The sequence below is a fragment of the Mauremys reevesii genome, linkage group 1 (genome assembly GCF_016161935.1).
Source record: "Mauremys reevesii isolate NIE-2019 linkage group 1, ASM1616193v1, whole genome shotgun sequence".
NCBI lineage: Eukaryota > Metazoa > Chordata > Testudines > Geoemydidae > Mauremys > Mauremys reevesii.
Genome location: NC_052623.1, coordinates 7763084 through 7824116, shown reverse-complemented (window position 1 = coordinate 7824116; position 61033 = coordinate 7763084). Strand labels below are relative to the sequence as shown.

The 61033-nt window shown below is 45.9% G+C and overlaps 2 protein-coding genes across 2 annotated transcripts in view; one reads left to right on the top strand and one right to left on the bottom strand.

Annotated features, from left to right (window-relative positions):
* The first annotated feature begins 7964 nt into the window (after positions 1-7964).
* LOC120384736 (olfactory receptor 52R1-like) lies at positions 7965-8912 on the top strand. Its single transcript, XM_039503764.1, has one exon. It carries the CDS (start codon positions 7965-7967, stop codon positions 8910-8912), a length of 948 nt encoding a protein of 315 aa, XP_039359698.1.
* A 51989-nt stretch (positions 8913-60901) lies between these two features.
* The window catches only part of LOC120395293 (putative olfactory receptor 52P1), a 939-nt gene continuing 807 nt past the window's right edge, over positions 60902-61033 (bottom strand). Inside the window, exon 1 of the mRNA XM_039519568.1 lies at positions 60902-61033. This exon is cut by the window's right edge and continues 807 nt beyond it. Coding sequence (XP_039375502.1) covers positions 60902-61033 — 132 coding nt within the window.

The following is a 61033-nucleotide window of genomic DNA, read 5'->3' as shown; positions in this document are numbered from 1 at the left end:
CTATCCCAGAGCTGAGATAGAACCCAGGAATCCTGATGGAGTCTCTCTCTTTCCGCAGTTAGTTAAAAATTAAGAATATACATTCAAATTTTAAAACTCAACAGTGTCCTTTAAGTGAACTAATGTAAGATGAAAAAAATGTTAGTACCAGAGCTGAGTTGGTCCAATATTTATTTATTTTTCTTTCTTTTAGACAGGAATTAGATCAGTGCCCTTTTCAGCAAATTGCTAAGTTATCTGCCAAAAAACTGGGGAGTTTTAAAGTGCCTAATTAAGTAGAGACCCCCTCAAGACTGTCACTTGATGTGCTGGGTTACCACTCATGACAGCCCTCCTGCCAGAACGGCCGCCCCTCCTCTCTTGTCTTGCTGAGCCAGACACTCCTGTTCAGCTTCAGCACAGACCCAGAGGTTGGACCGTGCACCTCTGCAGTTCACAGAAACTGAGATTCACTCAGCCCAGAGGCTTCTCAGTTAACAGGGACTTTCCCAGCACTCAGTGTCCAGCCTTTCTGAGAGCCTGAACCCCAAATAAATCTGCTTTACTCTCTGTAAAGTTTACACAGGGTAAATTCATAAAATGTCCACCCTCTATATCACTGAGAGAGAGAGATGCACAGATCTTTGCCTTCTCCGGGTACCAATTACTTACTCTGGGCTTTTTAATAATCAAAGGTGATTTTATTATGTATAAAAAGTAGGATTTAAGTGGTTTCAAGTAATAACAGACCGGACAAAGCAATTCACAAAGCAAAATAAAACAAAACACACAGGTCTAAGCCTAATACATTAAGAAACTGATTACAGGTAATATCTCACTCTCAAAGGTGTTCCAATAAGTTTCTTTCACAGACTAGTGTCCTTCCTAGGCTGGGCCCAGTCCATTCCCCTGGTACAATCTTTGTTAGATCCAGCAAACATCTCAGGTGGTAAGCAGGGGTTTCCTCATGACTGGCAGCCTCCTTTGTCCTGCTCCAGCCACTTTTATAGCTTTGGCACAAGACGGGAATCTTTTGTCTGTGCTTGGCCCTCACCCCTCCTTCTGAATGTAAAAGTACAAGATTTAAGATGGATTTCAGTGTCAGGTGACATGGTCACATGTCTCTGTGAGACCTCATTACCCACACATACACAGGAAGGCTTGCAGGTAAACAAGCCATTTACAACTCATTGTTTCTGAAGCACCCTTAATGGTCTCCACTTAATCGGACTACATTAGTAGTACAAGTTTATACTTTATATTTCTAACTTCAGAGATAAGAATGAAACATGCATACGCATAGGAAAATCAAAATCAGCACATTATAACTTTTCCAATGATATGTTACAAAAGACCTTGTGCATAAAGCACATTCCAGCAATGTCATTTTCAGACTCATCAGCCTATTTTCATAAAGCATATGGAGTGCAACTTCACAGTAATGAACCATAATTTTTAAATATACACAGAGAAAGAGAGCAGTCAATTCCTCTCTGCCTCAGCAAAGAGCCCAAGAGTTCTCATCTCCTTTGGGAAGATCCCATAATTACTGTTTACTCCTAAATTGAGTAAATAACACAGAAGTGCAGACATGGAACAAGAGACATTAGCTAGAGGGTCTCCGGTCTCCAGCTTCTTTCCATTCATACGCTGTTTCTCCCCTAGAGCCTGAGCAAACCCCACTGGGATTGCACAGAGCTATATTATAAACAGTGCACATCCCTGTGTCAGCTCTCAGCTGCTGCAGATGCTGGGGTGAGAGAGGTGTGGGACACGGATACCTGAGGGGGATTCCCAGGGAAGACGTTTCCATCTCAGGATTCACAGGTTCCCATCTCTTGCTGCGGAGCTCACCTGCTCGACAAATCCAGTGCAACATGGGTGTGATGGGATAGAGAGTAAGACTGTGCTCCTTTCTCCTCTGTGCTTCTTTTGTAAGTGTTATCTGGTCAGACTTTCAATGTAACTGAATGTTCCCTTGTTCATGTGTTGTGAGATAGAGTAACTATAACTGCTCGAGCTAGTATCTTTGTCACAGATTCATAGGTTCATGGTCAGAAGGCACAAGTAGATCTTCCCGTATTACCTCCCGTTTCCCCTGTATTGAGGCCAAAGACTTGTGTTTGACTAAGACCTGGTCTATGGTACGATTTCATGTCATAGAATCATAGAACCCACAGGGTGAGAAGGGACCGCAAGGGACATCTAGTCTAACCCCCTGCCAAGATGCAGTATTTGTTGCATCCTAACTACCCAGCACAGATGAGTATCCAACCTTCTTTGGAAAACTTCTAGCGAAGGAGCTTCCACGTCTGTTCCATTGTCCGCCTGGTCTTATAGTTAGGAAGTTTTTCCTGAGGTTTCATCTAAATCTGCTCTGCTGTAGTTTGAATCCACTGACTCTTGTCCTGCCTCTGTGGCAAGAGAGAACAACTTTTCTCTATCTTTTTTATGGCAGCCTTTCAAGCAGCTGAAAACTCTGTCATGTCCCGCCTCAATCTCTTCTTTTCCAAACTAAACATATCCAGTTCCTTCAGCCTTTTCTCATGTGGCTTTGACTATCCCTTTGATCATCTTTGTCTCTCACCTTTGGATCCTTTCCAATTTCTCTAGATCCTTCCTATACACTGGTGACCAAAACTGGACACAATACTGCAGATGAAGCCTAACCAGCGCCAAGCAGAGGAATACTATCACCTCCTATGACTTGCATGCCATTAATGCAAACTAAAACTGTATTTTCTTTTTTTGCAATGGTAAATAAATCCACTTCCCTGAGACATTTAGATATGTCAGCCTAACCCCAGTGTAGACCCCACCATGAGGTCAACCTAGCTACCACCGCTCAGGGAGGTGGGTGACCTACGCTGATGGGTAAGTAGTGTTTTCACTGAAGCTCTATAGCAGCGCCAATGTAGCATTTTAAGTGTAGACAGACCCTCAAGCAGATCTTCCAGAAAATCATCTAGTCTGTATCTGCAGACATGGGGACCTGGAGTATCCACCACTTCCCTTTACAATTTGTTCCAAAGGATAATCACACTCAGTGCTAAACATTTGGCCCTTATTTCCAGCTGAAATTCATCTAGCTTGGGCTTAGCTCTGCCTTTCTCTTCTATATTACAGAGCCCGTTATTACCGATGGTTTTCTCCCCATTAAATTCTCCATAGAATCACAGACTTTAAGGTCAGAAGGGATCATTATGACCGTCTAGTCTGACCTCCTGCACAATGCAGGCCACAGAATCTCACCCACCCACTCCTGTAACAAACCCCTAACCTATGTCTGAGTTACTGAAGTCCTCAAATCGTGGCTTAAAGACTTCAGGGTGCAGAGAATCCTCCAGCAAGTGACCTGTGTCCCACACTGCAGAGGAAGGTGAAAAAAACCCAGGGCCTCTGCCAATCTGCTCTGGAGGAAAATTCCTTCCCAACCCCAAATATGGTGATATGCTAAACCCTGAGCATGTGGACAAGGCTTACTAGCCAGCACCCAGGAAATAATTATCTGTAGTAACTCAGATCCCACCCCACCTAACATCCCATAACAGACCATTGGGCATATTTACCGCTAAAAGTCAAAGATTAATTAATTGCCAAAATTAGGCTATCCCATCATACCATCCCCTCCATAAATTTATCAAGCTTAGTCTTGAAGCCAGATATGTCTTTTGATGCCACTGCTCCCCTTGGAAGGCTGCTACAGAAGTTCACTCCTCTGATGGTTAGAAACCTTCATCTAATTTCAAGTCTAAACTTCCTGATGGCCAGTTTATATCCATTTATTCTTGTGTCCACATTGGTACTGAGCTTAAATAATTCCTCTTCCTCCCTGGTATTTATCCTTCTTATATATTTATAGAGAGCAATCATATCTCCCCTCAACCTTCTTTTGGTTAGGCTAAACAAGCCAAGCTCTTTGAGTCTCCATTCGTAAGACAGGTTTTCCATTCCTCGGATCATCCTAGTAGCCCTTCTCTGTACCTGTTCCAGTTTGAGTTCATCCCTCTTAAACATGGGAGACCAGAACTGCACACAGTATTCCAGATGAGGTCTCACCAGTGCCTTGTATAATGGTACTAACACCTTCTCATCTCTACTGAAAATACCTCACCTGATGTATCCCAAGACCATATTAGCTTTTTTCATGGCCATAGTCATTGTGTGATCAACCAATACTGCGAGGTCCTTCTCTTCCTGTGTTACTTCTAAGTGATGCATCCCCAGCTTATAACAATTTTTTGTTATTAATCCCTAAATGCATGACATTGCACTTTTACTATTAAGTTTCATCCTATTACTATTACTCCAGTTTACAAGGTCATCCAGATCTTCCTGTATGATATCTCGGTCCTTCTCTGTATTGGCAATACCTCCCAGCTTTCTGTCATCTGCAAACTTTATTAGCACATTCCCACTTTTTGTACCAAGGTCAGTAAAAAAAAGATTAAATAAGAATAGTCCCAAAATTGATCCCTGACTAACTCCACCAGTAACCTCCTTCCAGCCTGACAGTTCACCTTTCAGTACGACACGTTGTAGTCTCCCCTTTAACCAGTTCCATATACGCCTTTCAATTTTCATATTGATCCCCATCTTTTCCAATTTAACTAATAATTCCCCATCTAGAACTGTATCAAATGCCTTCTGAAATTGAGATAAATTAGATCCACTGTTTCCTTTGTCTAAAAAATCTTTTACCTTCTCCAAGAAGGAGATCACATTGGTTTGGCACAATCTACCTTTTGTAAAACCATGTTGTATTTTGTCCCAATTACCCTTGACGTCAATGTCCTTAACTACTTTCTCCTTCATTTTTTCCCCAAGACCTTGCATACTACAGATGTCAAACTAACAGGCCTGTAGTTACCCGGATCACTTTTTTTCCCTTTCTTAAAAATAGGAACTATGTTAGCAATTCTCCAGTCATACGGTACAACCCCTAAGATTACAGATTCATTAAAAAATCTTGCTAATTGCCTTGCAATTTCATGTGCCAGTTCCTTTAATATTTTTGGATGAACATTATCTGAGCCCCCCGATTTTGTCTCATTACGCTGTTCAAGTATGGCTTCTACCACGGATGTGGTAGATGATGCAGTAGGGACTGTCTGCACAGTGAATGGGAGAGCAGGGGATGACTTTAGGTGATGGACAGTACCTGTAACCTGAGCCAGGCAGGGGGGAGGGGAAGTCAACACTTTTGCCCGGGAAGCTGGACAAAGGAAAAGAGCCTCCGAGAGGGGGTTTTCAGTTTCCGTTTTGGGCTGGGTGGTGGAATGCAGGGAATCCCAATCTGGGATCTAAGCTCCCTGAACCCCCAGAAGGACTTGATTGAGGGGTCCTGGTTGTTCCTACAATCTCTGCTGTAGACTGCGTTCCCATTGTCGAATAAACCTTCTGTTTTACTGCTCCCCAGTCACTTACTGCAGGAAGCGCTGTGCACAGGGTGCAGTAGATCCCATATCTGCCACCAGTTGTCATGGAGTATGGGGGAGTCAGGGCCCTGCACCTCTCTTCCTGGGACTCACAGTGACTGTCAGTTAGCCCTTTTGAAATAAAAAACCCTAGTCACAGATCTATTTTTTTATCCTTCCATTTAATTTGAATTGAATTAGCTCATGATCACTGAAACCAAGGTTGTCCCCTACAATCATTTCTTCTATGAGGTCCTCACTACTCACCAAAACCAAATCTAAAATGGCATCCCCTCTTGTTGGTTCAGAAAACACTTGGTGAAGGAATCCACCAGCTATCGCATATAGGAAAATCTGAGCCCTATTATTATTACTAGCACTTGTCCTCCAGACTATATCTGGAAAGTTAAAGTCTTCCATGATCACACAATTCCAATTAGCATTTACTTCATTTAAAACAATAAAGAGGTCTCTATCCATATCCAAATCAGATCCCTGTGGTCTATAGCACACCCCAAGCACTATCCCAAGGAGGCTCTAGTAGCTTTCTTCCCCAATGTGATTTTTTTCTCTCTCCATTTGATTGTCCTTTTGATAAGATAAAGAGATGAAGCTCTTTATGTCCCTCCCTGGCCGTCATTTTCTGCAGCCTCCAGTCCTTTTTGTGGCTCTTTTCTGCATCTTCTCCAAATTTTGAAATGTGGACCCCGAAACTGGATGCAGTCAGTTTCACTAATGCCATATGCAAAGGTAAAATCCTTCCCCTGCTCCAGCTCACCACTACGATGAGTTGGTTGTCCACAGTGACCCCTAAATCCTTTCCAGGGTCCCTCAATTACATAATACAGTGATTGAGTCTGTGGGTCGTTCCTGCATTCCCTGTTCCGAGATGATAACTTTGCATTTGACTGTATTAAAACATCTGTGTCTGCCCTGGCTCCCTCACTGTAACCACTCTGCCAATTTGGGTCCCCTGCTATTTTATCTGCAGTGATTTTCTATTTGCTTCCATATTATTGATGAAAATGTTGAATAGCATGGGGCCTAGAACTGATCCCTGCAGAACTGCACTAAAAACACCCCCATTCCCTGCAATGCCCCATTGACAACTGCTTCCTGAGACCTGTCACTTAGCCAAATTTTAGGTGTTTTTACATGTCCTCTACTGATATGAACAGTGTTTTGATCTGAATGTTTTCTCTGACTACATCAAATGCCTCAGAGTCATCGAAGGCTATTGTATATGCACAGTCCCCTTTGTCAACCAAACATGTACAGTCATGAAAGGATGAAAACTTTTTCGGCAAGACCTGTTTCCATAAACTCTGATGGTGACTTGCATTAATTATATTACTAGACTTTTTGTTAACTAATCCCATGCTAGATTTTCCATTTTTTCCTAGCCTTGTCAAATCATTAAAAATAAATCCCTTTAATTTTCAAACGTTTATATTTCCGGTGTTTGTAAGGCTCAGGTTCTATTGTAGATGCTGCTTAACATCCTCCTTGATGGCTAATGGACTTGAAAGTATTCCATCACCTCATCTGATATGAGTTCTCCACTTTCTTTACTATGGAATTGTGGCTTGTTAGCTAGCTAATAAACTCTTCTTAAAGAACTCCCAATTTTCATTCCCGTTTTCCTCAATATTTTTTCTCCCAATCAGTTTTATCAGTGGATAATTTGTCATTGTTGAGGAATTAGCCCTTTTGAAGCACTAAATATCTATAGAGAATACTTGTTGGGAGCTGTTCTCTGTTTGTCCATTTGAATGTAATCAGTTCTATTCTGTTATTTTGTTCTCCTCTATCATATGCCCCTTTCTTTGTGGCTTCTCTAAACTAAACAGTCCCAGACTTTTCAGTCTGCCTGCATATGGCAGCCTCCCCCATTCTCACAGCCTGTCTGAGAAATCTGCTTTCCATCTGCTATATCTTTTATAGAGACTGGGTGATCAAAAGTGAGTGTGTTTCCAGACCAGGTTGTTCTCCACCCCATTCCTTAGGCATCTGAACGTTAACTTTGTTTTGGCCACTACTGTGAATCAGCAGGTGTTTCCATGGAACAGTTATCGATGACCCCCAGTTATTTTCTCTGAGGTGATTCTAGCTGGAATGTTTCCCCCTTTCTCATGGACTGGCAAAGCTTTGTTTTTTGTGTGGTTTTTTTTTTTACACTTTCAAATTTTGAGCAACCAGGTGCCTGGGGAATAGCATGGACTCCCTAGCCTGGCTTTCATAGCATTAAGGAACAATGAGGGATAAACAGTATCCACACTTATGTTTCCTGCTGGTCCCTATTAAGATTTCCCAGACCACGATGTGTAGAAATTATTGGTGCATGGAGGACCATCAAATATGCAACTGGCATTAGTAGGGTCAGTTCATAATTCATTTATCTGAAAAATGAAAATGTGTGTGACGAACAACCAAGCGGCTTCACTCATGAGAAGAGTATCCAGTAGTGCATGTAGTGGCTCATATTAACATTGTATCTCCATCCAGGCTTTTCTACTGCGACCATCACCCTGGGAACAACTCAGAGTTGAACAACTTCTTCCCTACTACATGTCAGATTCCAACAAAACCGACTTCACCAACCCCTCCACCTTCATCCTGCTGGGCATTCCTGGCCTGGAGGCGGCCCACGTATGGATCTCCATCCCCTTCTGTGCCATGTACATCATAGCCATCTTGGGGAACTTCATCATCCTGTTCATTGTGAAGACAGAGCCGAGCCTCCATGAGCCCATGTACTATTTCCTCTGCATGCTGGCCATCACCGACCTGGTCCTGTCTACATCCACCCTGCCCAAAACACTGAGTATCTACTGGTTCAATTCCAGGGAGATCGATTTCAGTGCCTGCCTCTCCCAGCTGTACTTCATTCACTGCTTTTTAGTGATGGAGTCTGGGATCTTTGTGGCCATGGCTTTTGATCGCTACGTGGCCATCTGCCATCCCCTCAGACATTCCACCCTCCTGACAAACCCCATGGTTGCCAAGATAGGCCTGGCCGTGGTGTTTCGTGGTAACATCCTCATACTGCCCTATCCCTTCCTGGCGAGGCAGTGGCCATATTGCAGAACCAACATCATCCCCCACACGCACTGCGAGCATATTGCCGTGGTAAAGCTGGCCTGCACCAACACCCACGTCAGTAGTTACTATGGCCTCTTTGTGGTATTCGGTGTGAGGGGTCTGGATATGATTTTTATTGCTGTGTCTTATACCCAAATCCTCAAGGCCATCTTCAGCCTCCCCACAAAGGATGCCCGGCTCAAGGCTTTGGGGACCTGCAGCTCCCACCTCTGTGCCATCTTAGCCTTTTACATCCCAGGTCTCTTCTCCACCCTCACTCACCGGTATGGCCACAATGTGCCCCTGCATTTCCATGTTCTCATTGCCAACGTGTACATCCTGGTGCCTCCCATGCTAAACCCCATCATTTATGGGGTGAGGACCAAACAGATCCGGGGCAGGCTGTTCCAGCTCTTTACTCATAAAGGGACTTAAAGTTTTCTCCTGGTGCTCTGGCTCTCAGTTCGAGCTCTGTGCAGAGCTGGCTGGTGACGTGGTGCTGTGTTCTCTTCAGTGAATCACTGATTGGGTAGTCAGAAAGACATTAGACCCTTTCCTGACCTTACTGTGCTGTGGCAGTGCGACAATCTGGGGAATCGGGCAGTGTATAACTGATTGGTTTGCCACCGTTCTAATTACTGATAACTGGACCTCTGGGAATATAAGAACATAAGAACGGCTATGCTGGGTCAGACCAAGGATCCATCTAGCCCAGTGTCCTGTCTGCCAGTGGTGGCCAGAGCCAGGTGCCCCAGAGGGAATGAACAGAACAGGGAATTGTCTAGTGATCCACCTCTGTCACCCATTTCCAGCTGCTGGCAAACAGACACCATCCCTTCCCACCTTGGCTATTGATGAACCTTCACAACATCCTCTGCCAAGGAGTTTCACAACTTGGCTGTGTGTTGTGTGAAGAAATACTTCCTTTTGTTTGTTTTAAACTATTGCCTATTCATTTCATTTGGAGACCCCTAGTTCTTGTGTTATGAAAAGGAGTAAATACCACTTCCTTATTTTCTTTTTCTACACCAGTTATGATTTTATAGACCTCTATCATATCCACACACCTCCAGAAGTCTCTTTTCCAAGCTGAAAAGTCCCAGTCTTATTAATCTCTCCTCATACGGAAGCCGTTCCATACCCCTAATCATTTTATTGCCCTTTTTAACTTTTTTCCAATTCCAATATATCTTTTTTGAGATGGGGCAACCACATCTGCACACAGTATTCAAGATGTGGGCATCCCAGGGATTTATATAGAGGCAATATGATATTTTCTGTCTTATTATCTATCCCTTTCCTAGTGATTCCCAACATTCTGTTTACTTTTTTGACTGTCGCTGCCCATTGAGTGGATGTTTTTCAGAGAACTAGCGACAATGACCCCTGGGGCCTCTTACTCTGCTTCTTCCACCCAGGCAATGCTACTGGTACACATCTTCCCTCAAGGTGGTTCTAGTTGGAATGTTTCCCTGTGACACATGGACTGGCAAAGCTTTGTTTTTTGTGTGTGTGGTTTTTTTTTTAAACAGTTCCAGATTTTGTACAACCAGATGCCTGGGGAATAGCATGGACTCCCTAGCTGGGTTGGGAGAAGGGCACTGTGGCAGGCAGATAAGATTGTGCATCATAGAGCTTGTGGGCCCTGTCAGGGTTCCCTCACCACTCTGAACTCTGGGGTCCAGATGTTGGGACCTGCATGAAAGACCCCCCAAGCTTATTTCTACCAGTTTATGTTAAAAACATCCACAAGGCACAAATCCTTCCTTGTCCTTGGATTAGTATTGCTGCCACCACCAAGTGAGTTAGACAAAGATTCAGTAAAAAGACCACTTGGATTTCTTGTTTCCCCAAAATATCCCCCCCAAGCCCCTTCTTTCCTGGGGAGGCTTGAGAATAATCTACCAACCAGATAGGTCAACAAGGTGAACACAGACCAGACCCTTCAGTTTTTAGGGCAGTGAAAACCAATCAGGTTCTTAAAAGCAGAACTTTATTATAAAGAAAAAAAATAAAAGAAGCACCTCTGTAAAATCAGGATGGAAGGTAATTTTACAGGGCAAGCAGATTCAAACCACAGAGGATTCCCCTCTAGGCAAAACTTCCAAATTACAAAGAACGGGATAAACCTGCAATGGGGATGGACTGGGAGCCCTTTGCCCTGAGCCAGGCCTTGGGAGCAGGCAAGGGATCAGCTTTGAAGCCGGGAGGACAACAGCTGAGAGAGGTGGAAGGACAAACCCCTGCATTAGCTGGGAAGACGGGATGTTGGGCAGAGGTTGGGGTGGCTTCGATATTTCACAGGGCAGGAGATAAACAGCACAGCTTCCACTAGCCAGCTATTTACCCACGTATGGGGCTCCTTATCTGGAACTACAAGGGATGTGTTGCTCAGGGGCTAAAGCTGAGCAGTGAAGCTGAGTCTGACATACACTCCACATGCCACTTTTGATCACTACATTTAGAAGCTCTGTAGCTAGGCTGCTAGGCAGCATTATGCCCTTGTCCTGGATGGACTGAGCCATGAAGAGGTAAAGTGATTTACCCAAGGGCACACAATGAGTCAGTGACAGAGCTGAGAATAGAAACTGGGAGTCCTGACATTGCCATCCCCCCAGCACCACTGCTCTGGCCATGAACTGGCATTGCTCCTCTGGGTTGTATTAGACACTGAGGCTATTTGTATCTCATGATCAGTGGAGTTGCAGTTCTTAAACAGGGGGATTTTATTAAAGAAATAGCTGAAAACTATGACCCCAGAACAGGTTTCCACACAGCTCACTCTTCAGCCTTGTCTTGCTTGTTTACCAGGGACAAGACGCTACCTGGAACTCTCTACAGAGCATAGAGCTGAACGGTGTGCTGCAAGGAACCACATCAATGGAGTGTGCGACTCATTAGGGTCCTTTGGAAGCAGAACAGTAAACATAATAAATAGTCATCTTACCTCCCAGCTCACTGGTCTCTGCTGATGCCTTATCTCTAGTTAAATAACTTGGGCCAAATCCTCAAATGCTGTCAGTGGGTGCATGGATAGTACAAGCCAGGTCTGAGAGAGGCTAAGTGAGGTGTCAGCAGCTAGGGACTCGTGGGCTATGTTCCTGGCTCAAGACACTTCCTTTCATGCTTCCTCAGTTTCCACATCTGTAAAAGGGGGATACCTCCTGGGAGTAGTGAGCAATAGTCTGTGAAGCATCTGTCACTGATGTCCATGTGTCAGAGTGGCTCAGTAGGACACAGCCGAGGATGCCAAATTCAGAACCAACTGCCAAGAAATTGGGCAGATTCACCCCAGACTGGTGGTTGTTCTCTCATTAGATTATACCAAGCCAGTAACAAATGTAAACATCTGTTTCACCACACTGGTTAATTAGAAGCCAAAAATGCAGTGTCCTGAGTCATCCCAGCCCTTGGCTCACCACCCAGCCACTGGACACCACGATGAGCAGTCAGTGAAAATCAATGACACGGTTAAATAATGAAAGAAAAGAAGAAGAGTTACAAATGGTTAATAGATCAGATACATTCAAGTGGTCTTTCAGTGTTCAGAGATGAGGATCATAGCAGAGATGGAATAAACTGCTGGCTTGCAAAAGTCTCTAGAATTTACCCAGACAGGTTGGGGTCACCAGTCCTTGTTCAGAGCTTTCTTGATGGAAACCCAGTGCAGAGAAATGAAGACAAGGTGGAGGTGTCTTGAGGTCCTTCTATATTCTCTGCCCTCTGCATGGAATTTTATTGTCCCAAGCAAAGCCCACAGCCCAGTTGCCTGGAAATTACTGGCCCAAGTGGGAGTCCATGGTCACACGAGCATATCACATGTCCTCACATGCTTTGATGCATCAGAAGGGAAGCCATTGGTCATATTTTTGCAGATGTGTGTTTCTTCTATGGCCCATTGTTAGAGCTCAGCGGCCTTCTTGGGTCTCAGTACATATCTGCTTGGCCTTATCTACCTCAGGAGTGTTATCCAGGAACACAACACATGTGTAAGATACAGGTCCATGGCCAATAATCATAACTTCAGACACAAAGATGATAAACATATTTACACTGGATAATCATACTTAACAAATCATAACTTTGTCATTGACACCTGACATGACATACTTTGTACAAGATTTATTGCAATTGCATATTTGTGTCAGCAACAAAGATGACAATTGTCATATTCCATCATACAGCACCACACCGTGTTCTTGCCCCATGATGGTGCTACAGGGAGCCTGCTCCTTGGACAAAGAAAGAAGGAAAGAGTTCTTTGAAAGTGAGAAGTGGAGGTCCGGGACCTTGGCTGTTTACTCCAAGCGTCACCAGCCAGCCCCCCTGGCTTTGAACCACCTTAACTTGTGTTTGACTAAAGCATCTTCCAGAAAGGCATCCAGAGCTAGATCCACAAAGACACTTTGGTAAATACTGACCTTAGGCGCTGCTGCCTCTCTCAAACCTGGCTCATCTGCTGCCTGACCATGCAGTCGCCTAATGTTCTGCCAGGACCCTGCACAAAGCAACCTGTGTGCTGACGCTGCTCCTCAGCTAACGAGCTGCTCAGAGCCTTTGCTCAGCCCAATTCTGTGGGATTCTCCAATGAGGTGTCTCCCTCTCACCATCTCCTCAGCAGGCCCAATCTGTCAGGGGTTCTCAGACTACACCTCCTGGATGGGGATTGGAGGTCGGGAATGTGTGTGTGTGTGTGTGTGTGTGTGTGTGTGTGCGCGCGCGCGCGCATGTCCCTGAGTGTGTGTGTGTGCATGCCCTTCGATGTGTGTGTTTATAGAATTATGGGAGATTAGGATTGGAAAAGACGTCCAGAGGTCATCTAGTCTAACCCCCTGTGAAAAGCAGGACCAACACGAACTAAATCATTCCATCCAGGGCTTTATCAAGCCAGGCATTAAAAACCTCTAAGGATGGAGATTCCACCACCTCGCTAAGGAACCCATTCCAGTGCTTCACCACCCTCCTAGTGAAATAGTGTTTCCTAATATCCAACCTAAGCCTCCCCCACTGCAACTTGAGACCATTGCTCCTTATTCTGTCATCTGCCAACACTGAGAACAGCCAAGCTCCATCCTCTTTGGAACTCCCCTTCAGGTAGTTCAAGGCTGCTATCAAATTCCCCCTCACTCTTCGCTTCTGCAGACTAAATAACTCCAGTTCCCTCAGCCTTTGTTCATAAGTTGTGCCCCAGACCGCAAATCATTTTTGTTGCCCTCCACCGGCCACTCTCCAGTTTTGTCCACATCCTTTCTGGAGTGGGGGGCCCAAAAGTGGATGATGTACTGAAGATGTGGCTTCACCAGTGCCAAATAGAGGGGAATAATCACTTCCCTTGATCCACAGTCAATGCTCCTACTAATGCATTAAGTGGATGTTTTCAGAGAATTATCCAATATTACTTCAAGAACTCTTTCTTGAGTAGTAACTGCTAATTTAAATCCCATCATTTTATATGCATAGTTGAGATTATTGAAAAATGCAAATAATGCACACTGGATAACAATGAATTTCATCTGCCATTTTGTTGCCCTTTCACAAAATTTGGTGAGATCCCTTTTTAAATCTTTGCATTCTGCTTTGCACACAGATATCTTTGCCACATCACTTTATCCTTTTTTTCCTGACCATTTAAGAAGATGGGTGAACAGTCGTGGTACCAGTATCCATCTGGTCCTGGGGATGTATTACTGTGTAATTTATCCATCCAAAATCTCTTCTAATGACACCTCAATCTGGGAAAGTTCCTCAGATTTGTCACCTAGAAAGAATGTTTCTGGTTTGGGAATCTCTCACATCTCAAACCATGAAGCCTGATGCAAAGACTTTGTTTAGTTTCTCCACAATGGCCTCATAAAATCTGCAATACTTATTGCAACTGAAAGAACATTGCTGAGCTCTTCTGCCATCTTTTCAGCAGCCAATGCCTGCTTGAGAATCATACAAGAATTCCTGTTTGCTGAGTGAGCTACTTTGTGTATCCTTGACAGAAGCCTGCTATGCCATCCCATGATTGACTGGGCTCCATCGTTCCAAATTCCAAAAGAATGTTCTCAATCAATGCCCGTGTCATGGATAAAATTATTTAATAGTTTAAGAAGCTCTTCACCAGTTGCTCTGGTTCATAGTGTATGACAAAGCAGAAATTTCTCTTTAAATGTATTGCTGTATCAACATGAATATACGCCAGCAGCTGTGCAGTTTGATATATGGTAGAACCTCACGGCAATGAATATTTTGGGAATGGAGAGTGTTTGCATCTCTGAAATGTTCATAAGTATGAACAAAACTTTATAGTTATTGTTTCAAAAGTTCACAACTGAACATTGATGTAATACATCATAGAAACTTTATTATGCTGAAGAAAAGAAAGATGCTTTCCCTTTATTTTTAGTACTTTACATTTAATGCAGGACTGTACTGAATTTGCCTTTTTTTTCTCTCCCCCCTGCCCCCGTTTTTGTCTGCTGCTGCCTGATTGCATATTTCTTATTCCAAATGAGGTGTGCTGTTGACTGGTCAGTTAGTAACTCTGGTGTTCATAATTCTGAGGTTCTACTGTATGTATAGACTCATCTATCTGAATTGCATACTACAGTCTTGTAATGATCCTGCCTTTGGTGAAACACTTCTGAGAGTATTAATTCAGGAAAAATTGCATAAATCAGGACAGTTACAGCCCAAGGCTGAGGTTTCTCCACTTGTAAGACACACCAATCCACCCAGACAGAGAGGACTTTGTTTTTTCCCCCACTGGTTAACCATAAGTCATACAAGCAATTCCCTTGGACACTCCAGTGTCCCAATATCACCGCCAGTGCCACTCATTATGGGGATGAATGGTTATGAAAACCAATACCCCTGTAAGAGAAAAAAGGTTCGCCTAATCCCAAAGGACCGAGTCCCTAACCCAGGACAATATACACATCAGATCTTACCAAAAAAACAAAAATCACACTGTTGCCAGTCCTTTAGAATCTAAGATCTAAAGGTTTATTCATAAAGGGGAAAAGATATAGGTGAGAGCTAAAATTGGATAAATGGAATCAATTACATTCAGTGATGGCAAAGTTCTTAGTTCAGGCTGGTAGCAGTGATGGAATAAACTTCAGGTTCAAATCATGTCTCTGGAGTACATCCCCAGCTGGGACGGATCATTCAGACGTTTCTTCAGAGCTTCAGTTTGTAGCAAGGTTCCTCCAGAGGTTAGAAGCAGTATTGAAGACAAAATGGAGGGGTTTCCAGGGCCTTTTATATTCTCTGCCTGTGGAAGGATATCCCTCTGTTCTTACTGTGGAAATCACAGCAGCAAGATGGAACCTGGAGTCACATAGGCAAGCTACATGTCCATGTATGACTCAGTTCTTTACAGACCAATGACATTGTGTACATGTTAGTTTGAATGTGCCCAGGAAAGCTCGGATGTGGATTGGCAACTCCCAAAGTTCATTGTCAACCAAGGTGTTTCTTGATTGGGCATTTACTGAAAATAGTCCTTTCTCAAGAAGCTGACCAAATGCTACACTGAGCCTATTTGGAATCAAATACATTTGAGATACAAGTACATAGCCCATATTCATAAATTCAAATAAAAAAATGATACACACATGCAGCTAGCATAATTATAACCAGCAGATCATAACCTCTTCATAAATACCTCGCACGACAACCATTGTACAATATTTGTTGCAAATATTTAACAGTGGTTGCAACAATGATCTGTATGGTTACAGTTTATGTCAATAATGTCATGTTATGCAAAAAGATGCTCCCCCCCCCCCCAAGAATCATGGAAGCACAGATAATACTGACGGAGTTTATTTACGGTACCAGGAAGACTGATAAGCAGCTTTGAAAATATGATGGCATAGTGGCCAATTATATAATTTTTTTTATTAATTTGCATTTATTTGTACATACAGAGACAGACATTGTTACAAGTCAAGAGAGAACCCAGAACAAAGGTAAAAATAAGAACAGTGCGTACACATAGAAGTCATTCTAATTGCTTTAAACATTTATGACTACCTGGCGGGGGAAGGACGTGGTTTGAGGTGGGAGGGGGTAGGGATGAGTGCTTACAGATATCCGGTGGGCTATGAAGGGAGGGATTTTTCTGTTTTAAGAATTGAGTTATTGAGCATTACTGAATTACTGGGCGGGTATTGACCATATAAGCTTATTAATTGTTTACAATTGTTAGTGTCCTTGCTTTTTAGCAGGTTTTGTTTTTTCTGCTGGCTGAATTTTAACTCCTTCCTGGCAATTCCCTTTTTTTTGATAAAATGAATTTTTAAGTGAGATAAAGTTAATATTTTAAATTTTTTGAAAAGCATGATTTGTTTTAGGGTTGCTTGAGGAAGGTGGTAGGGGGAAGGGAGACAGGAATTGGGAGAAGGGAGTAAAGGTAGGAAACATAGTAAGATTTTTAAGCATGTGTTTAAAGTACCATATATACCCATTCATTAGCCCATTTGTTTATAAGCCGACCCCCCAAGATGACCCTTTCATAAACCAATCCTATAGTTCAGGGGTTGGCAAACTTTGGCTCCTGGGCCATCAGAGTAAGCTGCTGGTGGGGCGTTTTGTTTACTTGAAGCGCCTGCAGGCATGGAGCCCCTCAGCTCCTTGTGGCTGCGGTTTGCCGGTCCCAGCCAATAGGAGCTGCGGGAAGTGGCACACAACTTCCCGCAGCTCCCATTGGCTGGGACCTGCAAAATGCAAACACAGGGAGCTGAGGGGCTCCATGCCTGCAGACGCTCCAAGTAAACAAAATGACAATGTATTAGATATTCAATTTAGACCCGTTTGTAAGCCAACCCCCACACTTTAACGCGTCACTTTTTTACCAAAAATATTCGGCTTATAATCAAGTATATACAGTACCCACGTATGACAAGAGAGGTTAATAACAAATATAGAAGCAGCAGCAGCTGTTGTTTGAACAATAGTTTGTTAGGAGATGGGGCTATAAGATGCCTTACAAACAGGATTTTTTAGTTGGGTGACGGTTAGATCAGAGAGCTGGCTTTGAATGTGACCTTTGGAGATGTGGTTATGAACAGTGGTAAATGCAGATGCAGCAGCCAGGACCATTTTGAGTAGTCGCTTTTTGGCTAGTTGAACTGGTGTGTTGTTTAGGTATAGGTTGTTATATTACTGAGGAGCTGCTGTCATTTTAGTGAACACATGGCCGGGGAGGTGCACATTATCTAGGATAAATGAGTCAGTAATTTGCAGGCACATGGAAACGTTTGCCTGGCACTGTAATAGTTCATACACGTAATAAGATGCAGCAATGATGAAACACCACTGAGTAGCGAATACGTGTACAGCAACTTTACCATTTGCAAGAGGAAGGACTTCCACAACAACGGAAGAGGACGAGGTCAAAGGGTAGAACAGGAGCACACAATGTAATTGTTTTTTGGGTTTTTTTGTGCAACAGTTTGAGGTTATTAGTGTAGCATTGTTAGAGGATGGTGTCAGGTATTCAGACAGCCCTACTTTGTACCCTATATTATTAGCCACATATTTATTAGACTTGAAACAGAAAAAAAGAAGGAACCGCATGAGTAGGAATAACAGAAGGATACACAAGAAGGAAATTGAAGGAGGCGGGTGAGTCTGGAGGAAGTAGAGAGGCTACTATTAGTTGTGTAGAGATGCCTGCAATGTGGGCAAGGGAGGAAAGGGTATGGGGCAGGGGGAAACCCAGGCATACATTTAACATGTTTTGGGGTGTAATGGAGTTGGGACTCACCACCCGGCACCTCCTGCTGGTTGTCTCTGGGAATTAGCTCTGTCCAGTGGAGTTCCCCCTCATGTCGGAGTCCCGTCAGTCGTTCCGCCCTCGGTTGGCATGTGGACCCGCGTTGCTCCCAACTCACGGTGTCCTCTTCAGGACCTCTGCCCTCCGGCAGTGCCCCTCAGTCCATACACATCCCCTTCCGGGGAGGATGTGCGTGTGTGGTGGGGGTTGATCAGCCGTCCTAAACCCCAGCCACCATGTTCAACCACACTCTCTGCATCTAATCCCTCTGGTCAGGGATCTGGCGTAGTCCATAGTGGCTGCTCCCTATGGCCCCTGGCTGGGTGTACTGCAAGGGAGGAAGGGGGGGGACCCAGGCCCACCCTCTGCTCTGGATCCCAGCCCAGGGACCCTCTGGCAGCAGCCTTGCTGTCCTCCTTCTCTCCCCCATGTGTCTGCTTCCCTGGGCCGCTTCCCCTATGGCCCCTTGCACCCACTAGGCCCTTCCTTTCCCTTCAGAGCCTGTAGCCTGTCAGGCTAGTGCTCCTTTCTGCTCCCTGAGTCTGGCCAGCACTTCGCTGTCCACGGTGCTAGTCTCCCACCTTTGGAGACTGACCTTCCCCCCTCAAAGGCCTGGGACAGACTGACTGCTCCCTCCCTGAGCAGCCTTCTTATAGTGCTGAGCACAGCCCTGATTGGCTGTCTCCACTCTGGGCCCTGATTGGCTCACAATAAGCCCTTCCCTAATTGGCTCCCTGTCTGTGCAGGCGCCCTGGCTTGCCACACTCTCCGGGAGTGGGGCAGTCTGCCCCACTACATGGGGTTGTTGGTTTTTTTGCAATATTAAACAGATTACAAGACAGCATATTACAAGCATGACCTTTAGCTTGTGACTTGGCCAGGTTGACTATAGCATTTGAGGGGTTTTTTAAGTGATTTTGTAAAAAAAAAAAATGTCTACATTAATTGCAGTCAGAGCATAAGATAAGCTGGTGTTGGTATGTCTAAGGGCTTGGGTGGTTTGGCCTTTGATCCAACATTCTGTGATTCTGCATTTTGAAACTGGGGGGGCTTATATGTGTGTGCCCACATCCACTGAAACTAAATACCCACTTACAGTCCAGATGGGGTGAAATACAGGGAGGGAGCGACGACGGCTCCCAGGCTGTGCTAGTCAGATTGCGACCTTGGAGCCTGGATGTTTTTGGAGGTGAGCTGTAACTACGCTAGGTCCCAGGTGGTCCGGTCTGCGGGCAAGCCAAGTGTCTGGTTTCTGTACCCATTCACTGCTGCCTCCTGTAGGGAGTTGCACATACTGGCCAGCTTTGAAACAGGAATCTTGTGTAACATGTACCAAGGGCAGATCCCAGGGGGCTGCATCAGGTATGTTTGCCAGGAGGATTAACATGGGGAGTCACATTTGTTACCTAAAAGGATACAATACAAACAAAATGAATTTAGTTATGCATTTTAATTTTGGTTTTATGAACCCATGTTGGAATTTCTTGCACTTTCAGAGAGGTATTTGTATGGCCAATACTATGACCTGATTTCCCTCCTGTACGTTCACTCGAGAGGGGTCCAAGGCTTAAGAGTGTGCACTTGTACAAGGAACCAGTATGCCTTGCTGAAGCAAAGAGTGAATAATGTCACCTACCACCTCCATGGCCTCAGATTTGAAGGGGGTTGCTTGGTAGGTGGAGGAAATTGACTGGTAACCTGGATGGATGGGCAAAGATAAGCAGGCATCAAACCGGAATAGAGCTTATTTTCTGCCCAAACAGAGACAAACCTGGAACATAATTCTTGAAAAGGGGATAGGTGTATCCCAAGTAAGAGCCACAGATTTGGCAGTTGCAACAGAAGAGAGGGATGTATCATTGCGGAGGGGGATGGTATGAGTAAGCATATGTTTATTAATAACTGTACTTTGAGCGAAGTTAAGTGTTGCTGCAAGGTCGCAGAGGACGTCCATGCCCAAAATAGTCCCCTCTGCATCTGGAGCTACATAAAAAAAGACAGTCTAGAAGAATAGTTTAGATTTTACAGGAACAGGGGAGCTTTTATAAGCCATGAGCTGTGCACCTCCTACCCCTGAAATAGAAATATACTATTTAGTAGTGGGGAGGTGGAGGTCAGTAATGGAAACAGACGCATCTGTGTCCATGAGAATTGTGCATGGCTGGCCCCTTATCCGTGGTTGTAAGTGTGGCCTCAAGGGATTTATATCTGCAGCGGCAGTACGGACAGGCAAGGGGGGCCACTGGGTCCTAGTAGGTCATGGAATTTAACAGCCTGGCCATTTCCCCTTTACTCAGGTGTGAGTAAGCGTTGGCAGTCGGTTGAGATACTGGGTGGGGCTGTTGTTGGTTACCCAGGGTTATTTAGCTTGGACACCCAGCTGCCCAATGTCCGGTCTCTCCGCAAACAAAACACTGGGATTTGGGGGGAGCGAGGCAGTGGGGACAGGGCCAGAACCAGGTTGAAAAGTCAGTGAAGTTTGCAGGGATTCAACCAGCCATGATTCTGTCCCTGACTAGGCTTTTGAGTTTTGCGCCTGCAGTTTTTTTGGGTTTGCCCAAGACACCCACAGTTATAGCCGCCTACGTTATCTTTGCTGTTACCACGGCAATGCGAGCAGCCTTGCTCCTTATCTCTTTGGCCTGTCTGGCTTTTCATACAGATGGATTCATAATCAGAGCCTGGGTTTACTCCCAAATTAAGGGCTGTTTGCAGGTGGGAGCTAAAACTTTCCTTTAACATCTTTAAAAATGCCTGATCAGTTTTCTTTGGCTCTGCATGGCTGGAATACATCTCCCACTTTCTTTCACGGTATTGAGAGGCCGGCTCATCCTTGCCTTGTACGCAGCCAAGATTGGTCCCCAGTTACCAGCTTCATTCCCCAAGGCTTCTTGGACGACTTCCTTAAACTCAGTGCAGGCACTTGTTATATTATTTTTAGATTTAAATTTAACAGAGGCCCAAATACTGTGTTGGTGTCCTTCTGTAGGGATCTTGGCCATGATAGATTGGGGCATTTAGCTTTTGTTTGGACATAAAGATCCCTGAGATGTAACATATAGGTGGTGACCATCTGGATTATTTTTTTTAGAATATAAAATTTGGGGTTTGGAGCTTTAGATTAGGGAAATTTTTTAGTAAGCCCCTTATTTCCTCTGTGCTGAGAGGAGCGTACTTGTAAGTATTATGAGCCACTCGGTTTTCACCTGTCCCTGACCACCGAGTGGTCTCTTGGAGAGGGGCCAAGAAGAACTGCCAATGAATTTTGGGTTAAAAGGGCGGGGGTGGGAGGAGGAGAAGGGGGCCAATTATCGTGCTTTTCCCCCGTGTGTGCCAGGTTCCAATTTTGAATTTGTTATTTAAGGTATTTTTAATTCATTTTATTTTGTTTTTTATGAGTCAGGGTTAGTAAAATTACCCTTCTGTTACATGATAGCAATAATATGACGTGTAGAGGAGGGGTTTTTTTTTCCTTTTAATTTTGCTTTTAGATCCTTTTTTTTTGCTTCAAGCTCGCTCAGCTTGTGGCTGCAATTTGCCTTTTGATTTAGCTCCGACATAAGAGCCTTTTGGAGTGTTTTTCGGTCTTGGATTTTTTTTTAATATTTTCAATACATTATTATGATCCCTTTCCCTAAGCTATTTTTTGTTTGACCAATCCACCACAACGTGCTATTCGTCGTACTTGTACCCTCATTTCATTTATTTTTGCCATAGTTTTTTGAACATTTTATGTTTCCCTTTTATAAATCAATGAGTCTCCCGTGGAGGGCATCATTGATGTTCCCCAGGGCCAGTCAAGGAGTCTGCCTTCGGTAGAGGGTATCATTGGTGCATCCTGGGGCACGCCAATCGGTACCCCCCTCCTGTAGAGGGTATTGTTGACGCATTCTGGGGCAATTCATAAGACATTGTATCCCAGCTTCCTGAAACCCAGCTAAGCGGCGCGTCAGGGGAGACTGACTGTGCACAACCTTGTACTCAGTTTACTGCACCACACACTGGGGTGCTGAGTACCTGGCAGTGCAGCCTTCACATCCAGCTATCCCTGCACCCCAACAACCTTGGCCACAAACACAGTTCCATTCAGCCCACTTGCCTGTGCGTCCTATATGTGGTTCGTATAAAAAAAGGGGTGTGGAGGGTGTGGAGGTTGCCTTGGGGAGTCATTATGGTCAACTAGTCTGACCTCCTGCACAATGCAGGCCACAGAATCTCACCCACCCACTCCTGTGTCGTTGGAAAGTGGGATCACATCTAGCTGTGATGCTGCTTTCTCTCCTAACATCACTGCACACATATCATTTAAAACTGGAAGCAGTAGTTTCTCACCTGTGTTGTGTGGCTTACCAGCTTTGGCAATATGCAAAGCCACATTGTAAGAAGCCTAAGTACCCTCCATGTTAACAGTTCTGTACACTTCAACAGCATGTTTGGTCCTGTTAACTCAATGAGCTTCCTCTGAAACAACTTAACAGGTTTATTCCTCAGTGGGTTTCCCATCCCATTTGTCCATATATACTCCCCTTAACTTCATATACTTCCAACTGATGTTGCACATCACATCTGCTCCCCTATGAGGTTGATTCTGACTATCCCATCCTCTACCTACTTGGGGTGGGCTGGACTGTCCCAGCTGCAGCCTCTCCCTCTTCTGCCACCTCCTGGTCCATAAGCACCCTCATTCCAATACAGTCGCTGGTTGCCCACCCGCTGTGGAGAAAAGGTGTCAGGAAAAATGACTCTCAAGATGGCTTTAGAGGATTACTCTAAAGCACATTGTATTAGCAAATGTTTATATCATCTACAAAACAGAGAGGTTATAGTGACCCCTACTTGATAATCTCTTTTCCTAACTTTCAATAAACCTCTAATATCAGAGGCATCTAGACCCAAGATTTTCATCTATCTTCTTTCATTATCACTTATTCACTAATCTGTCCACTCCTCCTATTCTGATTAGCAGAAACTGACAGCTAGATTTTGACCTGGAATTTAAAAAAACTACTTTCCAATTAAGGTCTAACTATGTGGTGGTTATTTTAGTAATTCATAATGACTGAGTGCACATAATATGGTTGCAACACACACCCCAAATCCAGGGTAAAACATTTCAGTTCTCAAAAACACACAGTCCCACAACTCTCAGGAATAAGCTCCAGTAGGATGGCCTCAATTCTGACAGCAGCTTTCCTGTATTAGCACTTTCCAATGGATACATTTGATTTGAACTCCAGGGTTCCTATGGTATTGGGCATGGAAAACACAGGTAAATTATAGTCACTGGATCATTGCACATGTGATAAAGAATTTCAACACTGTAGTTTATATCTTTTTTTGACTATCAGAAAGTGCACATTTAATTAGTCAAACTGATCAAGAACCATGTTCACAGAGAGTGTGTTGGAAGGACACCTTACATCAGAAAGGTGCAGTATATTCTCATAGTAGGGAATTCATGGAAAGGCCAAGAGACAGGGAATATGGAAGGTTGGATCTGAAGGGTGGCACTGAAAGAGATCAAGTGATGGTGAGGGAGAAGGAACTCAGCAATACAGACAGCAGTGCTTGGTGATGGAATGATAAGAGATTAGGTGAAAGGAATTTCTCAGACTATGAAATTCCACAATGTTGAGCTCAGCTAAATTAGGAGAGAGCACCCTGGATTAACAAGGAGATATCTCTTCCCAATCTTTCTATACAGGGTTAAAGTCATTGGCCCCCAGCGATCATCTTCTGCAAATGTATTTGACCATTTTGTCATGAAGCTCTTTGGTTTTGACCCCATAAATGATAGGGTTGAGCGTGGGGGGGACAAGGAAATGGAGGTTTGCCAAGATGATGTGAATATGGGGAGCGATGCCCTGACCGAAGCGGTGTGTTATCACGGAGAAGAGGAAGAAAGTACAAGACATCAGCATAACACAGATGTGGGCTGTGCAGGTGTTGAGGGCTTTTTTATAGGCTTTCTTGGAGGAGATTCTGAGGACGGCCCTGGTGATCAGACCATAGGAGTAGAAAACGAGCAACAGGTCTAACCCTAAGACAACAAATGTGGCCATCAAGCCATACAGCCTGCTGACTGTGATATCCCCACACGACATCTTTGCCACAGCCATGTGGTCACAGTACGTATGGGGGATAATGCGGTTGGCACAGAATGGCTGCTTGCTCAGGAGCAGGGGCAGGGGTAGAACAAAGAGAACAGATCTTATCAAACCCAAAAGCCCTAGCTGAGCTATTCGTGCATTGGTGAGGATGGTGTCATATCTCAGAGGTTTACATATGGCAACGTAGCGATCAAAGGCCATTGCCACGAGAATGGCTGACTGCATACCAGAAACCCCATGAAGGAAGAACATCTGGGTGAGGCAGCCACCCACAGTAATGCTATTCAAATTGAACCAAAATATGCACAGGGTTTTTGGCACAACTGAGGTAGATGTGGTTATGTCTGTGAGTGCCAACATGCAGAGCAGTAGGTACATCGGCTTCTGCAGGGTCTGCTCTTTCCATACAACAAACAGAACCACGAAATTTCCCAACAAGCCAGTAATGTACAACATAGAGAAAGGGATGGAAATCCACATGTGAGCAGCTTCCAGGCCAGAAATGCCCGCAAGGATGAATATTGAAGGGTCAGAGGGAGTGAGGTTGTAAACTGCCATGAGGTGGTTGATGCATTGATCAGGCTAAGAAATGCTCAAGGTTCCTGTGAAGGGAGAGAAACACAGTGAGGGTCTTTAAACACTTCATAAGAAATAGCTATTACCAATCTACAAAGTTGGGTGAGCAATGATTTGGCAACATTTACAAATGGCACCAGATTATTTAGGTCATAGTCAAGTCCAAAGAACTCCACAGAAGGAGCTAACCAAGTCAGGTAAATGGATGTCATGATGGCAGATGAATTTCCACTTATCGTAGAATCATAGAATATCAGGGTTGGAAGGGACCTCAGGAGGTCATATAGTCCAATCCCCTGCTCAAAGCAGGACCAATCCCCAACTAAATCATCCCAGCCAGGGCTTTGCCAAGCCTGATCTTAAAAACCTCTAAGGAAGGAGATTCCACCACCTCCCTAGGTAACCCATTCCTTTGCTTCACCACTCTCCTAGTGAATAAGTATTTCCTAATATCCAACTTAAACCTCTCTCAATGCAACTGGTATCCATGATTAAAGATGGATTTTAATACATTGAAGAGGGTTCAGAGAAGAGTAAAAAGAATTAGCAAAGGATTAGAAAACCTCCTTATACTATTTCATTTAACAAAGATGGTTAAGCGATGACTTGATAACAGTGTGGAAGTACCTACACGGGGGAAAATATTTAATAATAGACTTTACAGCCTCCATACAAAGAGGCTTTTTTTCTATTCATGAGCTTTTGGAATTTAGTTCAATCGGGATAAATTCTCATGTGACTGCAGTGCTGTGGAAATCTTGCACTGGGTATTTTCAAACAGGAGGCTGAGGGATCCCATGACACTGCATAGATGAACCTTTTGGCTGAGAAAAATAATAGCTTGATCCCATGAAATCTCCACACTGAGGAATGAATTCACAATGTTGCCGTGAATGGCTAGCAGAGCTGGCTAGCAAATGGTCCCAGAGCATCCTGGGTTTAATGTCTGGGTCACAATGGCCCACTGTTTCAGGCAGCTGCATGTGCAGCTGTACTTATCTAGACCCTCTTGTCCCAGCAGTGCCTGCCCTCATTATATAATGTGCATGCCTTTCCGCTTTTGAGCTGTGCCTGTGTAGCAGGCCTTGAAGCACCCTGCAGTTTGTATGGGTGTAACGAGTGAAGTCACACAGGCACCTTGGCATTGGCCACTCCTGTGTGAGATTTCTCACCAGTGAGACATAGTCACTGCTTACCTCCCAGCCAAGGGAGCAGGTGTGATGGGAGGCACCTCATCTCCTGCAGAGGAAGAGCTGTCGGGAGTGTGGGACAGCTCGGAGGTTGTTGGACCCAGGGATGACTGGGGAGCATGGAGAAGACACTAGTGCCCAGCGTGCTGTTGGAACTGGGGCAGCCTGGGATGAGGAAGGAGGGTACAGATGGGGGTTCAGAGTTTAATGGGAGATTGAAGCAGCAGAGGAGCAAAGTGTGTCGGGTTCCCCAAGGGGGGTGACACCTGGAACTGCTTTACCACTGAGCCCTCTGACTCACCAGCCTGGGATCTCTCTCTCAATGTCCTGCTGAGACAAACTGTGAACTGTTCCTGGTACTACGCCTCCACCACCATCCGTACAGGAAGCTACTCTTCCAGCTGCACATACATGCAGGCTCTTTGGCCAGTCACTGCATGAACCAATAATAGAGAGACTACAGCCAATGTAACCATGAGCTCCCTAGCCTAGAACCCCAGAGCTGGACCATCCTGCCCTGCTCCTAACCCCGACCAGTATGAATTTGTTACCCAATGTGGGGAGGACAATGCACATTTGTGGTAACCAAGCTGAGATTTGTCTCCCAGACACTTCACTTAAAGACGTACTGGGTTTAGACTGAAACATAAAACAAGTTTTATTAACTGCAGGAGATAAATTTTAACTGATTATAAGGGACAGCAAACAGATCAAAGTAGATTACCTAGCAAATAATCAAACATGCCAACTAAGTTTAACACACTAGATAGAGTGACTATGAGTTAGTTCCTCACCATGACTGATGATACATGCAGTCTGGAAGAAGCTCAAGGCAAAATGTACATTTGCTTTGTGGCTTGGGTTTCTCGGGTTTCCATACACTGTTTTTTTTTCAAAGTGTTTCCAGAAGTCCTCTTATGTGAGGAGTAAAGACGCACCCATGATGTCTCTCTCTGCCTTATCTAGCTTTAGCATATTGCAGGAGCCCTTTGTTTCAAAACTTGGTTCCCAGACTAGTTTGAGGGAAAAGTACAGGTATCCCAAAATGGAGTTCAGAGTTATGTGGCCTGGTCACATGCCTCTCATGAGAAAAATAAGCCACCCTGCCTTTCAAAAGGAGCCCAAAACACCTAAAACAAGCCAACCTCATTTTGCTTGGCATGGCTTTCTGTCCACAGTGCAACGGATATACCACCAACACAGCCATAGTACTAACAGACTCCCAAAAAACCCACTCCCAGGGGTATACCGCACCACCAGACATGCCCGGAGTTACGGACCAACAACAGTGGCACAGTGCCAGTCCACTCCCCCACCAGGTTAGTGGAGCCCCCAGGTTTGCTATCCCCTGCCCCTCCCCACCACAACCCCCACCACCCAGCCTGCATCCTCCTTACCCTCACATCCACCCTGACAGAGATCACCCTGCTGGTGCAAGTTCAACAACATCACCAGAGATTCACCACTAGAAAGACCACTAACCACAGCTGAACTTTTAATAATAATATTTTTGAAAAAAAGCACAAGCATTGCAGAACCAACAGCCAGCCAAGTGCAGGGAAATCACAGGCTGCTGCTGCACAGATGACGGGCTTTCTGCTATCAGTACCCATCCCTGTACCAAACCAACCAACCCCACTGTACCTAGTAGCCCAGGCAGGAGGAAGCCTGTGGAGTGAGAGTAGGCACTGCAGGGAATAAACGCAAGAAGCAATGCAGCAAGGAAGCACATGCATCAATTTCATGGTCATGACAATGACTCTTAGAGGAGTAAGGAACCCAATTAATTACAGAACCCCAAGATCACTGAACTCCCTCATGGCAGGTCGCGTTCCCAGGGTCCTGTTTCCCGCACTGGCCTATAGTGCCTTGTAAATTTGGTTGACCTGGAGTATGGGCCTTTCCCCATTGGCTCTGGGGACTGTTAGTCTCCAGATTCTCTCTTTTTGTTTTGGAGTGATTCTGGAACTGGGAGCCAATAACGCTCTCTGGAGCAGAAAAATTAAATAAATAAAATTAAATTAAAAAAAAAAAAAGCAGCAGCCACTCCCAGAAGCCCAAAAGCAAGAAGGAAGCCATTTAAAAATTATACTTGGTCTGCTAAAAACAAGTGGAAATACTGTCCACTAGTTACAGGCTATTCTCAGGAAGTCTCACAAGGTGTGAGATACGTTTCTCTTAAGGTCCATTATATTCCTTAATGGCTCAGTGACCTGAATAGGCCCATCCCAAACAGTTATCCAGACTGAAAGCATCTTGCCTAGTGGGCCTTACCCAGGTGTAACTACATTTGAAATACAGATATGTTGTCAATATTCATAACGTCAGATACAAAAATGATACATGCCTACACATGAAATTATCTTACTCGGGACATCATAACTTTTCCAGTGACATCTTACATGACTCGCCTTGCATAAAATGCACCATAATTTGCTAATCTTATCATAATAAGATCATTAGGAAGAATATGGGGTGCAGTGTCACAAACAGATCAATGGTTCTTTCCATCGATGAAAAGACTGAAGTTACATAATAATAACAGACACGGTTAGAAATATAACTGAGTCAAGTTGGGACACCCAGGCTGTGGTCTGTGCCTTCCCAGGGCAAACCCTTTTGACACCCATTGAAAAGCACTCAGGGCCAGAAAAGTTCCCAGCACTGGCCTTGGACCAACAAGCACAAAGAAAAAAATAATTTTGCAGTGCTTCCCACCTGTCCGTGTACATGCCGCTCTGTGCCCCCACAGCACCCAATGCCACTCACTCGTCCCTGCACACCCTCTGCCTGAACCATAACCCCAGCGCTGTGCACCTCTCCCTCCCTCCCTGCCACCACAACCCCCAGTGCTCCCTGCCTGTCCGTGTACACCCCATGCCTGCCCCCACAAACCCTAGCACTGCCTGCCTGGCACGTACATCCTGCGCACTGCCCCACAACCCCCAGTGCAGGCCACTTGTCCATGTAGATCCTGCAATCCCATAACTTCCAGCCCTGCCACACCATGATACACCTCACCCAGGCCTAAAACCAGGTGCCAGACCCCACAGCGACAGCTCACAGAAATATTTCCTCAGACTTGGTTAAATCAGTGTCTGCCTGCAGCGGGGAAAAGGGGGACATCAGCCTGAACTGCCTTTCTGGGGGCAAAGGGAACTGCAGCAGCAGCTCAGCTGCTGCAGGGAAGGAGAGAGAGACAGACCCGGTGGGAGGGAGAGAGGATGTGGATACTAAAAGGAGCCAGCGTGAGTAACTCTTCCTCAAAATGACACAGAGCTTTAACATATGGCAGTCTGCTAGAAACCCAGACACACGTTCCGGAGGCTGCTGATGGGAGATAGTGTGAGGGACAATCTGCTTCAATGCAGTCCACGTTATCTTACAGTCTGAAACACACCTCCCCAGGAGGCCTTGTTATGACAGTTTGGTCTGCGCTTTAGGCAGGATGTTCATTCCCTATTTCACCTGATTTCAGGACTCCACGCCACTGTGATCTGGACACTGCATGTCCCCCCCACTCTCCCCCATTGTGTGTTCCTGGATCACCCCACTGAGATTTCCACCCTTCCTGGTTTCCGCCAAGTTAAAAACATGCTTTTCTTTTTACTGCCTTTTGCTGCTTCTCATCCTCACCAGAACCAGAGATGCAGGGGCAGGGAGAGAGAGTAGGTCCTTCTCTCATCCTGCAAAAAAAAAATTATCCTCATGATTTCAAACCTCTAAGCCTGTGAGTCTGATATTTCCTGGCAGCTCTTCTTTGGTCCAAATTGACTCCCCCATCCATAGTGGCCAAAGGACAACTCCAGCTGATGTCATTGGAACCTTGTGGCTGGTGAAAATCAGGTGATTTATTTAAGTTCCTATATGTGGATTTAGGGAATAACACTGGCCGTTTTTGGAGTTTTGTTATTGATCTCAATGGGACCAAGATTTAACTCTCAGTGTTCAACTCCTGGCTGTGAAAATCGTGGCTTTGGGTTCAGCAACAGAGAGCGCTGAAAGGGTTTGAAGGAAACCCCAGTTTATGTGGTGTTCTGAGACTGGATATAAAAAATGGGGATTCCAAAACATATTCTTGTTGTGAACCTTCTGGTAACTAAACTACTCCCAATACATTTGTAGTTTTAGCTTTTATCAGGTAAAATCCTTCCTGATACTGACAATACTAAACTCTTCAAATCATAGTACTGGTGAAATCCTGCCCAGATTATTTTTGGATTGAACCTTTGAAACCTTCCTGAGCCCTGAGCACTAATTGTAATGCAGAAACAGACAACTCACCCAAATCCTGCTCAGTAGAGAGAGGAACTTTTATTGCGAGAGGAATGCAGAGCCTTGAGAATCAATATATGAATCTCATGCATTTGACACTCGGCATGCTGGTCAGTGACTTTTATGAGTCCGCTGTGCAGTCCCTGCAGATTCTCAGGTTGCCCAAGGCTCCCGAACAATTCCCTCGGCTTCAACAGCAGTGGGAAGAGCAGAACATAGACCCTGGAGAACTTCAGCCTGAGAGCCGACCCCGGGAGTGAAGAAATGATTTGCCAAACCCAGGGGTTCAGATTATCAGGGCAAACTGAGCTTTGCAGACTGTTCAGCCTAGCAATTGACGATGGCGTTTTTTTTTCTGTGTGTAATGTACTGTCATCTGCGCTTTGTGTGGCAATGCTGCCACAAGATACGAGACCAAAACCCATTTTCTATTGATCGTAGCTGCATACCACTGCATACCACACATGACATTCTAATGTCCATTTCATTAGCATCCAAAAAGCTTGGAAGGCCAAATGACATGATCATGAATTGATGCAAGCCAAAGGACATGGAAAAGGGTTCCTTCTTCCAGGATTCTGGAATCAACAGTATTTGCCATTGTCCTTTGTGAGGTCTAAAGCAGATACATATCTGGCAGCTCCCAACAGTTGTAATAATTCACCGAATCTCTAAATCAGATAAGCATCAAATGTTAATACAGTGTTGATCTTTCAGAAATCGATGTTGAAATGGGTTGTGCTATCCTGGGTCAGAATTAACATAATGGGACTTCTCCACTCACTGTGTGATTCCTTCACCCGTCCCAGGCCAAAAGGACCTGGAGTTCATCTCACATGGATTCTCACATTTTACAAGTGAACAGCTGTGGAGATCTGAGTTCCACAGATCCATTTGTGCACCATAGTGCCAATGACAGTGTGTAGGTGTGTGTGATTTGGCCAGATGCTGGTGCAATTCTACTCCCAAGTGTTATATTACAGAACCGTGTACATTCCCAACACAAAACTACATACCCCATATACATTACAACTATTTGACCACCTTTTAAAACAAGCCATTGGGTCTGCTCTTCCATGGCCATCAGGGAGGGACACACTCAATATTTTCCTTTGACAAGTAATTCTTTAACTTAATTAGTGTCCGATTTCCTCCATTCTTTCCTGCCCATCTATGTATGTACTGTAGTTGGGGTCTACCCACTGTTCTCTGGAGTATTACCCATGTAATGGACTTAAGGACACACTGAAGCACGCTATTTGCACATGCTCCTACAGTGACTCCCGCACATTTGCCCATTGGGTAGTATTTCCTACTCCAGGCTGCAGCTGGTTTAAATCAGGACTTTTCCAGCTCACTCTCCATCTTACCTGTAGGCTTACATTCTGCAAACCATTTAAATTGTCATCTATCCAGCCTCCCAGGGAACATTGTATTCCTAGTGTGATGTGTACATAACAACTGCATACCCTGGGATTGTCCTCCATGGAGGTACCATTATGATTACCCATAGTAACATCACAACCCAATGGTGAAACGCCATATCCCACAGTTCAATCATACAGTCCTGAGGACCATGGGGTCGTGATTTTTAGGCCCTCCATAACAAACCACATATCTGGATAACAATGTTTCCCACTGTCATTGATCATGGCATATCCTAGATATCAGAGGGGTAGCCATGTTAGTCTGGATCTGTAAAAGCAGCAAAGAATCCTGTGGCACCTTATAGACCAGGGATGGGCAAACTATGGCCCGCGGGCCGGATCCGGCCCTTCAGAGCTTTGGATCCGGCCCGCGGGATTACCCCTGGTGGTGCTGCGGGCCCGGCGCTGCTCTCAGAAGCAGCCCCCGGGTCGGGAGGCAAAGGGCTCCATGTGCGCATGCAGAGCCCTCTGCCCACCCCCCCCCCAGGGGCCGCAGCACTTCCTGGAGTGGCGTGGGGACAGGGCAGGCATGCAGGGAGCCTGCCCTGTCCCTGGTGTGCACCACTGCCACCCCGGAGCCACTTTAGGTAAGCGGCACCGGGCTGGAGCTCAAACCCCTCCTGCCCCCCGCCCCCCAACTTCCTGCCCTAAGCCCTCTGCCTGTACCTCGCACCCCTCCTGCACCCAGCTCCCTGCCCTGAGCCCCTTTCTGCACTCCTGTGCATTCCAACCACCTGCCCTGAGCTCCCTGCTGCACCCTGCGCACCCCAGCTCCCTGCCCTGAGCCCCGTCCTGCACTCCGCACCCCTCCTGTACCCCAACCCCCTTCCCTGAGCCCCCTCTTACACTCTGCACCCCTTCTCTGCCCCAATCCCTTGTCCTGAGCCCCTTCCTCCACATCCCGCACTCCACGCCCCCTGCCCTGGCCCTGCATACAATTTCCTCACCCAGATGTGGCCCTCGCCCCAAAAAGTTTGCCCACCCCTGTTATAGACTAACAGACGTTTTGCAGCATGAGCTTTCGTGGGTGAATACCCACTTCGTTGGATGCAAGAGAATACCATGCAATGTTTCTTGATAGATCAGATATTCTCCACTGAGTCGGGACTCCCCCTTTCAGTCCATCTATCACATACTGACACTGCCAAATTCCTATAGGAGGGATTAGTGGTACAATTTTCTATGGATAAATCCTTAAATCCTCATTTACCTCATTACCACAACTTGGGATCTGGGTAGGGCTTGCAACAGAAACAATTATGATGAACAGCAAGAAATGTTCCATTCCACATCAGGAAATCCTTGGTTTTCTACTGTGAGTCCTCCTTGCTTTCATTTTTGCTGCTTCTTTTTCTTTGCACCAGAACGCTGACTACTGAGACCCATCATATCCTGTGTTGCCCTTTTCTAAAGTTCCAAAAGACAAAATAACACTGTTCTTCTGCGTTTGGGGGCAGCAGATTACTCTTTAAAATACTCCCTCCTATTACAAATGTCCTTGCTGAGTGCAGGAAAAACAGAAGAATTACCTCCATACTTCCCTGTGTTTTTTTCTCTAGGCAGGCCAAGTTCCAATGGCTTCTGCCCATAATGGAGAGCATGAATTGCAGCACCTCATGATTTTTCCTCTGCCATGCAAGGCTTTATGTTTATTCACAAGTAATAGCTGAGAGGAAGCATTATGTGTGCTTGATGGTGATAATAAAATAATAATAATAATAATTAGAGATATACCTAACTCCTAGAACTGGAAGGGACTTTGAAAGGTCATTGAGTCCAGTCCCCTGCCTTCACTAGCAGGACCAAGTACTGATTTTTGCCCCAGATTCCTAGGTGGCCCCCTCAAGGATTGAACTCACAGCCCTGGGTTTAGCAAGCCAATGAGAATTAGCTCTGTCCAGTGGAGCACCCCCTCCTGGTGGTGTCCCGTCCGTCGTCCCACCCTTGGTTGGCGTGTGGACCCGCGTTGCTCCCAACTCACGTTGTCCTCTTCAGGACCCCTGCCCTCCGGCAGTGCCTCTTAGTCCATCCACACCTCCTTCCAGGGAGGGTGTGGGGGGGGCGCATTGATCAGCAGTCCTACAGCCCATCCACCATGTCCAACCACACCCTCTGCATCTAATTCCTCTGGTCAGGGATCTGGTGTATTCTATAGTGGCCGCTCCCTATGGCCCCTGGCTGGGTGTACTGCAAGGGAGGGAAAGGGGGACCCAGGCCCACCCTCTACTCTGGGTCCTGGCCCAGGGACCCTCTGGCAGCAGCCTCGCTGTCCTCCTTCTCTACCCTCACCTGTCTGCTTCCCTGGGCCGCTTCCCCTACGGCCCCTTGCACCCGCTAGGCCCTTCCCTTCCCTTCAGGGCCTGTAGCCTGGCAGGCTAGTCCTCCTTTCTGCTCCCAGAGCCTGGCCAGCACTTCGCTGTCCACGGTGCTAGTCTTCCACCTTTGGAGACTGACCTTCCCCTCTCAAAGGCCTGGGACAGACTGACTGCTCCCTCCCTGGGCAGCCTTCTTATAGGGCTGAGCCTGGCCCTGATTGGCTGTCTCCACTCTGGGCCCTGATTGGCTCACAATAAGCCCTTCCCTAATTGGCTCCCTTTCTGTGCAGGCGCCCTGCCTTGCCGAAGCCCACACTCTCCGGGAGTGGGGTAGTCCACCCCACTACATGGGGTTGTTGGGTTTTTTTTCAATATTAAACAGAATACAAGACAGCATATCACAAGCATGACCTTTAGCTTGTGACTTGGCCAGGTTGACTATAGCATTTGAGGGGTTTTTTAAATGATTTTGTTAAATAAAAAAATATGGCTACATTAATTGCAGTCAGAGCATAAGCTAAGCCCGTGTTGGTATGTATAAGGGCTTGGGTGGTTTGGCCTTTGACCCAACATTCTGTGATTCTGCATTTTGAAATTGGAGGGTCCTATATGTGTGTGCCCACATCCACTGAAACTAAATACCGAGTTACAGTCCAGATCGGGTGAAATGCAGGGAGGGAGCGAAGATGGCTCCCGGACTATGCTAGTCAGATTGCGACCTTGGAGCGTGGATGTTTTTGGAGGTGAGCTGTAACCACGTAAGGTCCCAGGTGGTCCGGTCTGGGGGCAAGCCAAATGTCTGGTTTCTTTACCCATTCACTGCTGCCTGCTGTAGGGAGTTGCATCTACTGGCCAGCTTTGAAAAAGGTATCTTGTGTAACATGTACCAAGAGCAGATCCCAGAGGGCTGCATTAGGTATGTTTGCCAGGAGGATTAACATGGGGAGTCACATTTCTTACCTAAAAGGATACAATATGAACACAATGAATTTAGTTATGCATTTTAATTTTGGTTTTAAGAACCCATGTTGGAATTTCTTGCACTTTCAGAGAGGTATTTGTATGGCCAATACTATGACCTGATTTCCCTCCTGTACGTTCAGTGGTTTGAGCATTGGCCTGTTAAACCCAGGGTTGTGAGTTCAATCCTTGAGGGGGCCACTTAGTGATCTGGGGCAAAAATTGGTCCTGCTAGTGAAGGCAAGGGACTGGACTCGATGTCCTTTCAAGGTCCCTTCCAGTTCTAGGAGATTGGTATATCTCCAATTATTACCTTTACCCGAGAAGGGTCCAGGGCTTAAGAGGGTGCACTTGTACAAGGAACCAGTATGCCTTGCTGAAGTAAAGAGTGAATAATGTCACCTACCACCTCCATGGCCTCAGATTTGAGGGGGGTTGCTTGGTAGGTGGAGGAAGTTGACTGGTAACCTGGATGGGTGGGCAAAGATGAGCAGGCATCAAACCGGAATAGAGCTTATTTTCTGCCCAAACAGAGACAAACCTGGAACATAATTCTTGAAAAGGGGTTAGATGTATCCCAAGTAAGAGCCACAGATTTGGCAGTTGCAACAGAAGAGAGGGATGTATCATTGCGGAGGGGGATGGTATGAGTAAGCATATGTTTATTAATAACTGTACTTTGAGCAAGGTTAAGTGTTGCTGCAAGGTCGCAGAGGATGTCCATGCCCAAAACTGTCCCCTCTGCATCTGGAGCTACATAAGAAAAAACTGAGTCTAGAAGAATAGTTTAGATTTTACAGGAACAGGGGAGCTTTTATAAGCCGTGACTGTGCACTTCCTACCCCTGAAATAGTAATATACTGTTTAGTAGTGGGGAGGAGGAGGTCAGTAATGGAAACAGACGCTTCCGTGTCCATGAGAATTGTGCATGACTGGCCCCTTATCCGTGGTTGTAAGTGTGGCCTCAAGGGATTTATATCTGCATCGGCAGTATGGACAGGCAAGGGGGGCCACTGGGTCCTAGCGGGTCATGGAATTTAACCGCCTGGCCATTTCCTCTTTACTTAGGTGTGAGTAAGGGTTGGCAGTCGGTTGAGACACTGGGTGGGGGTGTTGTTGGTTACCCAGGGTTATTTGGCTTGGACACCCGGCTTCCCAGTGTCCGGTCTCTCCGCACACAAAACACTGGGAGATGGGATGGGGGGGCAGTGGGGGCAGGACCAGGACCAGATTGAAAACTCAGTGAAGTATTGCAGGGATATAACCGGCCATGATTCTGTCCCTGACTAGGCTTTTGGGTTTTGAGCCTGCAGTTCTTTTGGGCATGCCTGAGACACCCACAATTATAGCCGCCTACATTATCTTTTGCTGTTACCACGGCAATGCGAGCAGCCTTGCTCCTTATCTCTTTGGCCTGTCTGGCTTTTCATTCAGACGCCCACATACAGATGGATTCATAATCAGAGCCTGGGTTTACTCCCAAATTAAGGGCTGTTTGCAGGTGGAAGCTAAAACCTTCCTTTAACACCTTTAAAAATGCCTGATCAGTTTTCTTTGGGTCTGCAATACCTGCATGGCTGGAATACATCTCCCACTTTCTTTCACGGTATTGAGAAGCCGGCTCGTCCTTGCCTTGTTCGCAGCCAAGACTAGTCCATAGTTACCAGCTTCATTCCCCAAGGCTTCTTGGACGGCTTCCTTAAACTCAGTGCAGGCACTGGTTATATTATTTTTAGATTTAAATTTAACAGAGGCCCAAACACCGTTTTGGTGTCCTTCTGTAGGGATCTTGGCCACGATAGATTGGGGCACTTAGCTTTTGTTTGGATATAAAGATTCCTGAGAGGTAATGTATATATGGTAACCATTTGGCTTATTTTTTTTAGAATATTAAATTTGGGGTTTGAGGCTTTAGATTAGGGAGATTTTTTAGTAAGCCCCTTGTGACGATGCGGTTCTGGCAGGACGCAACTGAGAGTGCCAATTTAGGACCAATTGCTCAAACAGGGCAGTCACAGCCCTAGGCTGGGGTTTTTTCCACCTCTAAGGCAAACCAAACCAGCCAGACAAGAAGGACTTCGGTCTCACCCCACTGGCTAACCACAAGTCACACAAGCAATTTCCTTAGACACTCCACTCTCCCAGTATCACCACCAGTCCCACTCGTCCTGGGGATGAATGGTTATGAAAACCAACACCCCGATAAAAGAAAAAGGTTCTCTCGATCCCAAAGAATCAAGCCCCAGACCCAGGTCAATATACACATCAGATCTTACCCACAAATCATGCTGTTGCCAATCCTTTAGAATCTAAAATCTAAAGGTTTATTCATAAAGGGAAAAAGGTAGAGATGAGAGCTATAATTGGTTAAATGGAATCAATTACATACAGTAATGGCAAAGTTCTTAGTTCAGGCTTGCAGCAGTGATGGCATAAACTGCAGGTTCAAATCAAGTCTCTGGAGAACATCCCCCGCTGGGATGGGTCATTCAGTCCTTTGTGTAGAGCTTCAACTTGTAGCAAAGTCCCTCCATAGGTAAGAAGCAGGACTGAAGACAAGATGGAGATGAGGCATCAGCCTTATATAGGTTTTTCCAGGTGTAAGAACCTCTTTGTCCTTACTGTGGAAAATTACAGCAAAATGGAGTCTGGAGTCACATGGACAAGTCCCTGCATACTTTGCTGAGTCACAAGGTGTGTGTGCCTTCTGTCCATGGGTCCATTGTGTAGCTGATGGTCCTTAATGGGCCATCAAGCAGGCTAGGCAGGGCTAACACCAACTTGTCTGGGGTGTCACCCAGAAGCAGAGCACAATACAAAATACAGACAGTACAGAGCCAATACTTATAACTTCAACTACAAAATGATACACAGACATACAGACAGCATAATCATAACCAGCAACCCAGAACCTGGTCTTAGACACCTTAGATGACCCCCTTTACCTAAGATTTGGTGCCACTACAGGACCTTGGTTGCAAACCATGTTCTATATGGTCCCAGTTTATATCAATAACGTCACACCCCTTATTTCCTCTGTGCTGAGAGGAGCGTACTTGTAAGTATTATGAGCCACTCCGTTTTCACCTGTCCCTGACCACCGAGTGGTCTCTTGGAGAGGGGCCAAGGAGAACTGCCAATGAATTTTGGGTTAAAAGGGCAGGGGGGAGGAGGAGGAGGAGGAGGGGGCCAATTATCTTGCTCTTCCCCCGTGTGTGCCAGGTTCCAATTTTGAATTTGTTTTTTAAGGTATTTTTAATTCACGCTAGCAACAATACAACGTGAAGAGGAGGGGTTTTTTTGTTCCTTTTAATTTTGCTTTTAGAGACTTTTTTTTTTTTGCTTTAAGCTCGCTCAGCTTGTGGCTGCAATTTGCCTTTTGATTTAGCTCTGACGTAAGAGCCTTCTGGAGTGTTTTTAGGTCTTGGATTTTTTTTTAATATCTGCAATACATTATTATGATCCCATTCCCTATGCTGTTTTTTGTTTGACCAGACCACCACAACGTGCTATTTGTCGTACTTATACCCTCATTTCATTTATTTTTGCCATAGTTATATGAACATTTTTATGTTTCTCTTTTATAAATCAATGAGTCTCTCTCCTGTGGAGGGCATCATTAATGTTCCCCAGGGCCAGTGAATGACTCTGCCTTCTGTAGAGGGTATCATTGGTGCACCCTGGGATACACCAATGGATACTCCCCCTACTCCCCGCCCGCCCCGTGGAGGGTATTTTTGACACATTCTGGGGCAATTCATAAAACATTGTATCCCAGCTTCCTGAAACCCAGTTAAGTGGCACTTCAGGGGAGACTGACTGAGCACACCCTTGTACTCGGTTTACTGCAGCACACACTGGGGTGCTGAGTACCTGGCAGTGCAGCCTTCGCCTCCAGCAATCCCTGCACTGCAACAATCACTGCAGCACACACCCTGGTGCTCAGTACCTGGTAGTGCAGCCTCTGCCTCCAGCGATCCCTGCACTGCAACAATCACTGCAGCACACACCCTGGTGCTCAGTACCTGGCAGTGCAGCCTTCAGCTCTAGCAATCCCTGCACCCCAACAACCTTGGCCACAAACACAGTCCCATTTACTCCTCTTGCCTGTGCATCCTATATATGGTTCATATTAAAAAAGGAGTGTGGAGGGATGCCTCGGGGAGTCCCAAACCACAGTGTGTGCTAGAGGTGGTAAGTAAAAAGATACTCACCTCTATCCCTGGTTGTGAGAAACTCTGAGGATTCCAGATCACACCCTGCTCGCTGCGCCAAAACTGTTAGGCAAAAAGATTATTTTCCCCCCAAATCAGGCAAGCTCAGAATACTGAAGGGGGTTTATTTACGGTACCAGGAAGACTGAGAAGCAGCTTTGAAAATATGCTGCCATAGTGGCCAGTTATATACATATTTTTATTAATTAATTTGCATTTATTTGTACATATGGAGACAGACATTGTTACAAGTCAAGTGAGAACCCTGAACAAAGATAAAAGTAAGAACAGTACGTACATATAGAGATCATTCTAATTGCATTAAACATTTATGACTACCTGGCGGGGGGAAGAAGGTGGGCAGGGAGGGGCGGGGCGGGGTGGGGGGTAAAGATAAGTGCTTACAAATATCCAGTGGGCTGTGAAGGGAAAACTTGTTCTGTTCTAAGAACTGAGTTACTGGGCTGGCATTAGATTATCTAAGCTTATTAATGGTTTACAGTTGTTAGTGTCCTTGCTTTTTAGCAGATTTCTTTTGTCTTCTGGCTGAATTTAAACTCCTTCCTGACAGTCACAACTCATAGACTTTCAGGTCAGAAGGGACCATTATGGTCATCTAGTCTGACCTCCTGCACAATGCAGGCCACAGAATCTCACTCACCCACTCCTGTGTCATTGGAAAGTGGGATCACATCTAGCTGTGATGCTGCTTTCTCTCCTAACATCACTGCACACATATCATTTAAAACTGGAAGCAGTAGTTTCTCACCTGTGTTGTGTGGCTTACCAGCTTTGGCAATGTGCAAAGCCACATAGTAAGAAGCCTAAGTACCCTCCATGTTAACAGTTCTGTACACTTCAACAGCATGTTTGGTCCTGTTAACTCAATGAGCTTCCTCTGAAACAACTTCACAGGTTTATTCCTCAGTGGGTTTCCCATCCCATTTGTCCATATATACTCCCCTTAACTTCATATACTTCCAACTGATGTTGCACATCACATCTGCTCCCCTATGAGGTTGATTCTGACTATCCCATCCTCTACCTACTTGGAGTGGGCTGGACTGTCCCAGCTGCAGCCTCTCCCTCTTCTGCCGCCTCCTGGTCCATAAGCACCCTCATTCCAATACAGTCACTGGTTGCCCACCCGCTGTGGAGAAAGGGTGTCAGGAAAAATGACTCTCAAGATGGCTTTAGAGGATTACTCCAAAACACACTGCATTAGCACATTTTTATATCGTCTACAAAACAGAGAGGTCATAGTGACCCCTACTTGATAATCACTTTTCCTAACTTTCAATAAACCTCTAGTATCAGAGGCATCTAGGCCCAAGATTTTCATCTATCTTCTTTCATTATCACTTATTTACTAATCTGTCCACTCCTCCTATTCTGATTAGCAGAAACTGATAGCTAGATTTTGACCTGGAATTTAAAAAACTACTTTCCAATTAAGCCCTAACTATGTGGTGGTTATTTTAGTAATTCATAATGACTGAGTGCACATAATATGGTTGCAACACACACCTCAAATCCAGGGTAAAACATTTCAGTTCTCAAAAACACACAGTTCCACAACTCTCAGGAATAAGCTTTAGTAGGATGGCCTCAATTCCTGCAGCAGCTTTCCTGTATTAGCACTTTCCAATGGAAACATTTGATTTGTCCTCCAGGCTTCCTATGGTATTGGGCATGGAATACACAGGTAAATTATAATCACTGGATCATTGCACATGTGATAAAGAATTTCAACACTGTAGCTTATATCTCTTCTTGACTATCAGAAAGTGCAGATTTAGTTAGTCAAACTGATCAAGAACCATGTTCACAGAGATTGTATTGGAAGGACACCTTACATCAGAAAAATGCACAATATTCTCATAGTAGAGAATTCACAGAAAGGCCAAGAGACAGGGAATATGGAAGGTTGGATCTGAAGAGTGACACTGAAAGAGATCAAGTGATGGTGAGGGAGAAGGAACTCAGCAATACAGACAGCAGTGCTTGGTGAAGGAATGATAAGAGATTAGGTGAGAGGAATTTCTCAGACTATGAAATTCCACAATGTTGAGCTCAGCCAATTTAGGAGAGAGCACCCTGGATTAACAAGGAGATATCTCTTCCCAATCTTCTTATACAGGTTTAAAGTCAGTGGCCCCCAGCGATCATCTCCTGCAAATGTATTTGACCATTTTGTCATGAAGCTCTTTAGTTTTGACCCCATAAATGATAGGGTTGAGCATGGGGGGGACAAGGAAATGGAGGTTTGCCAAGATGATGTGAATGTGGGGAGCAATGCCCTGACCAAAGCGGTGTGTTATAGTGGAGAAGAGGAAGAAAGTACAAGACATCAGCATAACACAGATGTGGGCTGTGCAGGTGTTGAGGGCTTTTTTATAGGCTTTCTTGGTGGAGATTCTGAGGACGGCCCTAGTGATCAGACCATAGGAGAAGAAAACGAGCAACAGGTCTAACCCTAAGATGACAAACGTGACCATCAAGCCATACGTCCTGTTGACTGTGATATCCCCACAGGACATCTTTGCCACAGCCATGTGCTCACAGTACGTATGGGGTATAACATTGTTGGTACAGAATGGCAGCCTGCTCAGGAGCAGGGGCAAGGGCAGAACAGCAAGAACAGATCTTATCAAACCCAAAAGCCCTAGCTGAGCTATTCGTGCATTGGTGAGGATGGTGTCATATCTCAGAGGTTTACATATGGCAACGTAGCGATCAAAGGCCATTGCCACGAGAATGGCTGACTGCATACCAGAAACCCCATGAAGGAAGAACATCTGGGTGAGGCAGCCACCCACAGTAATGCCATTCAAATTGAACCAAAATATGCACAGGGTTTTCGGCACAACCGAAGTAGACGTGGTAATGTCTGTGAGTGCCAACATGCAGAGCAGCAGGTACATTGGTTTCTGCAGGGTCTCCTCTTTCCAAACAACAAACAGAACCGTGAAATTTCCCAACAAGCCAGTAATGTACAACATAGAGAAAGGGATGGAAATCCACATGTGAGCAGCTTCCAGGCCAGAAATGCCCGCAAGGATGAATATTGAAGGGTCAGAGGGAGTGAGGTTGAAAACTGCCATGAGGTGGTTGATGCATTGATCAGGCTAAGAAATGCTCAAGGTTCCTGTGAAGGGAGAGAAACATAGTGAGGGTCTTTAAACACTTTATAACAAATAGCTATCACCAATCTAAGAAGTGGGGTGAGCAGTGATTTGGCAACATTTACAAATGGCACCAGATTATTTAGGTCATAGTCAAGTCCAAAGAACTCCACAGAAGGAGCTAACCCAAGTCAGGTAAATGGATGTCATGATGGCAGATGAATTTCCATTTATCATAGAATATCAGGATTGGAAGGGACCGCAGGAGGTCATATAGTCCAATCCCCTGCTCAAAGCAGGACCAATCCCCAACTAAATCATTCCAGCCAGGGCTTTGCTAAGCCTGACCTTAAAAACCTCTGAGGAAGGAGATTCCACCACATCCCTAGGTAACCCATTCCAGTGCTTCACCACCCTCCTAGTGAATAAGTATTTCCTAATATCCAACTTAAACCTCTCTCACTGCAACTTAAGACCATTATTCCTTATTCTGTAATCTCGTGCCATGGAGAACAGTCTAGATCCATCATCTTTGGAACCCCCTTTCAGGTAGTTGAAAGCAGCTATCCAATCCCCCCTCATTCTTCTCTTCTGCAGACTATCCTCATAAGTCATGTGCTCCAGCCCCATTGGATTCCTTCCAATTTTTCTACATCCTTCTTGTAGTGTGGAGCCCAAACCTGGACAAAGTACTCCAGATGAGACTCACCAATGTCAAATAGAGGGGAACGATCACCTCCCTCGATCTGATGACAATGCTCCTACTTATACAGCTCAAAATGCCATTAGCCTTCTCAGCAAAAAGGGCACATTGCTGACTCATATCCAGCTTCTCGTCCACCACAACCCCTAGGTAAGAGGTCCCCAATGGGATGCTCATGGGCACCATAACACCAGCGGGGGCATCTAAATGCACCTGCATCCTGGCCAGCGGTTGAGCATTCGCCAAAATGCGCCAAATTTTGGCAGAATTTCGGCGGTGACCCCTCTCGATGATGCCGCTTGCTGCCGACAAGTGACGACATCGAGAGGCGTCACTGCCGAAATGCCACAGAAATTCAGCAACAGTTCGGCAGATGCTCGACTGCCGCCATGGTCCTTCATCTGGCACCCGCCAGATGAAAAGGTTAGGGACCACTGCTCTAGGTCCTTTTCTGTAGAACTGTTGCCTAGCCATTAGGTCCCTAGTCTGTAGCAGTGCATGGGATTCTTCCATCCTATGTATAGGACTCTGCACTTGTCCTTGTTGAACCTCATCAGATTTCTTTTGGCCCAATTCTTCAATTTTTTTAGGTCCCTCTGTGTCCTATCCCTACACTAGAGGATGGATGTAGACTGTTCTCAGTGGTAGGAGATGACAGAACAAGGAATAATGGTCTCAAGTAGCAGTGGGGGAGGTTTATGTTGGCTATTAGGAAAACAACTTTTTTACTAGGAGGGTGGTGAAGCACTGGAATGGGTTACCTAGGGAGGTGGTGGAATCTCCTTCCTTAGAGGTTATTAAGGTCTGGCTTGACAATGCCCTGGCTGGAAAGATTTAGTTGGGGATTAGTCCTGCTTTGAGTGGGGGTTGGATGAGATAACCTCCTGAGGTCCCTTAGAACCTTGATATTCTATGATTGTATGATTCTATAATATACATGAATAGTGAGGCTATCTAGTTTCAATAACTACAGCTAAATACATATTTTGGAAAGCCTAGTCCCGATAGGGGACAACCCAATCTCTAGCTGTTAGGCATCAGGTGACACCCTCAGGATGGCCAAATCACCACCCACTACATCATCCGGCAGCTGGGTTTCCTACATCTTCTTCTACAGCTCCTGGGACCAGCACTGTTAGAGAAAGTAGACACTGGATTGCATTGGAACATAGGTCTGATTCATGATGCAACTCCTTTGTTGGAAAGGAGACAAGTTTCCCCCATGGAAAAAGACATTTGCACGCTGGGCTATGATATAGCACTCAACAGAAACAGAATGAAACTACAAGGATTTTGGTATTTAGGTATACAGTCCTGCACATCCAGGAGATCATAGAAAATGACATGTACAGGTTACTGATTCAGAGCAATCTGGATTCGTTGGTAAACTAAGTCAAAGGAAACAATATGTTAACTAATATAGCTATGTAGATATCTACATCACGGAACAAAGAATGTAGATGATGCTTACATGATGTTGAACCCTCGCGTGAAGTGCAATGACTCTGAACATGACTTGGGGGTATGAAGACATATTTATGTAAACATTACCTCCCAGCATGAGCCTGTGGCCAAAAGAGCCAATGTGATCCTTAGGTTCTAACCAGGGGAATCTCCAGGAGATGTAGAGAAGTTATTTTAACTCTGTATTTGGCACTGGTGCAACTGCTGCTGGAATCCTATTTCCAGTTCTGGTATCCATGATTAAAGATGGATGTTGAAGAGGGTTCAGAGAAGAATCTATTTAGTTAACAAAGATGGTTAAGGGATGACTTGATAACAGTGTGGAAGTACCTACACGGGGGAAAATATTTAATAATAGACTTTACAGCCTCCATACAGAGGAGCAATGCGATGTAATGGCCGGAGGTTGAAGTTAAAGTAATTCTGACTGGGAATAAGACATACAGAGTATACAGAGAGTAAACATGAGAACAATTTACCAAGTGTATTGGTGGATTCCCCGTCCCTGAAAGTTTTGAAACCAAGGTTGGATGTTTCTCTAAAATATCTGCTCTAGGAATAATGTTGGGGAAATTCTACAGCAGCTGTTTTACAGGAAGTCAGAACAGATGATCACAATGATCCCTTCTGTCCTTGGAATCGATGAACATGTCAGCTGGAGGCAATTTGTCTGCAAGTCCCATGCCTGAGCTTACTAAAGGCATTTTTTCTATTCATGAGCTTTTGGAATTTAGTTCAATGGGGAGAAATTCTCATGTGACTGCAGTGCCGTGGAAATCTTGCACTGGGTATTTTCAAGCAGGAGGCTGAGGGATCCCATGACACTGCATAGATGAACTTTTTAGGTGAGAAAAACAATGGCTTGATCCCATGAAATCTCCACACTGAGGAATGAATGCACAATGTTGCCATGAATGGCTAGCAGAGCTGGCTAGCAAATGGTCCCAGAGCATCCTAGGTGTAATGTCTGGGTCACAATGGCCCACTGTTTCAGGCAGCTGCATGTGGCATCTGTACTTATCTAGACCCTCTTGTCCCAGCAGTGCCTGCCCTCATTATATAATGTGCATGCCTTTCTGCTTTTGAGCTGTGCCTGTGTAGCAGGCCTTGAAGCACCCTGCAGTTTGTAGGGGTGTAACGAGTCAAGTCACACAGGCACCTTGGCATTGGCCACTCCTGTGTGAGATTTCTCACCAGTGAGACATAGTCACTGCTTACCTCCCAGCCAAGGGAGCAGGTGTGATGGGAAGCACCTCATCTCCTGCAGAGGAAGAGCTGTAGCGCATGTGGGGTGGCTCAGAGTTTGTGGGACCCAGGGATGACTGGGGAGCATGGAGAAGACACTAGTGCCCAGCGTGCTGTTGGAACTGGGGCAGCCTGGGATGAGGAAGGAGAGTACAGATGGGGTCAGAGTTCAATGGGAGATTGAAGCAGCAGAGGAGCAAAGTGTGTCGGGTTCCCCAAGGGGAGTGACACCTGGAACTGCGTTACCACTGAGCCCTCTGATTCACCAGCCTGGGATCCCTCTCTCAATGTCCTGCTGAGACAAACTGTGAACTGTTCCTGGTACTACGCCTCCACCACCATCCATACAGGAAGCTTCCCTTCCAGCTGCACATACATGCAGGCACTTTGGCCAGCCACTGCATGAACCAATAATAGAGAGGCTACAGCCAAAATAACCACGAGCTCCCTAGCCTAGAACCCCAGAGCTGGACCATCCTGCCCTGCTCCTAACCCCAACCAGTATGAATTTGTTACCCAGTTTGTTCCTCCCTCAATGTGGGGAGGACAATGCACATTTCTGGTAACCAAGCTGAGATTTGTCTCCCAGACACTTCACTTAAAGACGTACTGGGTTTAGAATGAAACATAAAACAAGTTTTATTAACTGCAGGAGATAAATTTTAACTGATTATAAGGGATTGCAAACAGATCAAAGTAGATTACCTAGCAAATAATCAAACATGCCAACTAAGTTTAACACACTAGTTAGATTGACTATGAGTTAGCAGTTTCTCACCATGACTGATGATACAATCAGTCTGGAAGAAGCTCAAGGCAAAATGTACATTTGCTTTGTGGCTTGGGTTTCCCAGGTTTCCATACACTGGGGTTTTTTTCAAGGTGTTTCCAGAAGTCCTCTTATGTGAGGAGTAAAGACACACCCATGATGTCTCTCTCTGCCTTATCTAGCTTTAGCATATTGCAGGAGCCCTTTGTTTCAAAACTTGGTTCCCAGACTAGTTTGAGGGAAAAGTACAGGTATCCCAAAATGGAGTTCAGAGTTATGTGGCCTGGTCACATGCCTCTCATGAGAAAAATAAGCCACGCTGCCTTTCAAAAGGAGCCCCAAACACCTAAAATAAGCCAACCTCATTTTGCTTGGCATGGCTTTGTGTCCACAGTACCACTGATAGACCGCCAACACAGCCATAATACCAACAGACTCCCAAAAAACCCACTCCCAGGGGTATACCGCACCACCAGACATGCCCGGAGTTACGGACCAACAACAGTGGCACAGTGCCAGTCCACTCCCCCATCAGGCTTGTGGAGCCCCCCCCCCCCAGGTTTGCTATCCCCTGCCCACTCCCCCCCACACCCCCATAGCCTGCTTCCCCCTTGCACTTGCACCAGCAGGGGGAACTCTGTCAGGGTGGATGTGAGGGGCAACAACATCACCAGAGATGCAAAACCAGAAAGACCACTAACCACAGCTGAATTTTTAATAGTAAAATATTTTTTGAAAAAAAGCACAAGCATTGCAGATCCAACAGCCAGCCAAGTGCAGGGAAATCACAGGCTGCTGCTGCACAGATGACGGGCCTTCTGCTATCAGTACCCACCCCTGTACCAAACCAACCAACCCCACTTTACCTAGTAGCCCAGGCAGGAGGAAGCCTGTGGAGTGAGAGTAGGCACTGCAGGGAACAAACGCAAGAAGCAATGCAGCAAGGAAGCACATGCATCAATTTCATGGTCGTGACAATGACTCTTAGGGGAGTAAGGAACCCAATTAATTACAGAACCCCAAGATCACTGAACTCCCTCATGGCAGGTCCCGCTCCCAGGGTCCTGTTTCCCACATTGGACTGTAGTGCCTTGTAAATTGGGTTGACCTAGAGTATGGGCCTCTCCCCATTGGCTCTGGGGACTGTCAGTCTCCAGATTCTTTCTTTTTGTTTTGGAGCGATTCTGGAACTGGGAGCCAATAATGCTCTCTGGAGCAGAAAAATAAATAAATTAAATTAAATTAAAAAAAAAAAGCAGCAGCCACTCCCAGAAGCCCAAAAGCAAGAAGGAAGCCACTTAAAAAATTATACCTGGTCTGCTAAAAACAAGTGGAAATACTGTCCACTAGTTATAGGCTGTTCTCAGGAAGGCTCACAAGGTATGAGATAAGTTTCTCTTAAGGTCCATTATATTTCTTAATGGCTCAGTGACCTGAATAGGCCCATCTCAAATAGTTATCCAGACTGAAAGCATCTTGCCTAGTGGGCGTTACCCAGGTGTAACTACATTTGAAATACAGATATGTTGTCAATATTCATAACGTCAGATACAAAAATGATACATGCCTACACCTGAAATTATCTTAGAAAATTATAACTTTTCGAATGACATTTTACATGACTCGCCTTGCATGAAATGCATCATAATTTGCTAATTGTGTCATAATAATATCACTAGGAAGAATATGAGGTGCAGTGTCACAAACAGATCAATGGTTCTTTCCATCAGTGGAAAGACTGAAGTTACATAATAATAACTAGAACAGTTGGAAACAAAACTGAGTCAAGTTGTAACACCCAGGCTGCAGTTCTGTGCCTTGCCAGGGAAACCCCCGCTCCCCCAACAACCATCCAAAAGCACTCAGGGCCAGAAAAGTTCCCAGCACTGGCCTTAGACCAACAAGCAAAAAGAAAAAAATAATTTTGCAGTGCTTCCCACCTGTCCGTGTACATTACGCTCTGTGCTGCTACAGCACCCAATGCCACTTACTCGTCCCTGCACACCCTCTGCCTGACCCATAACCCCAGCGCTGTGCGCCTCTCCATGTATATCTCCCTCCCTCCCTGCCACCACAACCCCCAGTGCTCCCTGCCATTCTGTGTACACTCCATGCCTGCCCCCACAAACCCTAGCACTGCCTGCCTGGCACGTACATCCTGCGCACTGCCCCACAACCCCCAGTGCAGGCCACTTGTCCATGTAGATCGCACAACCCCATAACTTCCAGCCATGCCACACCATGATACACCTCACCCAGGCCTAAAACCAGGTGCCAGACCCCACAGCGACAGCTCACAGAAGTATCTCCTCAGACTAGGTTAAATCAGTGTCTGCCTGCACCAGGGAAAAGGGGGAGATCAGCCTGAACTACTTTTCTGCGGGCGAAGGGAACCCAAGCAGCAGCTCAGCGGGTGCAGGGAAGGAGAGAGGGACAGACCCGGCAGGAGGGAGAGAGGATGTGGAGACTAAAAGGAGCCAGCATGAGTAACTCTTCCTCAAAATGACACAGAGCTTTAACATATGGCAGCCTGCTAGAAACCCAGACACATGTTCCTGAGGCTGCTGCTAGGAGATAGTGTGAGAGACAATCTGTTTCAATGCAGTCCACGTTATGTTACAGTCTGAAACACCACTTTCCCAGGAGGCCTTGTTATGCCAGTTTGGTCTGCGCATTAGGCAGGTTGTGCATTCCCTATTTCACCTGATTTTAGGACTCCATGCCACTGTGATCTGGACACTGCATGTCCCCCCCCACTATCCGCCATCCCCACCATTGTGTGTTCCCGGATCACCCCACTGAGATTTCCAACTCTCCCTCATTTCTGCTAAGTTAGAATCATAGAATCATAGAATCTCAGGGTTGGAAGGGACCTCAGGAGGTCATCTAGTCCAACCCCCTGCTCAAAGCAGGACCAATCCCAACTAAATCATCCCAGCCAGGGCTTTGTCAAGCCTGACATAACAAACCGCTAAGGAAGGAGATTCCACCACCTTCCTAGGTAAACGATTCCAGTGCTTCACCATCCTCCTAATGAAAAAGTTTTTCCTAATATCCAGCCTAAACCTCCCCCACTGCAACTTGAGACCATTGCTCCTTGTTCTGTCATCAGGTACTACTGAGAACAGTCTAGATCCATCCTCTTTGGAACCCCCTTTCAAGTAGTTGAAAGCAGCTATCAAATCCCCCCTCATTCTTCTCTTCTGCAGACTAAACAATCCCACTTCCCTCAGCCTTACCTCATAGGTCATGTGCTCCAGCCCCCTAATCATTTTTGTTGCCCTCCGCTGGACTCTGCTTTTCTTTTTACTGCCTTTTGCTGCTTCTCATCTTCACCAGACCTGGAGATGCAGGGGCAGGGAGAGAGAGTAGATCCTTCTCTCATCCTGCCAAAAAAAATTATCCTCATGATTTCAAACCTCTAAGCCTGTGAGTTTGATATTTCCTGTCAGCTCTTCTTTGGTCCAAATTGACTCCCCCATCTATAGTGGCCACAGGACAATTACAGCTGAAGTCATTGGAACCTTGTGGCTGGTGAAAATCAGGCGATTTATTTAAGTTCCTATATGTGGATTTGGAGTTTTGTTATTGATAACAATGGGACCAAGATTTCACTCTCTGTGTTTAACATTCCACTCCTGGCTGTGAAAATCGTGGCTTTGGGTTCAGCAACAGAGAGCTCTGAAAGTCCAAAACACATCCTTCTTGTGAACCTTCTGGCAACTAAACTACTCTCAATACATTTGTAGTTCCAGTTTTAGCAGGTAAATTCCTTCCTGTGTCTGACAATACTAAACACTTCTAGTAACAGAACTGGAGAATTCCTGCCCAGATGATTTTTGGATTGAACCCTTGAACCCTTCATGAGCCCTTAGCACTAACTTTAATGCAGACACAGGCAACTCACCACAATCCTGCTCAGCAGAGAGTTGAAATCATCTTATTGCGAGAGGAACGCAGAGCCTGGAAAATCAGTGTATGAATCTCACACGTCTGACACTTGATGTGATGAGCAGCGACCTTTATGAGTCCGCTGTACAGTCCCTGCGGACCTGCAGGTTGTCCGAGGCTCCCAGACAATTCCCTCGGCTTCATCAGCAGTGGGAAGAGCAGAAAATAGACCCTGGAGAACTTCAGCCTGAGAGCCTCCCCTGGGAGTGAAGAAATGATTTGCCGATCCGAGGGGTTCAGATTGTCAGGGCAAATTGAGCTTTGTAGGCTGTTCAACCTAGCAATTGATGAAGGTTTTCTTTTCTGTGTGTAATGTGCTGCCATCTGCACTATATGTGGCAATGCTGACACAAGATACAAGACTAAACCCCTTTTTCTATTGATCGTAGCAGCGTACCGCTTCATCCCGCCCATGAAGTTCTAATGTCCATTTCATTAATGTCCAAAAAGCTGGGAAGGCCAAATGACATGATCATGAATTGATGCAAGCCAAAGGACATGGAAAAGGCTTCCTTCCTCCAGGATTCACGTATCAACAGTATTTGCCAATATCCTTTGTGAGGTCTAAAGTGGATACATACTTGGCAGCTTACAACAGTTGTAATAATTCATCGAATCTCTAAATCAGATAAACATCAATTGTCAATACTGTGTTGATCTTTCAGAAATTGATGTAGAAATGTGTTGGGCTATCCTGGGTCAGAATTAACACAACTGTGTGATTCCTTCACCCATCCCAGGCCAAAGTGACCTGGAGTTCGTCTCACATGCAATCTCACATTTTACAAGCGATCAGCCATGGAGATTCCCGGAAATGTTGCCTTGAGGCCATTTCAGTGTGGTGGTATTTTAGGTAGGTGTGTTGTGCTGGGGTCATGGCATGGCGGTAAGGGAATCAAACAACTGCTATATGTGGATCTTTTCTTCGGGATACAGTGCCTCCTCCATACGTGTGTCACAGGGACAAATTTGGGCTCTGGAAGGTTCGTGTTTGATGGTTTGTCACTCCTGGGCTGGAAACTGGGAGCCAGGGAAACTGCTGTAGCCTTCTAACCAGCTAGCTGGTCTGTCCCTATTTCCCTCCGCTTTTCTCTCATAACACCTATATTCAGGTAGTTGAAGGCTGCCATGAATTTCCCCCACACAGCCCGGGGATCAGGAGCACAGCCTGGCGGCCAGGAGCACCCCTGGTCCCCAAGCACCAATGCTGGCCATGGGGCTCTGCAGCTGCTCCAGGTCGCCTGGGCCACCCTGTCCCTGCTTCAGCTATGTCGGCCTCTCAGCTGCCACTGGAGCAGATACCTCCAGCAGCAGAGGGGACAGCATTGACCTGACCTCCCCTGGTCCGGTAAATTCCCTGGTTCAGGACCGGTCAGGTCCCGAGGGTGCCGGACCAATGAGGCACGACCTGTATGCTCTGGTTTGATTGTTCACAGGAATGAGTTCCACAGATCCATTTGTGCACCATAGTGCCAATGAGAGTGTGTAGATGTGTGTGGTTTGGCCAGATGCTGGTGCAATTCTACCCCCAAGTGTTATATTACAGAACTGTGTACATTCCCAACACAAACCTATATACCCCGTATACATTACAACTATTTGACCATCTCTTAAAACAAGCCATTGGGTCTGCTCCTCCATGGCCATCGGGGAGGGACACATCCAATATTTTCATTCGACAAGCAATTATTTAACTTAATTAGTGTCCGATTTCCTCCATTCTTTCCTCCCCATCTATGTATCTACTGTAATTGGGGTCTACCCACCGTTCTCTAGAGTATTACCCATGTAATGGAGTTAAGGACACACTGAAGCACACTATTTGCACATGCTCCTACAGAAACTCCCACACATTTGCCCATTGGGTAGTATTTCCTACTCCAGGCTGCAGCTGGTTTAAATCAGGACTTTTCCAGCTCGATCTCCATCTTACCTATAGGCTTACATTCTGCAAACCATTTAAATTGTCATCTATCCAGCCTCCCAGGGAACATTGTATTCCTAGTGTGATGTGTACATAACAACTGCATACCCAGGGATTGTCCTCCATGGAGGTAAAATTATGATTACCCATAGTAACATCACATCCCAATGGTGAAACGCCATATCCCACAGTTGAATCATACAGTCCTGAAGACCATAGGGTCCACATATCCAGATAACGATGTTTCCCACTGTCATTGATCACGGCATATCCTAGAGAATACCATGCAATGTTTCTTGATAGATCTGATATTCTCCACTGAGTCGGGACTCCCCCTTTCAGTCCATCTATCACATACTGACACTGCCAAATTCCTATAGGAGGGATTAGTGGTACAATTTTCTATGGATAAATCCTTAAATCCTCACTTACCTCATTACCACAACTTGGGATCTGGGTAGGGCTTTCAACAGAAACAATTATGATGAACAGCAAGAAATGTTCCATTCCGCGTTAGGACATCCTTGGTTTTCTTTTGTGAGTCCTCCTTGCTTTCATTTTTGCTGCTTCTTTTTCTTTGCACCAGGACGCTACCTGCTGATATCCATCATATCCTGTGTTGCCCTTTTCTAAAGTTCCAAAAGACAAAAGAACATTTTTCTTCTGCATTTGGGGGCAGCAGATTACTCTTTAAAATACCCATTCCTGTTTCAAATGTCCTTGCTGCGTGCAGGAAAAACAGAAGAATTACCTCCATACTTCCCTTTGTTTTTTTCTCTAGGCAGGCCAAGTTCCAATGGCTTCTGCCCATAATGGAGAGGATGAATTACAGCACCTCATGATTTTTCTCTGCCGTGCAAGGCTTTATGTTTATTCACAAGTAATAGCCGAGAGGAAGCATTATGTGTGCCTGATGGTGATAATAATAATAATAATAATAATAATAATAGGAGATATACCAATCTCCTAGAACTGGAAGGGACCTTGAAAGGTCATTGAGTCCAGTCCCCTGCCTTCACTATCAGGACCAAGTACTGATTTTTGCCCCAGATTCCCTGGTGGCCCCCTCAAGGATTGAACTCACAACCCTGGATTTAGCAGGCCAATGGGAATTAGCTCTGTCCAGTGGAGCGCCCCCTCCTGGTGGTGTCCCATCCGTCATCCCACCCTCGGTTGACATGTGGACCCGCGTTGCTCCCAACTCACAGTGTCCTCTTCAGGACCCCTGCCCTCCAGCAGTGCTCCTTAGTCCATCCACACCCCCTTCCGGGGAGGGTGTGTGTGGGGGGGGGTTGATCAGCAGTCCTACAGCACAGCCACCATGTCCAACCACACCCTCTGCATCTAATCCCTCTGGTCAGGGATCTGGCGTAGTCTATAGTGGCCGCTCCCTATGGCCCCTGGCTGGGTGCACTGCAAGGGAGGGAAGAGAGGGACCCAGGCCCACCCTCTGCTCCAGATCCCGGCCCAGGGACCCTCTGGCAGCAGCCTTGCTGACCCCCTTCTCTCCCCTCGCCTGTCTGCTTCCCTGGGCCGCTTCCCCTACAGCCCCTTGCACCTGCCTGGCCCTTCCCTTCAGGGACTGTAGCCTGGCAGGCTAGTGCTCCTTTCTGCTCCCAGAGCCTGGCCAGCACTTCGCTGTCCACGGTGCTAGTCTCCCACCTTTGGAGACTGACCTTCCCCTCTCAAAAGCCTGGAACAGACTGACTGCTCCCTCCCTGGGCAGCCTTCTTATAGGGCTTATCCCTGCCCTGATTGGCTGTCTCCACTCTCAGCCCTGATTGGCTCACAATAAGCCCTTCCCTAATTGGCTCCCTTTCTGTGCAGGTGCCCTGGCCTGCCGCATCCCACACTCTCCGGGAGTGGGGCAGTCTGCCCCACTACATGGGGTTGTTGGGGTTTTTTGCAATATTAAACAGATTACAAGACAGCATATCACAAGCATGACCTTTAGCTTGTGACTTGACCAGGTTGACTATAGCATTTGAGGGTTTTTTTAAATGATTTTGTTGAAAAAAAATATGGCTACATTAATTGCAGTCAGAGCATAAGCTAAGCCCGTGTTGGTATGTCTAAGGGCTTGGGTGGTTTGGCCTTTGACCCAACATTCTGTGATTCTGCATTTTGAAACTGGGGGGGCTTATATGTGTGTGCCCACATCCACTGAAACTAAATACCCAGTTACAGTCCAGATCGGGTGAAATGCAGGGAGGGAGCCGAAGATGGCTCCCAGGCTGTGCTAGTCAGATTGCGACCTTGGAGCCTGGATGTTTTTGGAGGCGAGCTGTAACCACATTAGGTCCCAGGTGGTCCGGTCTGCGGGCAAGCCAAGTGTCTGGTTTCTGTACCCATTCACTGCTGCCTCCTGTAGGGAGTTGCACATACTGGCCAGCTTTGAAACAGGAATCTTGAGTAACATGTACCAAGGGCAGATCCCAGGGGGCTGCATTAGGTATGTTTGCCAGGAGGATTAATGTGGGGAGTCACATTTGTTACCTAAAAGGATATAATATAAACAAAATGAATTTATTTATACATTTTAATTTTGGTTTTAAGAATCCATGTTGGAATTTCTTGCACTTTCAGAGAGGTATTTGTATGGCCAATACTATGACCTGATTTCCCTCCTGTTCGTTCACTCGAGAGGGGTCCAGGGCGTAAGAGAGTGCACTTGTACAAGGAACCAGTATGCTTTGCTGAAGTAAAGAGTGAATAATGTCACCTACCACCTCCATGGCCTCAGATTTGAGGGGGGTTGCTTGGTCGGTGGAGGAAGTTGACTGGTAACCTGGATGGGTGGGCAAAGATGAGCAGGCATCAAACCGGAATAGAGCTTATTTTCTGCCCAAACAGAGACGAACCTGGAACATAATTCTTGAAAAGGGGATAGATGTATCCCAAGTAAGAGCCACAGATTTGGCAGTTGCAACAGAAGAGAGGGATGCATCATTGCGGAGGGGGATGGTATGAATAAGCATATGTTTATTAATAACTGTACTTTGAGCAAGGTTAAGTGTTGCTGCAAGGTCGCAGAGGTCGTCCATGCCCAAAATAGTCCTCTCTGCATTTGGAGCTACATAAAAAAAGACTGAGTCTAGAAGAATAGTTTAGATTTTACAGGAACAGGGGAGCTTTTATAAGCCGTGAGCTGTGCACCTTCTACCCCTGAAATAGCAATATACTGTTTAGTAGTGGGGAGGGGGAGGTCAGTAATGGAAACAGACGCTTCCATGTCCACGAGAATTGTGCATGGCTGGCCCCTTATCCGTGGTTGTAAGTGTGGCCTCAAGGGATTTATATCTGCATCGGCAGTATGGACAGGCAAGGGGGGCACTGAGTCCTAGCGGGTCATGAAATTTAACAGCCTGGCCATTTCCGCTTTACTCAGGTGTGAGTAAGGGTTGGCAGTCGGTTGAGACACTGGGTGGGGCTGTTGGTTACCCAGGGTTATTTAGCTTGGACACCCAGCTGCCCAATGTCCGGTCTCTCCGCACACAAAACACTGGGAGATGGGATGGGGGCAGTGGGGACAGAGCCAGGACCAGGTTGAAAAGTCAGTGAAGTATTGCAGGGATTCAACCGGCCATGATTATGTCCCTGACTAGGCTTTTGAGTTTTGCGCCTGCAGTTCTTTTGGGTGTTCCCAAGACACCCACAGTTATAGCTACCTACATTATCTTTTGCTGTTACCACATCTTTAAAAATGCCTGATCAGTTTTCTTTGGGTCTGCAATACCTGCATGGCTGGAATACATCTCCCACTTTCTTTCACGGTATTGAGAGTCCGGCTCGTCCCTTGCCTTGTTCGCAGCCAAGATTAGTCCCAAGTTACCAGCTTCATTCCCCAAAGCTTCTTGGACGGCTTCCTTAAACTCAGTGCAGGCACTGGTTATATTATTTTTAGATTTAAATTTAACAGAGGCCCAAATACTGTTTTGGTGTCCTTCTGTAGGGATCTTGGCCATGATAGATTGGGGCATTTAGCTTTTGTTTGGACATAAAGATCCCTGAGATGTAACATATAGGTGGTGACCATCTGGATTATTTTTTTTAGAATATAAAATTTGGGGTTTGGGGCTTTAGATTAGGGAGATTTTTTAGTAAGCCCCTTATTTCCTCTGTGCTGAGAGGAGCGTACTTGTAAGTATTATGACCCACTCCGTTTTCACCTGTCCCTGACCACCGAGTGGTCTCTTGGAGAGGGGCCAAGGAGAACTGCCAATGAATTTTTGGTTAAAAGGGCGGGGAGAAGGAGGAGAAGGGGGCCAATTATCTTGCTTTTCCCCCGTGTGTGCCAGATCCAATTTTGAATTTGTTTTTAAGGTATTTTTAATTCACTTTATTTTGGTTTTTATGAATCAGGGTTAGTAAAATTACCCTTCTCTTACATGCTAGCAACAATACGACGTGCAGAGGAGGGTTTTTTTTTTCCTTTTAATTTTGCTTTTAGTGCCTTTTTTTTTTTTTGCTTCAAGCTTGTTCAGCTTGTGGCTGCAATTTGCCTTTTGATTTAGCTCCGACGTAAGAGCCTTTTGAAGTGTTTTTAGATCTTGGAATTTTGTTTTAATATTTGCAATACATTATTACGATCCCTTTCCCTAAGCTATTTTTGTTTGACCAGACCACCACAACATGCTATTTGTTGTACTTATACCCTCATTTCATTTATTTTTGCCATAGTTTTTTGAACATTTTATGTTTCCCTTTTATAAATCAATGAGTCTCCCGTGGAGGGCATCATTGATGTTCCCCAGGGCCAGTCAAGGAGTCTGCATTCTGTAGAGGGTATCATTGGTGCACCCTGGGGCACGCCAATGGGTACCCCCCTCCTGTAGAGGGTATTGTTGACGCATTCTGGGGCAATTCATAAGACTTTGTATCCCAGCTTCCTGAAACCCAGTTAAGCGGCGCGTCAGGGGAGACTGACTGTGCACAACCTTGTACTCAGTTTACTGCAGCACACACTGGGATGCTGAGTACCTGGCAGTGCAGCCTTCGCCTCCAGCGATCCCTGCACCCCAACAATCACTGCAGGATGCACCCTCGTGCTCAGTACCTGGCAGTGCAGCCTTCGCCTCCAGCGATCCCTGCACCCCAACAGTCACTGCAGCACACAACCTGGTGCTCAGTACCTTGCAGTGCAGCCTCCGCCTCCAGCGATCCCTGCTCCCCAACAATCACTGCAGCACACACCCTGGTGCTTAGTCTCTGGCAGTGCAGCCTTTGCCTCCAGCGATCCCTGCACCCCAACAGTCACTGCAGCACACACCCTGGTGCTCAGTACCTGGCAGTGCAGCCTTCGCCTCCAGTGATCCCTGCACTCCAACAACCTTGGCCACAAACACAGTTCCGTTCAGCCCACTTGCCTGTGTGTCCTATATGTGGGTCGTATAAAAAAAGGGGTGTGGAGAGGTGCCTCGGGGAGTCGCAAACCAAGGTGTGTGCTAGAGGTGGTAAGTAAAAAGATATTCACTTTTATCCCTGGTTGTGAGAAACTATCCGAGATTCCCAATCACACCCTGCTCGCTGCGCCAAAACTGTTAGGCAAAAAGATTATTTTCCCCAAGCAGGGCCGGCTTTAGGCCTATTCCACCAATTCCCCCAAATTGGGCCCCGTGCCTAAGAGGGCCCCACGTCCAGTGAGAATCCCTTCCCTGGCTAGAGGCGCCTTTTTAATTTTTATTCACCTGGTGGCGATCTGGGTCTCCAGTGGCACTTCGGCGGCGGGTCCTTCGCTCGCTCCAGGTCTTCAGAGGCACTTCGGTGGCAGATCCTTCAGTGCCACCGAAGACTCGGAGCACCGCCTGGTGAGTACAAGCCCCACGTGTTTTTTTACATGTGGTTTTGTTTTTTTTTTTAGTCATCCCTGCTGGGGCCCTTCGAAACTGTTTGAATCGGGCCCCGCACTTCCTAAAGCCGGCCCTGTCCCCAAGAATCAGGCAAGCACAGAATACTGAAGGGGGTTTATTTATGCTACTGGGAAGACTGACAAGCAGCTTAAAAAATATGGTGGCATAGTGGCCAGTTATATACATTTTTTAATTAATTAATTTGCATTTATTTGTACATACGGAGACAGACATTGTTACAAGTCAAGAGAGAACCCTGAACAAAGATAAAAATAAGAACAGTGCGTACATATAGAGGTCATTCTAATTGCATTAATCATTTATGACTACCTGGTGGGGGAAGAAGGCGGGCGGGGCTGGGGTAAAGATAAGTGCTTACCAGGGGCGGCTCTAGGATTTCCGCCGCCCCAAGCAGGGCGGCACACCGCGGGAGGCGCTCTGGCGGTCGCCGGTCCCGGGCTCCGGTGGACCTCCTCCAGACGTGCCTGCGGAGGGTCCGCTGGTCCCCTGGCTCCGGTGGACCTCCTGCAGGTACGCCTGCGGATGCTCCACCGAAGCCGCGGGACCAGCGGACCCTCCGCAGGCACGTCTGCGGTAGGTCCACTGGAGCCGTGAGACCAGTGGACCCTCCGCAGGCACGCCTGCGGGAGGTCCACCGGAGCCGCCTGCCGCCCTCCCGCGGGACGCCGCCCCAAGCGCGCGCTTGGTGCACTGGGGTCTGGAGCCGGGCCTGGTGCTTACAAATATCCAGTGGGCTGTGAAGGGAAGACTTGTTCTGTTCTAAGAACTCAGTTACTGGGCTGGCATTAGATCATATAAGCTTATTAATGGTTTACAGTTGTTAATGTCCTTGCTTTTTAGCAGTTTTTCTTTTTTCTTCTGGCTGAATTTAAACTCCTTCCTGACAGTCACAAAGCTCTGCTGAATAATTTCTAGGAGCTGCTATTTTACATCAGTGGGCATCTCCACAATATGGTGATTAATTGTGTCTCATAGACTCATAGACTTTAAGGTGAGAAGGGACCATTATGATCATCTAGTCTGACCTCCTGCACAATGCAGGCCACAGAATCTCACCCACCCACTCCTGTGCTGTTGGAAAGTGGGATCACATCTAGCTGTGATGCTGCTTTCTCTCCTAACATCACTGCACACATATCATTTAAAACTGGAAGCAGTAGTTTCTCACCTGTATTGTGTGGCTTACCAGCTTTGGCAATGTGCAAAGCCACATTGTAAGAAGCCTAAGTACCCTCCATGTTAACAGTTCTGTACACTTCAAAAGCATGTTTGGTCCTGTTAACTCAATGAGCTTCCTCTGAAACAACTTAACTTCATATACTTCCAACTGATGTTGCACATCACATCTGCTCCCCTATGAGGTTGATTCTGACTATCCCATCCTCTACTTACTTGGGGTGGGCTGGACTGTGCCAGCTGCAGCCTCTCCCTCTTCTGCGGCCTCCTGGTCCATAAGCACCCTCATTCCAATACAGTAGCTGGTTGCTCACCCGCTGTGGAGAAAGGGTGTCAGGAAAAATGACTCTCACAATGACTTTAGAGGATTACTCCAAAGCACACTGTATTAGCACATTTTTATATCGTCTACAAAACAGATAGGCCATAGTGACCCCTACTTGATAATCACTTTTCCTAACTTTCAATAAACCTCTAATATCAGAGGCATCTAGACCCAAGGTTTCCATCCACTTATCTTCTTTCATTATCACTTATTTACTAGTCTGTCCACTCGACCTATTCTGATTAGCAGAAACTGACAGCTAGATTTTGACCTTGAATTTAAAAAACGTACTTTCCAATTAAGCCCTAACTATGTGGTGTTTATTTTAGTAATTCATAATGACTGAGTGCACATAATATGGTTGCAGCTGGCTTGATCACATTCTGGAGTACAAACACCCCAAATCCAGGGTAAAAGGGTTCAGTTCTCAAAAACACACAGTTCCACAACTCTCAGGAATAAGCTCTAGTAGGATGGCCTCAATTCCGACAGCAGCTTTCCTGTATTAGTACTTTCCAATTGAAACATTTGATTTGTCCTCCAGGCTTCATAAAGTATTGGGCATGGAAAACACAGGTAAATTGTAGTCACTGGATCATTGCACATGTGACAAAGAATTTCAAAACTGTAGTTTATTTCTCTTCTTGACTATCAGAAAGTGCAGATTTAATTAGTCAAACTGATCAAGAACCATGTTCACAGAGAGTGTATTGGAAGGACACCTTACATCAGAAAAGTGCACAATATTCTCATAGTAGAGAATTCACGGAAAGGCCAAGAAACAGGGAATATGGAAGGTTGGATCTGAAGGGTGACACTGAAAGAGATCAAGTGATGGTGAGGGAGAAGGAACTCAGCAAAACGGACAGCGGTGCTTGGTGATGGAATGATAAGAGATTAGGTGAAAGGAATTTCTCAGACTATGAAATTCCATAATGTTGAGCTCAGCCAAATTAGGAGAGAGCACCCTGGATTAACAAGGAGATATCTCTTCCCAATCTTCTTATATAGGTTTAAAGTCAGTGGCCCCCAGCGATCATCTTCTGCAGGTGTATTTGACCATTTTGTCACGAAGCTCTTTGGTTTTGACCCCATAAATGATTGGGTTGAGCATGGGGGGAACAAGGAAATGGAGGTTTGCCAAGATGATGTGAATGTGGGGAGCAAT

What these genes read in the sequence shown, in the direction of transcription:
- LOC120384736 (XM_039503764.1), top strand. Translation starts at nt 7,965, where the DNA reads ATGTCAGATTCCAACAAAACCGACTTCACCAACCCCTCCACCTTCATC.